Genomic DNA, 72,089 nt, shown 5'->3' on the forward strand with positions numbered 1-72,089 from the left:
GAGACTATAAACAAGGTTCTTTTAATGAATGCTCAACAACAAATTGCATATATGTATACAGAGAGCTACATAGTGAGGTGGGTAGTGAATGAAATTGGGATTAATTAGTTGATTAGTCAGTAGGTATTATAAAACTGTATAGTCAGTTTTCATTTATATGTTCAATATATGTTGTATATGTGTTATATGTTTGTATATTTGTTTGTATATATGGTACATCTTAGAAACAAATATATTTATCTCTGTTTTTCTTTTAACATTAGTTTAAAATTTTCTCATTTTCTCATGCTAATATTTGTATGATAGTTTGCTATGATATTTTCTCAATTTGTAGCCAATGAATATACCATATAAAATATTCTAATTTTTAGGTATTTATAATATTTACATTTTCTTTTCTCTTGAATAAAATGAGGATGAATTTGTTTTACACAGATTTTTTTAACTGATAAACTAGTTTCTGTGTTTTCTCTCAAACAGCAGAAAATAGATTTTGACAAAGAATCAACTAGGTCAAATCATAAAACAAATTCTCAGCATATAACCAAGCAATTGTACTATTTATTATATAAACAAGGGAACTGAAGACATATGTTCACATAACAACTTGCACATGAATGGTCATGGCAGTATTACTTATAATAACCACAAAGGAGAATTAACACAAATGTCCATCAACTCATAATGGATAAGCAAAATATAATGTAATGTATGTAATGGAATATTTTACAGCCACAAAATAATGAAGTTCTGATATACACTGTCATGTGGGTGAATCTTGAAAACATTATTCTAAGTGAAAAATAAAATTAAAATTCCCAACCTTGATTGTCAACAACGAGGAAAAACTGATCAGCTGTAAATGAATGTCCCCCCAAAAAATACAGGGACACTAATGTCCAGGGCAAGAAAACAAAATTTGTAAAAACAGAGTCAACAAAATTCTGTAGGTCCATTTGATTCACATATAAAAAAAAGATAAGGGATTTAAACATGCTTTTGATATACTTCTGCCACTGAAGTTACATAGCTCTAGTTAGGTGATATGAAAGATTATGCCCTCAAAAATAGGTAAAGATAATTATCAAAATACATAAAATTATGACACTCATGTAGATATCACTCCATATTAAAACATGTATCCATAAATATATGACAAGTATTAAATAAACTGGAAGATATTATAACCAGTTCAAAGGAGAGAACAAAGAACATAAATATGAATATTGATTGGGAACATTGAGATGAATATACAAGTGCAGGCAAAACTGGTTTGATTACTTGCGAGAGAGAAGGACAACTGAACCTCTACTGCAGGTTTACGTCTATCAGTGACTACCACTTACAAAGAGACGTAAAATACTTTAGAGACAAAGTAAAGCTAGAAACAGATAGATAACCTAAAATTGTGTTCTACAGGTAAGGAAAAGATTTCCCATCATCAAGGTTTTATTTGCCAGAGTTCTAACGTCTAAAAGCAAGTGAGAGTTGCCTCAAAATAGTGAATAGAATCAGTTTAACTCATGAGAGAGAATTTACCAATGTTATAAGCATGAAAAAAGACAAAAGAACAGAGATAAAAATATTTATTGTGAATATTTAAGTAATGGTATAAATGGAAGCAAAATTGTTTTCATTATGCTATGATAAGTGAGACAAATGGACCTCTACTGGACATGAGATTCAATATGCCTAAAAGCGGCCAGGGGTTTACAAAGGAATGTAAAACAGCACAAAGACAAACCAAGGCTGTGACCAGAGAACCTGAATGGTGTGCTAACCACCAGGTAATGCCTTCATTGAAACATAAATATTTCTAGAATGTTAAACCTTAGTAGAAGGTTAGAGTTCCCTCAAAAAACTGTATCTAGTTACTAGGATGACCAGGTTCATATATGGACATACATAGACAGAGGCCTAACCAGAGCCCAGTGGACACCAATGACATCACAAAGCCCAGGCTGTCACAAAGGCAGCTCCTGACCAGTGAGAAGCACAGAGAGACAAGTGGGTGGGCACAAGCACTGCTGTTTGGAGAGGCTCAGGCCAGAAGAGAAATCAAACTAGGACAACTGAAGCCAAACACAGCAAGCATCATGGCTGGGAAGAAAAGAAGGCAGAACTCCTCTAAGCCTAGGAAGCAGGCAGTGTCCCGGTCCACAAGAGCAGAGCTGCAGTTTCCCGTCAGCCGTGTGGAGCGTTACCTGAGAGAGGGTGGCTATGCCCAGCGCCTGGGCTCGTCCACACCAGTGTTCCTTGCTGGCGTTCTCGAGTACCTGACAGCCAACATCCTGGACCTGGCTGGCAAGGAGGCCGAGGGCAACTGCAAGAAGCGCATCACCCCACAGCACCTGGAGACAGTGATGGAGAACAACCAGCATCTCCGTGCCCTTTTCCAGGGTGACACCAAGTCTCTGCTTGATGAGACGTCCCAACTCAAGAAGAAGTGTTGAGGCCTGAGTCCCAGAGCATGGCAAGACCTTATCCTCCTCCTCAACCAGCCCTCAAAACACCCACAGATGAGAGAGCCATTGCTCTTACCATCAGTCTTGCCAATAAAGTGATTAAACCAATGCCAGTTGTTTGTTCTACTCTTTTTAGTTTCTGTCATTTTGAGTTAGAGGTGTTGGGCATCCAGGAGGAGTTGGCCTTTGAAGGTGGGAGGGATAGAAGCAATGGTCAGTGTGGGGCCTTTGAGTCGGTGTTTTCAGTGGGTATATGGTGTGGGTAGTGGCCTTATGGCTGGAGCTGGTTGGTTAAAGGGAAGGGAAGACATTCTCAGGGAAAGAACTGGGGAAAGAAGACACTGATTGGGGGTGGCCTCCCAGGCTTGTTGGATTCCTAGCAAGATGCTGGCAATTGAAGAGGATCTGAAGACCATCACTTAACTGGGGAATGGTTTATTCATAGTAGGGAAGGTCTAAGGTCAAAAAGTGATGGCAGTGGATGTGGAGTGGGGAGCATGTTTGAAACAATGGTGGCAAGAAATGAAAGGGACAGGAGGATTTACATTAAAACAGGAAATGAGAAAAAAAGTGCAGAACAGAAATTGTGCTCATGTTGATTTCTTTTGTTATTTATCTATACACTGCCTCAGTCTAAAAGATGAGTTAGCTATGGAGTATTTGTTTGCATAGTTAATATAATTTTCTGGTCTCTATTGTGGACAATGCTAAATTGCAATAATAGCTAAAACAAATGAGCTGACCCAAGACTAGCACAGCAAGCGGTAATGAGTGGTTATTAATTATTAAGGAACAGGTGTATTTATAACTGTATTTCACTTAAAATATAATCATAATTTTCATATTTGGATACCATCATTTATTGAGCATATATTTGAAAGAACAGTGAAAAAATATCAGTGCCTGAATACGTCCTTTGAGAGGATTAACAAGAACATGGATAACTCTGTCCCAAATAATGAACTCACAGTACATGCAGTTTCTATAAACATGGTGCTGTGCAGTTTGAAATAAGATATAGGATTCACATCAAGTTACACAGATTATTAAAAGCCTCTGAATGGCTTTTTGGGCTAGAGACAAAATAGATGATTATTTGGAGATTATAGATATGTAATATCTCAAAGAAATATAATGCAAGCCACATATAAAATTTTAAGATTACTAGTGGGCACATTAAAAAATTAAGAGTGAATTGCAGTGGTTTATTTAATCCAATGTATTAAAATACTATCATTTCAATATAAAATAATTCTAAAATCATTTTTTAAAGCTTTCTTTTTTATTATACAAACCCTTCATAGTTGCTCTCTTAATTACTCTTCTTGCTAGGACAAAACATCCAACACCCAAAGTTAAAGGAGGAAAGGTTTAGTTTAGTTTACAGTTTATAGACTCTTCAGTCCATAGTCAGTTGTCTCCAAAGCAAGGTGGCATGGCAGAGGAGCATCACAGAGGAGAAATAGTCCATGGCAAAGAAGGCAAAAAAGAGGTGAAACAGCAAGCAGCAGCAGCAACAAGCCTCCCTTCTCTCTGCCCCTTTATATTCCATCCGGGCTATGAGCCTATTAACTGATGCCACCTATACCGAATGTAGGGCTTCCATTATCCATATCCTTAATCCAGTGTTACACTTCTCCTCCACATTCAAACACCCTGACCCAACCACCTTCAAAACCTCCCACCTATGAACACATGAGGCTTTGTGGGGACGTGTAGACACAAGCTATATCAGTCAAGTATTTTCGTTTAGATCTTTCCTCTGTTTGGCTTACTGCATTGTAAGCTCCTCACAATCGCTGGTACTAGTGCCTGCTACACTGCAGCACACAATTTTAAATCCAAGAATTAGAATGAAAACTTCAACATAAAAATATTTCTTACAAAACTCATGTTCTCTCTCCTGGTAACTATATCATTTCTTAGCCAAAATAATAACAAAAATATACCTTATGTGAATGAAAGAATATTTACAAATAGCAAATTCAATTTATATGAATTTCAAATTCTATTTGGTGGTTGTTGGTTGGCCCATTTCTCAATATATATTCTATTAATTTTTTTCAGCTGGAGAGATAAATACTGATATGTTGCTATTACATATTATTGCTCTTTCTTTACATAATTTCAGTCATAATCTGTACGAGAATTGATCATTTGCCTTTCTTATTTTGTTTATGTTTTAGATCTAATTCTTTATCTGCAATATCTTTGGTATTTTTAAAAGTTTATTTGTAGGGAGATAGATGCATCTTGAGACCATAATGTTTAGAGAAATAAATCAGGCACACAATCTTAAATATTGTTTGGTTGTTCTCATATGAGGAACCCAAACTGTAAACAAAGGGCAAAATAAAAGGTAGATAATAGGAAACAAGGAGATAGATCTTTCTCATATGAGAAAGGGACCAAGAGGTGGAGGAAGGGTAGGGAGGGAAGGAGAGGGGAAGAAAAAGACTTAAAATGTGTATGCCCATGTACCAACTCTACCCAGGTAATGTAAACATTATCTACTGCAAACACGTATGAGTAAAAAAATTAAAAATAAAATAAAAAAGATCTTCTCTGAAAAAAGTTAATTGCAATTTTTGCATGCCTGCAGATGTTTGTGTATGTATTTACTAATCTTTCTTCTTTTTGTGTTGAAAGTCCTTGTGAATATTTTTATGTACTTTACATTTTGATTTTTGGTTTACAAATGTTCAAGTAATATTGTTAAAGAACTTTGGAGTTTTTGTCCTTTCAGTTTTCCTCGTTTAACACAATTGAAATTATTAGTATTAACTAAATTCTTTATCACTGATGGCAATCCTTTTAGAGATGAAGTGCCAAACTGCAACCCAAAGCCCACTTGTTTATCACAAACTGCCAAGACTGCAATTAAACCTGGATATTGAGGTTTTACTTTAGAAAACACAACTCATACATTAACATCTTTTTTCTTAAAAGTAAAACACAATAACAAGCATGCCATAGGTTCTCCACCACTGTGCTATATTATTTTGAACCAAGAATTAACTCATCTGAAAACATGATAACAAAGTAAAGTACAGAAGTTTTGGGAGAATTTCCTTAATTCTGGATAATCTTATCTACTAATTCTATGTCTTCCCACTGAAAATGTCCTCCACTTTGTTTTACTTGAGGCATCAACAGGTCTCTATTTCTAAAATTTTCTGATTATCTGAATCTGACACCTTTTGTCCAAAGTAGGCTTCATACAAATTGCCATATGAAACATGAATATTTTTCATATATCTTAAATGATATTTGCTCAGTATGGACAACCCTTTCCAGTTCCATGTTTCATTATTTCAGAGGCCATTACTCCTTTGATCTAAGCTACAAACAAGATGGGTGCTTGACGCTTCCTTTTCTTTTAGACTACTTCACAGTTCTCTCCTCCATATCCTTGAGCATTGGGATCTATCTCAATCTCTCAATTTGGTCTTTTATTTAGATTCAAATTTTTATTTAATTTTTATTATTACATAGTTTCAGTATATAATGACTACATTTATAATGGGGAGTTGGTACATGTACATAACACATCTTAATTCTTTTCTTAGTATCATTCTTCCTACTCCCATCTCTTGGGCCAATTCCCTTTTGTAAAAGTCCCTATTGTCTATCATTATTTTTCTCTCTAATTTATTTATAATTTAGATGTCTAACATAAGAGAAACCATGTTATATTTAAGCTTGTTAATATAATCATGTTATATTAAGCTCTGATTTATTTCACTTAAAGTTATGGCTTCAAAATGTATCAATTTTCCTACAAATTACTCAAACATATCCTTCCTTCTAGCACAGCAGTATTCCATTGTGTACAAATATCACATATTCATTATCTATTCATCTGTTGATGGACATATAGGTATCTTCCAAGATTTAGCTATTATGAGTCAGGCTGCTATAAACATGGGCATGCATCTATCATTGTAATATGATGTCCTCAATTTTTTCAGGAAGGTACCTTAAAGGAGAATAACTGGGCTGAATGGAGTTTCTTCTGTTTTTTTTGGAGGAATGTCTGTACTGATTTCCATAGTGTTTGTATTAGTCTTTATTCTCATCACCAGTGTAGAAGGGTTCTTTTTTCCCACACCTTGCTCATCATTTGTTTTTATTTAATTTCTTGATAGCCATTTTTTCTGGATTAAGATGGAAAAAAGAGTTATTTTAATTTTCATTTCTCTAATGGCCACAGATTTTGAATATTTTTCATGCATTTATTACGTATTTAAAATTTACTATGACCCTCTTATGTCTTCTAAGAAGTGTGTTCAATTCAGTTGCCCATTTTTTGATGGGGTCTTTTATTTTGTGGGGTCTATATTTTTTGGTTATTTATATATTCAAGACGTTAGTCCTCTGAGGAGGAGCTGGTAAAAAACTGTCCCACTATGTAGGCATCTCTTCATTCCTTTGGTTGTTTCTTTTGCTGTGCAAAAGCTTTTTAATTTGATATAATCCCATTTGTTGCTTCTTGATGTTATTTCTTGTGTAATTGGGGTGCTGTTCAGGAAGTCCTTACCTAAGCTTATGTCTTCAAGACTTTCACCTATTTTATCTTCTGACAGATTAAGTGTTTCTGTTTTAATTTCAGGTCTTTGTCCCATTTTTTATTAGTTTACCACATGCTTAAAGAAAAGCTTCTAGTTTCAGCCTTTCTCAACACTATTTGCTAAAGAGGCTCTCATTCCTCCACTGTGTGTTTTTGGCTCCTTGGTCAAAGATTAGATAGCTGAATGTACCTGGAGTTGTTTCTGCATCCTCTACTCTGTTCCAGTGATTCACATGTCAATTTTTGTGTCAGTACCATTCTAATTTTATTATTGTATCTTTTTTTTTTTTTTTGTACCAGGGATTGAATTTGGGTCCTTGTGCTTGCGCAGCAGGCGGCAAAACCACTGAGCTAAATCCCCAGTCCATTACTGTATCTTTTTAATATACTGTAATGTAATCCAGGATTGTGAGGCCTCTTTGCTTTTTTTTGCCCAGGATTGCTTTGATATTCTGAGTCTTTCCTGGTTCCACATGATTTTTAGCATTTTGTGTCCTAGTTCTGTGAGGAATGCTGTTGTTATTTTGTTTAGGATTGCATCAAATTTATATCTCATTTTTGGAAGTATAGCCATTTTGACAATATAGCTTCTTTATATCCAGGAAAGGGGATTTATTTCCATTTTCTGAGGTCTTCTTCAATTTTGAATCTTCAGGGTACTGTAGCTTTTTTTTTGTAGAGATCTTTCATTTCCTTGGTCAATTTACCTTCTAAAATTTTAACTTTTAATGATGCTATTGAGAATGTCATTGCTTTCTTAATTTCTTTAAACACTATTATAGTGATTCTCTTAAAAATTTTTGTAGGCTAAAGTCTTGCATAGCATAATGTTCCTCAAAACAAATTCCTTTACTATATTTATAGCTCATTTCCTATGTGACTCTTCACTTCATACCAGTTCTTCTATACTTTGTAGCTCCAATCACTTAAATTCACACCAAGCTACATTGTACATCTTCTTAACTGATAGAGCACATTGCATACTGTTGAACCTCTGCACCTTGATTTGCATCCTTCCTTTTATCTAAAATACTTCTTCCTCAGACTCTTTGAAGGCCTCTATACTTTGTCTCCATCTTCTCCGTCTCCAGACACATCACCAAGCTGAATAAACATCAATATAGCCCTAACACACTGTAGGACTCAGCACACTTTTATTACATTGGTAACCATATCTTTGCAATTATGCAATTGTCTTTTCCTCTTTTCAGACTGTGAACTCCCTAAAGGTGTTGGTACCTTTACTATGTAGCCAAAGCACCTGTAAAATAGTATGATTATTAAAAATATTCAGAAAATACCTCATAATTGAACAAGTGAATGAGTAAATATTGCAGAAAAAGTGTGGCATCTTCCATTATGATTCTTCACTAGCCCTCATAGAGGTTGCTTATTTCAGCTACTACTTCTGTATTTTCATCAGGAAGTGTCTACCTCCTTGAAAGTTCTATTATGGACCAAACCCAGCATACAAAGAAGAGAAGCATTAAAAATCTAGCTTAGTTCCCCACACATTAAAAATATCAGTGATGATGGAGATGATGGTTACGATGACAATAAAGGTAGTGATAATAAAGTAAGTGTTAGATTAAAAGAGGAAGATTCAAGGATAAAATCATATAGCAATTTATTATCCTCTAAAAAACTTACTCTATAAATCTGTTCATTCTGCCTTTTCCATTATCCTATTTGGATAAAAAGGAAGTGCTTTTCATGACTTATATGGTCACTTTCAAGTGAAATACAGTGACTTCTTATCACAAGGACAGTCTCCATTCCATGAGTAATACTTCAATCCTAGTACCGTTCAAACTTTGAATTTTACATATAGCCCTCAATTCGTTTCTTCCCTAGTTCTTTCCAACTGAAAGAAATCAGCCTGAAGTAAAAAACAGGATCCTAATTGCATCTTCTGCAGGTTAAGACCTGAGGATGGGATGAGAGGCAAGAAAATGTGACTGTTGGTGCTAGAAGCAGATTCTAACACCTATACATGGTAGATAAATGAAACGTTCTGCACTTGGGAAGTGCTCTAAGCTAAGACTTTTGCAAATGCACTATGGCATTTTTTATGGTATTTATTTTTATGGTATTCCTGGGGATTCCCAATGCGAGGGATTTTTCATCTGTAATGGTGCACGAGCTGTTATCTCCTTAAAACTCTTCCAAATTTCTGGTTTTTGATGAAACAATCTCTGTTTCATCCACATTGTGAGTCTGTGACACCACACACACACACACACACACACACACACACACACACACACACATAGATTCATCAAGCTGGCAGGAAACATGAATCTATACCAAATTAATCCATATGAGTGCAATTTTAGCACATTCTTTACAGCCTCAGGCACTGTCACATGGTCACATGCTTACTGATCCTTGCTTTTCACAAGGCTGAATGCATCACAAGTGTCAACACTGAGTGCACTGCTAGTGGGGACAGAGGATGGAATCCATCAGATGCCTCAGCAGTCTTTAGAACTTCCCCTCACTTTACTTTGGTTATAGAGAAGGGTCCCCCCATTCCTCCTCAAGGTGACATCAGGATTCAAACCTTTCCCAAAACTAAGGAAACTATCACTGGTATTCTGTCGAGACTTAATGTATAGTGAATCTTAAAGTGGTTTTTAAAACATGCTATCTAGAAGAAAGATTTATTTTAAGAAAATAAAATTTAAAATAAAATAAAAATTATTTGAAAGCTTAAAATGTTCTAACAACCAAAAAAAAGGTCTTCTCTAATTGGAACTACTTGGTCTCAACATCAATCTTTGTTTCGCGGTTTTGTTGAAATTTGGCTATCTCAAATTTAACTCCTTCCTCAGTGGTCTTGTAACCACTATCTATATCTATATCTATATCATCTTCTTTTATAACCTAAAAATACACTTACTCTAATATTTTTCATAAATGTTTATTTTTTCACTTTTTAAATCTCAAATGAAGATTTTAACCTACCTCCCAGTTGTATTGTAGATGTCACTGAGGAGGCAACAAGCAGATAAGGCACCATTGCAGAGCTAAAGAAGGCCAAGACTCAGATGTGACAGTACAGGGGACATGGCAAGAAAGATGTGCAAGTTGAGACTGAAAGTAATCAACAAATACGTGATCAGTTCATTCTTATCTTCGGGAGAAATTCTTTGGTAAAGACTAACAGTGCTGTTGACTAGTGGTATTTTAGGTTCTAACATAAAATGTAGAATTAATATTTAGATAAAAGAATTTGCTTACAGAGATAACCTTCTGATACACAGTCCCCAGCGATTTTGAAAAGTGACATCTTTTCAGATGTCTTCATGGCACTTGACAGACTTAAAATTGCAGAAGCCTGATATTGCTATATGTTTTTCTCCCTGGAGAGGGCTTTGCATGAGATGTCATAAAAAGGGGAAAAAACACTGTTATAATCCATGCTTTATGTGAAGCATAGGGATGAAGAAAGCAGGAAAGAGCAGGTAAGGTAGGGAGTGAGATAGGTGATACTGATCAAATAAATAATTGTCATCAAAATTCCATGTCATCATAACTTTAAAACGGATGGGGGTGAACCACCTCTACAGTTTATGGTTCTAGGTTTACTCCTGGGTAGAATCAAAAATTTACAGCAGGAAATCAAGAACTTCTTTATGAGTGTGAAAAGTGGATTCTTTACCCATTTAATTTAAGCTTACTGAATTCTCCCAAGTTGCCAATACCTGAACAGGAGCTGAAGAAGCAAAAACTTAAGTGTTTTTTTTTTTTTTTTAATATATGGTGTCAGTAATTATGACTGTAAGTGGAAGAGAAAAATGAATAGGAGGGACACAAAGGATTTTTAGGGCAGTTGAAAAACTGTTTATACTACAATGATAGGTGCATGTAATTGTATATTCGTGAAAACCCATAAAGTGCATAACATTAATACTCATCCATTATGAAAGATGTAGTAGTCTGCTGGGGGATATTAGTAATGAGTGAGACAATGTATATGAATGATATATATATATATATATATATATATATATATATATATATATATAACCTCAGTGCATTCATCTTAATTTTGCTGTTAACTAACCTGAAAGTGCTCTAAAAATAAAGTTCTTCTGAAGGTAAGTGTGTCAAGAATTGTAAGTTATTCATCCTATTAAATGCAGTCTATCATTTAAAAAACAAGAAATCAACCAGTACTCCATGAGGACAATTTGTCTTCTCAGAGCCTGAAGTAGTAACTTCAATAAATGTTGGACAAGTAAATAAAAGAAAAACTGAGGTTATTCTTTTAGCTTATTAGCACACTGTATAAAATTATTTCTAGGTCATGTATATAGAATATATATAAAATATAAAGTAATTTATGCTTAAAGTTGGATTTCATCCCCAAGGTCTTATTATGTATATGGAAATATTTCAACATTAAAAAATCCAATAATGACACATTTCTAGTCCTGTGACTTTCAAATAAGGGGTACGTACCTTTCATTAAAATTCAGAATCATTGTTGTGGGACTAAATGAGAAACACTCAAAAAATTCTAAGGTAATAGCGAGGAAACGGTAACACAGTGAGACCAGTTTGATACTGCTCACTTGATAAGAAAATGTTGCCTAGACAGTGGTCTTTTGCCAGCACACTTTGTGTATACCTGCGTTGTTACTCCAGACCTCCAAGAGGACCACTAAGCTTTCCTCCACATTCACGCTTAGGATGTTCTATGTTGCTTGTCATAGTCACTTTCCTTTGTTGATGGGAAAAAATACCCAACACCCACCACTTAGGGGGACAGGTTTATTTTGTCTCATGGATACAGGCCAAGGCCAGGTGACTCCAAGCAGAAACAGCATGGTAGAAGGGCTCTCTGGAGCACAGCTGCTCACCTCGTGGCAGCTGAAGCAGGGAGCTGAAGGAGGAGCTGAGGAAGGAGATAGACATTCCAGGTCACCCCACAAGTGATCCATGTCCTGCAAACAGGCCCCATCTCCTAACAGAACAGTGCATGATCCAGTCATGTTCCAAACATCTGAGGCTTTGGGGGACACCCCATATCTAAACCATCACCTTAGTGAAAATTCATAGACAAAACTTTATATTCCTACACAGGACTTAGATCTAACAAGACAAAAACATTTCAGCATATTACAAAGGGTCTCCATCCAGTTATCTCCACAATGTCAAAAGAAACTGAAAATGTGCTGTTGTGGATCCAAGTAGTGCTTGCAATCAGGAGTACAAATTACCATCGAAGAGGCTACGATTGTGTTTGCCCTGTAGCATAGTCTTCAGAACACACAGAATTGTGCCTCCTCCTGCCATTTTAACCTGATCATCCTACTGCCTCTCAAAGGGCAACAGTGTTAAATTCACAACTATGACTCTAGCTGAAGTTCTCGGGAATTGACCGCTTTAGTGCCAAGCTGAGTATTTCAAAAAATCAAAAATGTAATGAATAAGTTATAGTTTTTCAAACCCTACAAAAATAGATGAAGTCAGGCTAGTCTCCCAAAAGTGATGGAATGACAATAAAATTATCATGTGGCCAGTTTTGCTGATGGAGTGGGTGGACTCAATGGCCATTGACTGCTCTATAACCCTTAGATTTCTGTTGAGCCCTGCTTTGGGTTTAACTAAGTATAAAATAAGAGGAAATAATCCCCAGCTCTTAAATTTTATAGAATTCAAATTCCAAAGCCTAAAGGCTTCAAAAAGACTTTTAAAAACAGATTTGAATTGAAGAGATGAATCTCCTGCTGTTTGGTCCCTCTGCCAGAAAGTTCATCCTTCAACTAATTAGCAGAGAAATGAGCCTGCACTTTAACCCACTTACTTTTGGAATTAATCATCCTGAGTCTACCTATTTTAATTAAGTGTATTTAAAGTTTACACAAAGGGATTTAATTAGACTTAGCTTCTTTGCCTGGCTGGGAATCCCAGAAAGGGCACTTACACCATCTAAAACTTTACCCTCATGGAGCAGGATTGACCTCATGCCCTCTGAGATCCAAGCTCCATGTTTTCCCTAAAGATGTGGAAGTTCTGAAAGCATTCTCCTGTTTGCTTTGCTCTTTAATCAGTTTTTAAATTGATGTATCTGTGTTTGCTTAGCCTAGAACTGTAGATTTATAATAGGAAATGATCTTAGATCTTATCTAGCACAGTTTCCTTATTTTCTTCCAAAAACACACCAGGTTCAAGAGAAAGAATAACTTGAGTGACCAGGGGACAGTGGAGATGGTGGCAGGGTTGAGAAGGCAGTTCTAGCACTCATAGTCAGTCCCCATTTTCCAGCCCACAGTGCAGTGTGGTGTGCACTGGACTCTAGGAGTGAGCATTTGTGGTAAGCTATTGAAAACTGTCTATTTACTGAACGTTAGTCAGTCACTTACTATTCACGATGTTAACCACAGAGAGCTCTCTTTTGCATAACCACACACCATTTCAAAATTGTTTTGACCAAACACCTTAGAGTGCACTCTGACTTCTTTCTTATTTCAAATCCATGTTTACTTGGATGTTGTTTACTTGGTTTTCCTTTTTTTAAAAAAAAATTTAAGATGAGTAGAAGTCCTCACCACTGCTTTAACTAACGTAAAATTTATTCATTCTTTGAAACCATCACATGTGAAGAATATTGAAGACTTAAAATTGGGATAAGGAAGTAAAGACAAGGAGTATTAAACTTGCAGTTTACAAAAGGTGGGGTATAAAAATTTGATTTCTCCCAATTCCAGACACTTTTGCTGAGTACATAAATAAATATAATACATATGGACAGATGGAAATAATTCAGATAAGATCCCTGCTAGTGTCATATTCTAGATTGGAAGACAGGGAAAGCATATAGTGAACGATATCTAGGTTCCCCAAATAGATTTCAGAACACCAAATACAAACACTAATGAGGGGTAAGGTACTCATAAATACAAGGAAGGAGCTTTTGGTGGGTTTGGCTTTTATTACAGATTTGTTTTATTTTTCTGAAACATTAATAATCATAAAATAATCTAAAACTAATATGAGCCCAGTGATTTTCAGTGGTCTGGCTATACAGGTATAAACAAATATGCTTCACAAACACAAATTCTAAAGCAAAAATAATGAAAAATAGAAAATAATGGTACTTAAAATAATCTCAGTTACAGGCAGTGTTAAGTGGAAATGTGAACCAGATATCCAAATCAGAGACGGACACAGAGATAACTGCACATGGGAAGCTCGGCTTTTCCTCTGTGGTCAGAACTTGAATGAAGTGAAGGGATATGAGTGGGAAACACCTGGAAAAATATCCAGGCAGAAGGAGCATCAAATACAAAAGCCATGAGTAGGACCCTGCTTTGTAAAGTGTGCAAAATAACAAAGAAATCAGGGTAGCCAGAGTCCAGTAAGGAAGGAAATGGTAAGAAATAAAGAAATGACTTTTAAGACCTTGTGAAGCCTCATATGCCATAGCAAGTTTTTGATTTAATTATAATTCTGATAAGTGAACATGGGCTCACGTATGCTTATTTTTAAATATAATTTCATGTCTCCCTAAAAGGTTGCAAAAAATAGTATAAGAAGCTATAATTTGTCCTTTACCCAGAATTATCCTTTTGAACATTTGGTTCTATTTGCTTTATTAATCTTTATTTCACTCTCCATATAGGTTTTTTACTCTCAAGATATACATACACATATATACTTTTTTCTGAATGATTTAGCAGAAGAGATTGATTTGACTTGGAGATTTAAAGCACCCCTAGAAGAAAAAAGATATTTAAAAATACAGAACACAAATTTGAACAGTTAATATTTAGTGTTTGTAGACCTTGATATTTTTTTTTACTGATTCATTGCTTTTAATGAAACACCAGATTTGACAGCTAAATTATCAGCGGGATAAAAGTATATTTTTATCTTTAATTATTTTTGTAGAGTAGGACATGTGCATATCCATATAAAAGAAGACTGTGTAGCAGATGCCTCCTAGAATCAACCAGTTCTTGTAAACATAGCATTGTGCAGATTTTCATAATTTTGATTCCAAAATTGAGAACAATTAGATTAAAGGCAAAATTAGTAGCCAGCGAGGGGTGGGGGGAGTCCAGTTTGACTTCCTCCAACATGTGGTACCACTCCTCCCTTCAAAAAACAAAACAAAACAAAAAAACCTAGCAGCACATAAAAAAGTTACAAAACGTTTCAGTACTCTTTTTTCCCCTCCCATCAAAAACCAAACAAAACTAAAGTGCAGCACCCATAAAAGTGCCAAGAAAATAGCCAAGTTCTTCCTTTCTGGTAACAAAATAGCACTTGGCCTCAGCAATCTTAACCAAATTATACAGTGTCCATCATTTTGGGTTCATCATCTTCTTTATGTACCAATGAATTTAAACTGCAGAGAGCTGTGGTTGTATTGATAGAATACCGAAGATAATCTGGGTTCTGTGGTAAGGATTCTAATAAACCTATAGATCCAACACCAGAGAGGAGAACATGATCCTGAACTGTCATAGGTTGAAAACTTTGTGACTGAGAATAAAGTTTTACTCTTGACTTAAATGCTTCAAGTTCATTTTTGAATGCTTCAAAATAACCTTCTTCCTCTGCTTTGGTTTTCTGGAAAAATAAATGAAAACATCCTCTTGGATCCACATTACAGTTTTTGGCCATTTCCATAATAAACTGCATTACAACAGCTTGATGTGCTATTTGTTCCATTAGAGCCCCTTTCTGTTTGGCTTCTAGGTGAAAACAGCATAAAATAAGATATTTAGCAGTTTCTTCACATACAAGGAATGGATGGTCAGACACAAATCTCTGACTGTCATCCCATCCACTCAACATAGCAAATGTCTGATTTTTGCTTCATATTTCTGTATGAATGATTTTGATGTATCTTCATCTTCTGTTTCTTTTCTTTTATCTTGATTAATAAAACTCCTATTAAAAACATTCTTGCTAATGGCATCCATGTTCCACAGACACATCCTCTCTCTGTGTACTAGAGCTTCTTTCTGTCACCATTCTTCCCACTGCCTCAGTTCTGATACTGTTGTTTGTGCTTTGGCATGTTCCTGATCCAAGGACTCAGAGTTATGCAGTGCTAAAATACCAAGTTTCTGCTGAGCTTCAGCAAGATTCCATTTGCATGCCACAGAGCTCCTCTCAAACTCTGTCTGCTTTTGGCAAGCCAGCTCAATTTCATGCCCATCCATCTGCACGTTACCGCCCGGCAGCGGTGGGCAGCAGGGAGAACCGGAGGACACGTCCAAGTCACGCTCTTCCTCAGGCTCACCCCCTGCTTGAGGGAGGCTCGAAGGTCCTGGCGGCGGCAACGGTTGCTCCACGGCCCGCTGGCCCTCACCCTACAAACGCCACTGCCAAAGGACTCGAAGTGAACAGAACCCACTGCACGAATCCAGGCGCTTCAGCCGGCCGGGGCCATTACCCCGACCTTGATAATTTTAATAAGTATAAGCCAGTTATTTTGTAGACATTCCTAATTTGTATTTGTCTAATAAGATTCATTTGTCTCATAAGACTTTGATAGGAATACTATCAGAATTATGAGGAGCCTTTTTCTATGCAAGCCATTAGATTATATATAGCTGTGGAGCTCCCACATACTTAGTGAGGCCAGCCTTTTAATTTTATCCTATTGTGTGGGTCTATATTACAGCAACATTATGATCTTCATTTGAATTTCTCTGATGAAAAATTATTTGAGTACTATTTGTTTGGCTTTAGATATTTTGTGTTCCCTTCGTGAAGTATCTGTTCATATGTTTAGCCATTTACATCGGTCTATTCTATCATTACTGTATTTTTGTTCTTAATATATTTTGGCTGCAGATTCTTTTTGTATTTTGAATATTTTCTTCCCATATGTTACTTGTCAATTCAGTTTTCTTAACATTGTTTTTTGATCAGAATTTCAATTTTAAAGGAGATCATTTTGCAATTTTTAGTTTTATTCATTTTGTGTCCCTGTGAAGAAATATTTGGCCAGAATCAATACCATGGTCTTTCTCCCAAATTTAAGGCAGGTGTTCCCTTTCCATGTTACCCATCATGAATTCCACCATATGAATATCTAATTGGTCATGCATTTCAGGGTTCCTCAGACTGTTTTCTGCCATCTTCCTTCTTCGGTTATGTTCCTTGAAGTTAATTTAGAGGTCCAGTTAAAACAATTCTGAGACAATATATTCACTCATTCCATAAATGTTGACAACTTTCTATGATATTGAAGGTACTGTTGTAGCTCTTGGTATCATCCTCTGTGACCTTGATACTACTGAACAAATTTTCATTGTGCGCCTCCCGAATGCCAGTCATGATTCCAAGCACCATTCCCATGAAGTGTGAGTTTCAATACCTGGATTCAAGTCTAAATCTATTTTATGCCAAAGTTCATGTTCTTTCTATGAGCCAGAAAATAGTAGACCTGAGAGGCCTGTCTGGTTTATTGTTTTAGTAATGCTTTACTTTTTTGTTCCTTTGAATCTTCCATATCATATGAATTATAGCTGACACCAGCTTATTTTCTCTCATACTCTTTTTTCCCCTCTTTCAGAAAGGAAGATTTTTTTAACTATATACCAGAGAAACTAATGAGTTCTGGAACAAAGTTCCTCCTGGATATTCAGGGACTGAGGAGTATCCCGCAGTATGTGGATGACTTGTCTGTGAGCGTCACTAAGGGATTCACAAGGACGGTGCCTTGTCAGCTCTCAATGCTAGTTATTTACAGAGGAGAGCCACTCATCAGCTTCCCACAGAACTGAGGGCCATCTGAGAAGCAAAAATGGATTTTAATGGAAATTCCTAATGTTGGAATTATGGCATGCCTTCACTGAGGGATTGCCCCATCTTCGATTTGTCTTCATTCTATGATAAGGTAATTTTCTTACCATCAATGAAAGCTAAATTTAAGTATTTTTTCTGGGAAGAAGATGGGGGAAAGATTAAATGTTAACAGTTTTAACATAGCATATGCAAGGAGTCTTTAACTACATCCATAAAAGGGATCAACAATTATTTGAAATGGGCTTATAATGATGATGCTAATGTCTATTTTTATAAGATCTTGCATCAGCGTAACTACATTCACAGTAAACTTGTCAGATGTCAACAATACTGGTGCTGTAATCTAGTTCCCAGGTTTATTAACTGCTGTGCCCTGTGGCATTTTCACAGAATGACTGTATAACATTGAGCCAGAGGCCGCTTTCACTTCTAACATAAATACAAGAACAACCTTAATAAAACAGATGAATTACACTGCAGTGTAAATTAGACTGTTCTAATAGACTCCAGTGGTGAATGTAGTGAAATAGTAACCAATGTGATTAGGTTTACTACACCAAAGACAGTGACTGTAAATCATGAATGCCTGCCAATTTTTATTTTATTTTATTTTACTTTATTTTATTGGTTTTTTCATTCACATTTCTCACCTCTTGAGGGAGCAATTGATATGCCTGTGGATCACAGCTCAGTGCTCTGCAGACCTTAGCCAGCTTTTCCAGGTCTATGCTCAGACCCACAGTGCAAATGCAGAGAGAGTCCACAAAACCTGAATACCTCCTGCACCTGACTAGAGATGTAAGCCCAAGAGTAATAGTGAGCATAGTGGACATGCCAAGGTATCAGACAGGAGATTTGAATTATTTATGTGCAGATAGGTTTTGGAAGTGTCGTGTAAAATATTCTTTTGCTGTTGTTGTGTTGTTGCTGTGGTTCTGGTAGAAGCAGACTAAACTAAGGAAATTGAATCCAACTCTGTAACAAAAGTGGTAACAGACCGGGAGAGATGGTTTTGGGGGAAATGTCATTTTCTCCATGAAAGTAATAGGTGGACGTGAAGGTTGGAGGACACAAAAGAAAGCCACCCTAAAATTCTATTTTGTAGACAAACTAATTTGTAAAAGCTTAGTGTTAACCATGTTTGACCTAGCATGTGTAAAGTAAAAGAACCTGCATTAGGAGAGAGTAATCGTCAAAAGAAAGTGTGGGTACAAACATTCCTCACTAGAACAGTGCCTAGGAAAATAAATTAGTCATTTTTTTTTCCAGGAAAGAACCTTTGGGCCTATCAGGATGAAAACTTACCCCAAGGAAAAGAATGAGCAACTATCAGAAATTTAGCTCAATGCCTAGTCTTGGGTTCTACGAGAAGAACTTCCAAGAAAAAGCACATTGTTTGGTATGTATATTTGGCTACTGGTTTAGTTTCTATTTGTGTTGAAATTCAAAGTTGGAAAGAGGACGAAAATGAGTTATTTCACTAAAAATTATTAGAAGAAAGGACTTGTGGACTTTTTAACATTTCATTTAGTGCACAAAGCAGAGGAGGATCTTGGGTTTACGTAACAGCTTTATGGGGCAAAGTTTAAAGAACTTATTTGTATGGCAACACCCATAGGAGTAGTAAGTGCCTGTTTTTATGAGAATATCTGCATTTAATCTGTCTTCCTGAGAGCAGAAGCTGTGTCCAACTCACCTCTGCACCATCAACACCTATTGCAGTGAGCTGCACAGGAGATGGGCAATGCGCGTGTACCAGACTCTGCTGCAGGGAAGAGCCAGGGACCTGGCATTGACCTAAGCAGCAACCTAGATCTTTAGCTCACAAGGATGTGTCCGCATACTGAATGACTAATGTATTCAGAAGACCACAAAAGACCAGAGGGTTGATATTGGAGCCAATGCTTTGGCAAAGAGAGAAGGGCCTGGTATTTTAATAGGCCAGGGGTAGCTAGGGGTGTGACTCAGTGGGCATCACCAGCAGCAAATTTGCAAAGGAAGGAGATTTGCTTTAACACAGTGTAAATCTTTGGCTAGTTTGCTAACTTCATGGGTGAGAGTTTGCAGAAACTCCTTCATGGGTGCCTGTAGCAGATCACACAGCACATTGACAAGGAGAGGAGAGATGGGCTGGTGGCAGATGATGCAGGCAGTCAAGGGGGATGGAGAGCAGGATTGCCTTACTCCACACACATAGGCTGGCGAACATCTGTGTTGCAATCCATTGCCCAGAGTGGAGAGCAATGGAAACATTGTCTAAAAGAACAATGCTTTCTCAGTCTAAGTGGGAAAACTTAGTCAAAGTGAAGGTTACACAAACTTAATGGCAGGTTGAAGATTGGAAGGCAGGTCTCCTGAATCTCTTTTTCATCTTAATTCACTGAATTTTGAATGATTTTAGTTTTTATATAAAACTTGAATGTTATATGCTAAACCAAGAATTATAAGTTGTTTTCTTGCCTTTTGTATTCATGCTTCAATAACTGTTTTAAAAGAGGTAAAATAAATTGCGATAAAAATTTGATTCATTCATTTGCTTGACAAGTGTTTGTCAGGTTTTAACATTGATTCAGGCCATGGGCCCCGTGGTGCGATTGTTCTTGTGCCCAATTTTCCAGTCTACCTATGGACATGCCTGTGTATTTCTAGATTTAGACAAAGATCTGATGGATTTCAGATAAATATACAGAGAAGGTGCAAAGCAAGTCTAGTGAAAATATTCTAAATCATCCAAATGGAATGAGATACCTTTCTTGGTTGCTCATGGAATGAACAGTCAAGGCATGCATGAAAGAGTGCTATGCTATTGTCCTTAGCAAGTTCTTAACCCATCTTCAGTTACTTCTTGCTAAACAGCCAGGTTAATGTATCTCACCTTCAGGATCAAAAGACAATTGGGAAGTTAGGAAAGGGAATTGTGGGTACCAGGACGAAGTTGCTGACAAAGACCAAAGTTTAAATAAAACATGTTCAGTGGAGATGAATCAATACTTTATTTGTTAAGGAGAAGTAAAAGTACAAAAAGACTTGTACAACAGAGCATAAAAAAGTGGGAAATCAATTCTACTTAATTCAGAATGCTTGAAGAGTCACCTATGCCATTATGTATGAATAATTCAGGAACAGAAATTTATTGCAGACACACATTGTTTGGTTTGGATTTCACACTGCCCCTCATTTGACCTAAATCCTGTAAAGAATGATATCTAACTAATTGAAATAACATTTTTCAAGTAAGACAATGCCTCAAGAGTATCCCTAACCTGATCCTGAAATAGAATATGGATGATAAAGTATCAGATAGAATTTGTTTTAATGGTACAATATTTTAGCATGTTAACTGTGAAGAGATGAGGATTCTCTTGTCTGTCCATTGTCACAAGTTAGAAATAAATTGGAGGGAAAGAAACCTTGCAGATAGCTTTTCTTCCCTTCGATGTCAGTCATATTGAAGCAGTGCTCATTATTATTTCCTGCTGCTTACACACAAGCTAAGGAGACACCGTCAAAAGCAGGAAATTGAGGAGTAGGAGGCTATGGCAAGTCACTGGGGAAGAGAGTTCCCTGAGTTTCAAACAGAACTGCACCTCGCTGTATCAAGGAAACAAGTGTACTCAGTCCAGCAATGTGAATTTGGTAATGAGGAACTTGAAACTTAAGACTTGAATAGACCTTATCGAAGCCATTCACCCACCCAATAAAGAGTCTGAGCCCAGATGCCAGATTCTTTCTTACTGAATGGAGGGTCTTTCTAGAATGATACTATTCATGGGCTTTGCTGCTGTTGTTACATCTGATACACTACCAATGGTGCTATCCTTCAGTAGCAGTTATTTTAAAATGGTTTCCTATAACTTTTCAAGCCCTGTCATGAAAGTTTGATTGATTAAACCATCAGACATGAAGAAAATGAGGTATGGCTAAATGGACATTCTTCGTGTCACAGAGTGCAGAGCAAGACTGCAGCTCAGGTCCCCGCACTGGGCCCATTAGGCAGGAGTGTGTGTGTTAGTCCCATGTGGAAGGTTCTCATGAAGATTCCATGCAAAGGGTCTGGGCAGGACCTGGGAGTCTACACTTACAGTAAGTTCCAGGTTGCCGTTATAGAATTAGATGGCAGTGTGAATAACAAGGTTCAAAGTCATTCTGCTTCAGTGGTACTAATTCTTTGAAGAAAATACAGTAAATTCCTGAAATAATACAATTATGAACCTACAATAAGCATAATCACAAAAATAGTACAGGGTTGTTGTACTATTCACGGTTCTCCCAGGAAGTTGTTGAGCTTGTTCTAACTATCTATCTAACTGTCTGTCTATCTATCTATACCTATATACAGAGACTATATATAAATGACTAACACAATCTATATAAATAGGGAAGGGTGGAGAGGATGAAGGGAGGACAGGGAATGGGGAAAAAATAAGAACCAAGATACATCATGTGCAGGTACAAGTACCCAATGATAAATGTAAACGTATTGTATACCTAAAATGTACCAGTAAAAGAATTTTTTTTAAAAGATTGATTTATATCTATCTAAATATATCCCATTTTTTCATATGGAAAGATAAACAGAAATATCTGTCTTCACTAGATGATCAAAGAGAATTGTTACAAATAATTGGCTTATGTGATTTTGGAGATGGTTAAGTCCCAAAATATAGAAGGTGAGGCACAATGTTGGAGATATGGAAAGCTGAGGTTTCAGTTCAAATTTCAAAGTAGAAAATTAATGTTCTAGAGCAAAGGCCACTAGGTAAGAGGAATTTCCTTTTCGTCATGGAAAGGTTAGCCTTTTTGCTCTAGTCAGTCTTTCAACAATCAGATAAGCCATCCCCTGTCTACTGTCCTTAAGAAGGGCCATACTCAGATTGTTGATTCAAATGTTAGTCTTGCCAAAGATAACCTCACAAAAACACTAAGCATATTTGACCAATTATATGGGTACTCTATGGCCCAATGAAGTGGACACATACAATGACCCACCACAGTCATAGTATTTTGATGCTAATAAATATTCTGTGCCAGTGGCTAGTATTGAATTCTGAAGGTCTGTTTGTAAACTGAAATCTGCATATACTGTTGGGAGGTATTGGCTTAAATATGTATTAAGACTTTGTTGATATTTTGCCTTCCTTGGAATTCCAAGTAAATGATGAGTCCAGAACTCTCCTGGTGAGTTTGCATCCACTCCTTTTTGACTTAGGAAGAATGTGTCAGGAAGGTATGACTCACTTTCCAAAACCCAAGTACCACCCCAATTTACAGATTCACAGAATCTGTTTTCTGCACCAAGATTCACCCTCACCTCCATCACAAGCCTGTATATGAGAGGAGCTAACTGGTATGAGCTTTATTGCATTTCTTCATTCAGACTGCCAGAATACTCAAAATTGATTACTGATTCATCAGACAGAGACTTTCCATTCCTGTGAAGCTAGTAAAAGTCCAAATGTTGTTTTCCTTTATTGGAACTAGACCACTGGAGGCTTTTCATAAAGGACAACATGCTTACGATCACATGAAACAGGTGAAGTATAACTCTACTAATTTTAGTACAATAGAGTCACTACATTCTTGAGTGACATTCTGGCATCCTAAAATGTGAAGAGACTTACAGATATGTGAACTTTGGTTTTAACCCTAATACTATCATGTTCTAGGTGCTTGACCGTCATCAAATTTACTTGTCTCTTGATTTCATAGGCTTTATGAGAATAGGAACAACAACAAATAAAGGCTATTTTATTTTTTATTTTTTGGTACCAGGGATGGAACTCATGACCTTGTGATTGCAAGGTAGGTGTGGTGCCACTGAGCTAAAGGCTATTTTAAATTAAAGTACAACTCCAGTGGGTGGTCAATAAATTATAACTACCATTTTTTCTTTTTTTTGGTATCAGGGATTGAACTTGGATCCTTGTTCTTGTGAGGCAGGCACCAGAACCACTGAGCTAAATGCCTGGCCCGAGCTACCATTTTTATTTACTATCAGGCACATAGTTCCTGGTATCAGGTTCTATGCTACAAAATTTGAGTATAAAAATTGGATTAGTTATCTCCCTCTTATCACATTGGAAATTACTCTATAAGAAATATATTTATTTAGGCTATGGTCTGGGTGCTCCAAAACGTTGAGCCTCAGGTGCGGACACTTAATGGCAATGGCAAAGAGTGTTTGGTAGAGTGAACCACATCCTCTGAGAACCAGGAAGCAGAGAAAGATAGAGAGACCAAGATCTCAGGCTCTCTTCTTAGGGTACTGTGGGTATAGGACCTCACATAAGGCCGCTCTATGCAAGGGCCCGAAGCATCTCCCAGTACACTTTGGGAACTAAGCCTTTACATATGGATCCTAGGGAAATTGTATGCATAAAAAAACTATACCAAAGGTGGACCTGAATTGAATGTCCAGATTATTTTGCCTGCTTGGGAAATAAACATCATGGTAGACATAATTTAAGGAGGTTCACCTTGTCTAGCTTTACAGGACTGTAAAATCTTTGAGATTGGACATTGCTTTGATTTACAACACACATGTGTGTACCCACTTCTCAAAGAGATTGAAGATAGATTGCATCAGAATTAGTCTAGCTCACAGTCAAGTTTCGAGGGTTTTCACATATGCTGGGACTTGGCAAACCACTTCTTGAATAGTGAATAAATTTATTTTTCAGCGAGTGGGGATCAGAATGCAAGGAGGTATTTGGAGGATTTAAGTTTTCAAATTTCCTTTTTATTACTCTTCTCCTGTGGAGCCATTTTAGGCACCATTTTCTTTATATGCTACCCTCACCCCATGAAATTTTAATATCTCAGATGTCTTAGTTCATTTTCTGTTGTTACAACAGAATACCATACTGGGTAATTTATAAACAATAGAAGGTTATTTAGCTCCCAGTTCTGGAGGAAGTCCAAGAGTATGGCACCTGCCGGTGGATGGCATCTGTTGACAGACTTGTTGCTGCACCATATACTGGTGGCAGAATCACAGTGGGCCTGAGCAAGAATGCTAGCTTAGGTCTCTCTTTAGTTTCTCATAGAGATTCTAATGCTGTGATGGGGGCATCATCCATGACTCACCTTGACTATTTCCCAATACCATGCATGCAAATTACATTAATGTGCACATGTGGGGATTAAGTTTCCAACACACGAACATACATAGACACATTCAAATCATAGCAACAGGCATACTGCATGTTCATTAAATCTACTGTGTGTAATAGACCCTTGATGGATTGAATGAGAATAATTTACTTTGCTCCTGCCCCAGGACCATTATTTTTTGCCCTTTTGGAGCCAATTTCGGTTCACTTTAGAAGGAATAGTCAAAATCAGTACTGATTCTTGTCATACAAATTTGTGGTGAGAAAAGAGACCAGTCATTGAAAACAATCTCAGCAGGGTTACAAACGTGGTCAGCAATGAGGGATTCACAAGTGAAACAGCCTTTCCCTTTAGGAAATCTCTACATTCGAGGAAGTCATTTCATTCAGGAATTGTTGAAAGAGAAAAGAAAATAGATGGGTTGATTTTTCTTCAGACAAAATAGAGTAGTAATGAGATGCTTAGCCTACACTGTGAACTAGGAGAACCCTGTTCTTTGAGAATTTTATATCATTGAAATCTGCACACTCACAATGCAACATCAGTTCAGATGTCTGCCTTTCCGGCGTCTGCAGTGGGACAAGTGTTGCTTCCTGTTGTTGTGAGGCCAGGCTTAGTGCAGAGCATTAGGAAAACCTTCTTAGATTTGGTGAAGGTCTTTCTGAGCAAGGCAGAGTCAGTAGAGGTTGCTTTGGAGTGGGGTGGGGACACATCAAGGAAAAGAACTCCTGTGATTCAGGAGATTTACAGTAAGAGGGATCTGACAGCGTGAGTGTGAATGGCAGGGATACATTCAATGGTGAGGACTGTGATGTGAAATGGAGCAAGAGAAGAGGCAGGGTGAAGCTTGAATCATAGCTATCTTACAGATTTTGGTCTTTATCCTTAGGGCAGGGCTAAGCCATCACAGTGTCTTAAGTCAGTGAGTGGGTTTGTGATGTGATTAAACTCTCGTGGCTGTCTTATGGAGAACAGATGGAAACAGGGTAAGGGTGAGGAGGAGGGAGGACTAGCAAATTAGAGAAGGGAATATGAATAGTACAATTATGAGAAAATTGCAGGCTTCCAGATGAGAGAAAATGATAATGTAAAGTAGGGTAGTGTAGCTATCAGGGAAAATATGGAAAGTATTTAGGGGATGAACTTAATAGAATTATTTTCAAGATTGATTAAGGGTTGAAAACAAGAAATACCAATGGATCTATTAGCTTACCTCAGTGGATGTAGGTACATTTCTTAAATACAGACCAAGTATTAGATGAAATATATTGAATTTCTTCTTAGATGCCTTGAATTTTACATGACCGGAAGACAATTAAATGAAGATCTGATGGGGAAAATTAGAAACATGCCAAAGTACAAGTAGGGAATCTTGGCTGGATTGTAAATGTGGCCTCCACCTGTGCCTCCACACTAATTTAAGTTTTGGTGTGAATGAAGTCACTCTGAGAAGGAGAAGGAATAGATGGAGTCTTCAGAGCACTAATATATAACACTGCATGGGAAAAGGATTATTTTTGATTTTTAAAATGTAATTTTCTTAGCAATGCAGACATTTCTTATTGTTGGCATGGAGACTAAATAAAATATGTGGAGAGTTTCAGCTTAGATTATGTCAGGTGCTCATTAGAGATAAGGACTTTTCTGGAGATTTTTGAGCCATGGATTACAAACTGCCTTAATGACATCTATTGTAAATTTTCCCTTAGTGAAGTTTCATAGTTTTATCCATAAGTACAATATACCCAGTTAAAAAAAAAAGAACAAGAAAACACCTGTTCCTACGTTGCAACTGGATGTGTCCAACAAGGTATGAGTGGAGCATGATTTGAGCAATCTGGAGGTTTACTTCAAGGCAGCTGTTACAGGATGGATGAGCTCATGCCTTTCTGGGTATCCTTCCTTGAAAAGGCTGACAAAAACTGGGTGCCAGTGTTCATTTTAAAATACAGAATGATACTTGAAAAGGAAAAAAAAAACCCTTTCCTAAGCTGTCATTTTAGTTTTCTGTCTCCTACAAATTGTTTATATCCAGCTTAAATCATTGTGCTCCTGGATTTTCTGGTATAGAACTAAGAGTTTTGTTACCTTGCAATCACTTAAACAAAGCATGTATACTCAAACTTTCAAGGGAAACTGCTAAGTAAAACAAGCAAACATATTTACATTTGGAAATGCCATCTTTGATAAATAGAATACACTTCCATACTATCATCAGATTCTACAAGCAAGTAAACTTTTTTTTTTTGGTACCAGGGATCAAACTCAGGACCTTGTGCTTGTGATGAGGCAGGCAGCAGAACCACTGAGCTAAATCTCTGGCCCTCAAGTTAGTAAATTTTTAAAATTGCCAGTCTTGGCGCTAGAACCCATCCTGTGGATGCCCGCAGCAGCCACCCCAGTGGACCACAGACATGCAGTATCTGAATCTGCACAGCAGAGGCACAAGGGGGAACATCAAGGCCATGGTTATGAGCCCCAGAAGATACAGCACAAGTGAACCACAGAGAGGGCCTCTCTGAGGCTCCTCAATGCAAATTGAAGCCCACTGAGAAAATGAAGAAAATCTCTTCAATAAAAGCACACTGGACCATCGTGGTTAGTAAATTGGTGGGATCAGCACCTCTCATAGACACCTGGACTCACTTAGTGGGGAGGACAGCTGGAACATGCAGTAGAACCTTGCAGAGTTTAATCCTACAGAAGGTCAAGTACCCCAACTTGGACCAGCCAGAAATCAGCCTGAAACTCAGTAGACTACAGCTGGCTTGCTGAGACTAACCAACTTAGACTGGCACACTGCTGCCCACATTGTCTACCAGGACAGCAGAGATGTATCCTGAGGGAGAGCTTTTTTTGTTTTGTTTTTATATATGTATATACGTATTTTTTTCTTTTCTTTTCTTTTTTTCTCTCTCTCCCTCCTGGCTCTATATTTCTCTCCCTCTTTGTTCCTGATCCTGTCCCATTTTGAATTCTCTCTCTCTCTCTCTCTCTCTCTCTCTCTCTCTCTCTCTCTCTGCCCTCTCAACTGTCACTATTATAGGAAGGTGAATTCAATTTCTAGCTTCCTTATTGTTGTCATTTTGTTCTGTAATTGTCTCTGTTTTTTGCTGTCTTTTCCTCCTGTATTCAACAGATTCCCACAATTTGTGTGATCTTCCAATGTCCACTAGCCTCACCTCTAACCTTTCCCTCTCCCTCTATCTCTCTATTCCTCCCTCCCCTTCTAAATCCTTATCCTAAAGGGAAAATTTGCCATATTTAAGGCTTTACTTACTACAAACATATTTTGGGTTGGCCCTAGATTTTGATCTAGCTTGCATGGTTAAAAGTGACAGATTAACTGCTACCACAAATTGTCATTTTCTAAGCTGTGTTTGATGCTATTGTTGACGCTGATTGTGTCAATTGGGCTAAGGGGTCACGATTGATCTAATCAGTTGTCCTCCCTGATATACTGAAAATGAGATTGTCTAAGAGTCATTTGAAACTCAATGCCTAAAGAGTCCAGCTATACCTTGAAGATATCTCTGAGAAGCAATCACTCCATAGGGGCTCTAAAACAGAAGTAATAAAGATACTCACAATAAGAAATATTGAAGTATAGTATAGGAACTAAACCAAAAAACAGCACCAACCACAGAATTAAAAATGAAAAGACACCTTGATAGAACACAAACCCAGACTTCCAGCTCACTGAAGGAAAATCCTGGGGAAACGAGATGAAAAAATATGATAATCCACCACCTGGACACCCTGAACTGATAGCACAGGAAGTAACAAAATGGATGAATGAGGCTCTAGAAAAATTCAAAACTGAAAAAACTGCCAGATAACTACAGAGATAGTGAGCAGAGGAAAAGACATGATTAGAGACTCTAGAACAGAAACAGATAAAAAATAGATGACCTCAGGACCATACTGGAAGCCATGAATGCCCAGCATAAGAAAGAAAAGAAAATCATGAACACCCAATGTAGGAAAGAATGGAATTCATGAAACAGATTCAAACAGATGTACAGGAGATTACAAACTCCACTGAAAGTATTCACAGCAGATTGTGTGAATGTGAAGATAGAATATCAGATATAGAAGACAGGATTGCAGTTAGTGACCATGAAAACAGAGATTTCTTAAAAATAATAAGGGACCAAAAGAAATCAATCCAGCAGATGCTAGGAGATGAAAGAAGAAAAACGTAAGACTGATAGGATTCCACAAAAAAACAGGAGAAAGTACAAATGACATAAAAAACTGTTTATATAAGTAATAGTAGAAAGCTTCCCAGACAGAGGTAGAGAGTTAGACATGCAGAAAAGTGAGGCATGTAGAACTCCAACCAGCCATGATCAAAAAAATCTATACCTACACATATAATAGTCAAGATTCCAGAAACCCCACAGAAGAACAAAATCCTACAAGCAGTTAGAGAAAAGAAACAAATCACCTACAAAGGAAAGCCCATCAGAATCACAGCATACTTCTCAATACAAAGCCTCAAGTCAAGGAGAGCCTGGAGTGAAGTATTTCAAGCCCTAAAAGAAAATAACTTCCAACCTAGACTGTTGTATCCTGCAAAATTATCTTTCAAAATTGATGGGAAAATTAGATACTTCTATAACAAAGAACACCTGAGAAATTTCATGAACACCAAACCAGCACTCCAAACATTTCTAAACAATTGCCTAGAATGGGCCAGGGATTTAGCTCAGTGGTTTTGCCACCAGCTGTGCAAATGCAAGGACCTGAGTTCGATCCCCAGTACCAAAAAATAATAATAAAACAATTGCCTAGAAAAAGACAATGACAGTCACAACTCCATGAGGCCCAACACAGTGAAGCCACCATGCAAGGCAAGAAACTAAAAGGAAAGGGGAAAAAATAAAAAATAAATGAGGCAACAACAGTAAAACATTATGAAAAGGATGAGTCAAAATCTATCAATTATAACCATCAATGTTAATGGTCTCAATTCACCAATCAAAAGAAATAGAATGGATTAAGAATCCAAATCCAACAATATGCTGTATACAAGAAACACACCTGATTCAAAAAGAAATTCATGTACTGAAAGTAAAAGGATGAAAAACAGTTCTCCACACAACAGGAACCAGGAAAAAAGCAGGGGTAGCAATCTTATTTGCAGACAAAGTAGATTTCAAACCAGAACTAATTAAGAGAGACAAAGATGGTCACTACATCCTTGTGACGGGAACAATCGAAGAGGAAGAGATGACAATCCTAAATATATATGCACCAAATACGAATGCCCCCATCTATACAAAACAAATATTAATGGACAAGAAAAACCAAATAAGCACTAATACAATTGTACTGGGTGACCTCAATACCCCACTATCACAAATATACAGATTATCTAGACAAAAAATCAACAACAAAATTCTAGAACTGAACCAAGCTTTTGAACAAATGGACTTAATAGATGTCTTCAGAGTGTTCTACCCCACAAAATCAGAATATACAATCTTTTCGGCTACACATGGGTCATTCTCCAAAATAAACCATATGCAAGCTCATAGGACATGTTAAAGTAAATGTAAAAGAATTGAAGTTACCCCCTGTATATTATCAGACCATAGTGCAATAAAATTGGAGATCAATAACATAAGAAACCACAAAACCCCACAGACACATGGAAATTGAATAACACTCTCTTGAACAAGCAATAGGTCACAGAGGAAATTAAAGAAGAAATTAGACAGTTTCTACAAGTAAATTATAAAGCCAGTACAACATACAGGAATCTATGGGACACAATGAAAGCAGTTCTATGAGGGAGATTCATCGCAATTAATGCCCATATTAGGAAAACAGAGAGAGCTCAAATAAACAACCTAATGCTGAAAATCAACCTGCTAGAAAAAGAAGAGTATGACAAACCAAAGGTCATACAAGAGAAGAAATCATAAAGATCAGAGCAGAAATCAATGCAATGGAGACTAAGAGAACGATTCAAAAAAAAAATCAATGAATCAAAGAGTTGGTTTTTGAAAGAATAAATAAAATTGATAAACCCTTAACCAACTTTAGCCAAAAAAAGGAAAGAAAAGGCTCAAATCCATACAATTAAGAATGAAAAAAGTGAAGTCATAACAGATGCAGCAGAAATCCAGAGGATCATCAATACCTACTATGCAAACCTGTACTGTAATAAAATGGAAATGACAGAAGAAATGGACAGATTCTTAGATACGTATGAATTGCCAAAGTTAAATGAAGAAGATATAGATATTCTAAATACCCCAATTACAATCAGTGAAATTGAAAACAAAATTAAAAATGTACCAACAAAGAAAATCCCAGGTCCTGATGACTTCACTGTTGAATTTTAAAAGACATTTAGAGAAGAACTATCACGATTGCTCTTTAAACTCTTTAATGAAATCGAAAGGAAAGCAATACTTCCAATTTCATTCCTGGAAGCAAGTGTTACTTTGATACCAAAACCAGGGATAAACCCAACCCCAAAAAAGAACTACAGGTCAATCTCCCTAATGAACATAGATGCAAAAATCCTCAACAAGATACTGGCAAACAGAATACAGAGTGTCATCAAGAAGATCATACACCCTGACCAAGTCAGATTAATCCCAGGGATGCAAAGATGGTTCAACATATGTAAATCAATAAATGTAATACACTATATTAACAGAGCCAAGGACAAAAAACATATGATGATCTCAATAGTTGCCAAAAAAGCATTCAACAAAATCTAATACCCATTCAGGATAAAAACCATACAGAAAATTGGAATGGAAGGCTGTTATCTCAACCTGATTAAGGCTATCTATGAAAAGCCAACAGCCAACATCATACTAAATGGTCAAAATCTGAAAACTTTCACACTAAAATCAGGAAGAAGGCAAGGATGTCTACTATCATCACTCCTGTTCAATATAGTTTTGGAAACATTAACCATAGCAATTAGAAAAGAAAAAGAAATGAAAGGAATAAATATAGGAAAGGAAGAAGTTAAATTCTCATTATTTGCTGATGATATGATACTCTATATAAAAGACCCAAAAAACTCCTCCAAAAGACTTTTAGACTTAAATGACAGATTCAGTAGAGTAGCTGTATACAAGGTCAACACTCAAAAATCAATAGCCTTCTTGTACGCAAATAACAGACTCACTCAGAAAGAAATTAGGGAAATAATTCCTTTCAAATTAACATCCCCCAAAAAAGAAATATCTAGGAATCAATCTAAAGAAGGAATCAAAAGACCTCTACACTGAAAACTACAGCACTCTGAAAAAAGAGATTGAAGAGTGTTTAAGAAAATGGCAAGACATCCCTTGTTCCTGGGTAGGAAGAACCAATATAGTGAAAATGGTCATACTTCCAAATATCCAATATAGATTTAATGCAAACCTGATTGAATTCTCAACAATATACTTCACAGAACTAGAGAAAACAATCCAAAAATTTATTTGGAGCCAGAAGAGACCTAGAATAGCAAAACCAATTCTAGGCAACAGAGACATGGCAGGGGGTATCACAATCCCCAACTTGAAACTATATTATAAAGCTACTGTGATAAAAAGAGCATGCTACTGGCAAAGAAACAGACCCAAGGATCAGTGGAATAGATTAGATTGCAGAAACAACTCCAGACATACTCAGCAATGTCATCTTTGAGAAAGGAGCCAATCATCCTAACTGGAGGAAAGATAGCCTCTTTAATAAATGCTGTTGGAAAAACTGGATTTCAACCTGCCTAAGATTAAAACTAGACCCATATCTATCACCATGAACTAAATGAAGATTGAAGTGGATTAAAGATCTAAATATTAAAACAGAAACACTAAACTTGGTGGAAGATAAGGTGGGTAGAACACTTGAAGACATTGGCATAGGAAAAGACTTTATGAACAAAACCTCAGCACAATCAAACAATCAACAACTGGGATCTCATCCTATTAAAAAGCTTCTGCATTACAAGAGAAACCACTAACAGAGTTAAGTGACAACCTGCAATGTGGGGAAAAAATATTAGCAGCTGAGCCCCAGGCAAAGTATATAAAGAACTTAAAAAAAATCAGATTCCCTAAATATAAAGACCCAATTCAAAAATGGGTAACTGAACTGAATAGACATTTCTCAAAGAAGTAAAAGCAATAAATAAACATATGATAAAATGCTCAACATCACTGGTCATTTGAGAGATGCAAATGAAAACAAGCTGAGATTCCACCTCACCCCAGAAAGAATGCCTGTTATCAAGAAATCAACCAATAACAAATGTTGGCAGGGTTGTGCGGAGAAAGGAACACTTCTCCATTTTTGGTGGGAATGCAGACTTGTGCAACCACTGTTGAAATCAGTATGGAGATACCTCAAAGAACTAGGACTAGAGATCCCATTTGACCTAGCTATTTCTCTGCTGGGTATCTTCCCAAAAGAATTAAAAGAATCAAACCACTGTGCTGTACATGCACCCATGTTTGTATCAGCACAGTTTGTAATCGCTAAAACTTGGAAACAGCCTAAGTGCCCATCAACTGGTATCTGGATAAAGAAGATATGGTATTTTCTAATATAAAATGGAATATTTCTCAGCCATAAATAACAAGAAACTAGAGCCATGTATAGCTAAATGGATGCACATTGAGGCCATACTCTTACATGAAATAAAGAGGTGACACGTGTAAATACCAAATAGTTTCTCTGGTGTGAGAAATTGAAAGTGTAAATAAGGATTAAAATGATTAAACTGCATAATTGATAATGGGAAATAGGAAGAAAAAGTCCAAAGGGGTAGAGGAAGTGGGAGGGGTAGGGGAAAGGAAAGAAGGGAAAGGAAAAATTATGAGAAAATGAAAAAATGGAAACAAAGTCTTGGTAAATAGGGAAAGGTGAAGGGAGTGAAGGGAGGGCAGTGAATGGGGAAATAATAAGAACCAAGACACATCATGTAAAGGTACAAGAGCCCAATGATTAATGTAAATGTGTTGCATACCTAAGATGTACCGATAAAAGAATTTAAGAAAAAAACGTGATTGCCAATCTTATTAACAATCTTTCCCACCTCCTTATCTATGAGTTACTCCTTCCTTGATTCCCCTACATTTATAGGAGACTTTATTATAATTGTGCCTTATCACAATCAATTAATTTGACATTAAACTCAAGAAACAATCTTCTCAAACCATTAGAAGAAAAAAGGTTGTGTGCATGTCTATGTCAAGCTCTTGCTCTCTAGAGAGCCCTGTGTTAAATTATGCACACACACACCATAATGCACACACACATGCACACACAAACACTCATGTGTATATACATGGACAGAAGTATACATGGAAAATAATACTTTACATATCAAGCAATAACAGGTACTTTTATAATTAGTGAATAATTCAACTATCATAATTACGTTATGTGAACAGCCTCTTTTATCCTTTTGATCTGAAAAAGAGACAAGACTCATGTTCAGTAATTGAGACATATGATGAAACAAATCACTATTTAGGTCCACATGCAAACCTCACTGTCCTTCCATGGCATGATGTATGCCAGGGTGAACACATAGTGCATACGAATGCTGAAATTTGCAATCCAGAAAGCAATGCTTTCTATCCAACCCTGGAACTATCCAGTCATAGGCATTTCAATACACAGGAGCAGCCCATTCACTTAGCTTGTGGGATACAACTCCTCACTCTCTCTGATGTGGAGAGAGTTGAAATTCATGCTTTTTAATTTGACCTGTGAGTGTGTGCATGGTGTAATGGAGAGGGGGATGCTCCTTATAGCTCTTGAGAAGATTTTAAGGTCTAGAATCTCCCCAAGTTGTTACTCTTGCATTTTTTCCAGGAAGACTTTCATACCCTTGGATGCATCATTGGTCCTAAATAGCATACCTTGATTCACACTTTGTTGCCCACTTCCTTCTAATTCTCTACAATTTAAAATCTGCTACAGTGTATTTGACTAACTTATCTGGGGAATTTCTTAGCAGTACATTATTTGTGGTTTGAATTTTTTTTACTGTGGCTTTTGTTACTAGAAAAAGTAATAAACATAGTAGGGGGTAAGAATATCAGTTCTAAAGCCACTTTGATATGTTTTTGGTTTTATATTTTGCTTTTACAATATTTGGAGAACATCCAGGAAAATAAGTGGGATGCTAGCTTCCCTGCTGAGATTCCCATGATGGACAGGTAAAGTCATGGAGTATTAAAACAATTTTCTTTCTGCATAAATCTCCAGTTGGCGTGAATCAATGATACAAAAATGTTTCAAGTTTAACAGTATTTGAAAGTGCTTTTGTGTTTTGGTGCTGTTCAACCAGGGATAAAGATTATGATTTTATAATCTCCTGCACAACTGTCTGACTTAGTTATTATTATTAATACTATTATTTTTACCATCATTTTCATTTAGAAATCAATACCAGTTGTGGGTGAGCACATCCTTTTTCTTTTGTCATCTAGCAACATATCTGTTATGAGGGGCTTTACATCTGAATGGGAGCATAACAGGTGGTCTCTTCCATGAAAGTATGTGAGGATGCCCTCCCAAGTCTACCCCTAACAAGTTTAAACTTGACTTATATCTGCCAGCAAAACTGTTACATTACACCATCTCGTGGGGCCAATGGCATCCTAAGAAATTTCCGGGAAGCATGTCCTGTGGAGACATCTTTCTTACCATCTGAAGTTGCAGCAGTATACGGTTGCATATTTATTATAAGAATTAGATCCAAGAGTCTATGGAAGAATTAGGTGAACCACTTAATTGATGAGAGAGAAACAATGCTCATTGAGACCTGTAAGTACCTAACACTCTTATGGCAACAATATCTGGTTCTTAATTTCCAAATAAACAAATATATAGGTCAACCTTATATTGTTAAATAGATAAGCAAAGCAGGTAACTATACCTGGGAAGAAACATTAATAACTAAAGGAATGATTATTATCTAAATTAATTTATAGTTTTTCATTATTTAGCCTGGAACTTTATGCATCTATGTTTCAGATACTGTGCTTAGTGGGAAAAGAGATGAAAAAAATAAAAGCAAAAGCCCTTTTCTAGGGGAGAAGGCAGATTAAAAAAAAAAAAATATATATATATATATATATATATATATTTGAGTGGACAAATATGTAATTGCAGATAGGGATGCCTGTAACCCAGAGTGCTTTTCCTCCTTCGCTACATTCCACATTGTACAGTTCACATAGCCAGAATTTAGATTTTATTTTTCTCTGAATTGCCACTTTGAACAGTGCAATGGGTGGAACTCAGCAAACGTTAATTATACATATTTTTAAATAAATGAATGCATGAATGGAGGGCTATTTCTAGATAGCACCCTAAGAACAGTTCTTTGTGTATAGCCTAATAACCACCTCTTTCCATTTTAGACAAGATTCAAAATATTTTTGTTTGCTTTCACTTGAGTGCACCAGATATTTAGCAAGATAATAAGAGATGTTTGATGAGATGACTAAAACAGCTCTAGTGCAGTCCAGGGGGGGAAAAGAAAATAAAATTTATACAGTGGGTAGGGCTGGGCAAGGATGTCACTAGACATCCCAATGCTCAGGAGGCTGTGCCCTTGTGCCCAGAAGGTACAGGCTTGGCTCCTTCTCTTTCTTGGCAATGTGTATTAGAACCTCTGTGAGCCCCAAATCCTCACCTGTCCTTCAGCTCTAAGAGAATCCCCAAAGTATGCTGTCTCTGCACAAATAGACCTGCTTGTTCTTTGAATTCTCCATGTATTCTCCTGGGATATCATAGAAGTTTAACTGTCCTTCTTTTTAAAAATGTAAGCATATTTATAACATATTATTTAAGATGTTCTCAAATAAACATGAGTATGGTGTAACAGAGATACAATAAATGTGGATTAAAGAAAAGAGAATAGCATTTTTAGATGGGTATATGGCTCAGAAATTCCACTGAGTAAAATCCCCTTGGTTATCAAGTTTTATCCATGGGATGAATCAATTTAACATGACCAAGAATGACTTTTTTGGGGGAGGGAGGTAGTCTTGTGAATAGAAACTGGGTTCTCACACACACTAGTCAAGCAAAGTACTTACCACTAAGCAACATCCTAGAACATGGTGTATTTTTAGAATTTGTTTTCAACAGCAGGGTTCCGAGATATGTGTCTCTAGTCCTGATTATTCAGGAGGCTGAGGCATGAAGATAGCAGGCTACCAATAGTTTGAGACCACCCTGTGCAACATATGGAAACTCTGTCTAAAATAGAAATACAAAAACCAAAGGGCTAGGAATATAGCTCAGTGGCAGAGTGCTTGCCAAGTTTGTTAGAGGTCCTGGGTTCAAACCCTAGCATCAAAAATGTTTTCTGCTATTTGTTGCAAATGACTAAGTTAATGATAATATAAATTTTTTTGTATACTTGTTCCCACATAATCTGCCCAAGAATAAGAGAAGTTAGCAACAAACATTTTGAACCTCAAATGTTGTATATGTTGTGATTAAAATAAGGTGACTTTTAAAATATTATATATAGTTATTATAGTAAAAGACACATTTCCATTCATTAATCCTACTTAAAATACACACCCTCACTTGTAACACACTTCGCTGTGACATTTCTGGCTCTTCCCTAAAGTCAAAATGATCATAAAAGGTAAATGCTTTGAGTCAGTTTGGGAATTTGAGGCAGGCATGACAGCACAACTAGAGATCCTCATGAAGGAGGACTCCAAGAACTGCTTTAGAAAGTGTCAAGAAGGATGGAATAAGTGCATTCAAAGTGAGCTGGAGTATTTTGTGGGAGATTACTGGCAATGTGCCATTTACTATATTGAATTATTTTTCAACTTAAACATTCATAGTTTCTACCACACCTCATGGAAAATGTAATAGTAATAAAATATATTTAGGCTATGCAAGAATTTTATAGAGTTAAAAAAAGATACAGAGAAAAGCATGCAGGTTGTTTTGAAATTATTGATTTCTAGTAAGAAGAGATCTTTTCAAGGTATAAGATTTATTATTTTAGGAAGATAACTATAACAGAGGGGGAACAGTGAACATAAATACACAGTCGATAAAAGGGGCTGAGGAGAGACCGAGGCAGCTCTTCTGCAGATGGCAGGAAAGGGAGGGATGCAAAGACATGTGCAAGTGCAGTTCTAAGGATGCACCATGTGGGATTCTGATGCAGAGACCAATGAGATGTGATGTCCGAAAGTTCCTGCTTGGATGACAAAAAGTTAGAGATTGCCCCCAGAAATAATAGCATATTTTTCAGGTTGTGGTGAGGTGGAAGTGGAAATGGGACATCCATTTGTTCACTAAGTACTCATGCTATTCTAAATTGTTCATTAGAGTATGTTGGCAAATTTTAGAATTAAAAATAGATATTTTGAAGTCCTAGACAATTGAGCTGTATTTGAGAGGGAATTTACTTTCTTGGGACAAACCTATGTAAGTAAGTGTGATTTCTAAAAGAAACAATTAACATAAACATTATATTAAAGACTTTGTTGTAGTCAGTGAAAAGAGATATATGGTAACCAACTGAAAAGGAATGTAAAGAATTCAGAATCCTTAAAATTGAAAGAACCAAGTGGAGTCACCAAAAGGATGAAGATAGGGAAAATAAACCCCGAAAGAGATAACGTGGTTTTTAAAAAATCAACATCTGAGTAATAAGGTAATAAGCTTTTTCTAAGGTCCAACCTTAAATTTGTAAATGTACTTAGTTTTACAAATTAGAGTATTATTTATGTCATTGAAGTTGGCAGCCATCTCTTCGGATATTATTTGTGTTGCTGTTCTATCATTAAGCAGTTCATATATGTCAAGTGATTTTCACATGATTGTGTCTGTTTTTGTGCCTTCATATATTTATTCTTATTTGTAGTTGAAAGACAAGGAGAATGTGATTCAACAATTTGAACTGTGAATCAAAATTAATTTAGCATATAGAAAGAAGTACCAAGATGAGAACCCAGTTTTGTTTGACTTCCAGGTTCATTGTCATTTGCCTTACACTGATTCTTGTAGGACACATCTTTCCTCTGATAGACTGTAGACAGGAAGAATGAGTGAAGATCTGGTGAAAAAAAAACAAAACACAAGAATGGGAGGGCATTTTTGTAGGTTGCCCTCTTTTTCTTTTTGCAAAGCAAGAACTTAAACTGTACCTCCTTCCTGTCATTATAAAATGAAGCTATGAAAAGGTACAACTGCTGTGCCATTAAAAATACATCATCATTATCATATTGCCATTCTGCATTCTGAACAGATGCAGTGTTTGTTAAGAACTCTGTTTGGGCAACTATAGTAATGATGCTGCTTTTGGAACAATTTCCATAGATATTTTCTGTAGGAGGGCAGGTAGTGTAGTCAAAGACATCTGGCTCTGTCAACACAAATTTTCAAACAGTGTGATATGAAGCTTTGAACTCTCTGCTTTTGAGAAATATCACTCCCCTCAAAGTCAATATTAGTTAAGGTTAAATTACTCTCTTTGCTTTTCTCTCCCCTCCCCAAGGCTGGGCCACTAGAAGTGGTACTCTCAAAATGAAGTCCACCCACAAAACTCTTTTTTTTTTTTTTTTCCCTGAAAGCAATTGTGCGTTTAATCACTGGTAATATTTCTCCTCGTCTGAGTAGGTACAGTTACTCTACTACTCTATCTGATAGCTTTATTTAGCAGTGGATCATATTAGCTGTAAAAGGTAGTCAATAAGGAAGGTCAATATTTATGATGTAATTTATGAGAGAGATATACACACAAAGCAGAAAATCTTTAAACTGAGGATTGGGAACTAGATGCCTGAGAAAGATAGACTTCTACTAAGAGTTACCTTTGAAATATCATCACTATCTCAGGAAGCAACATTAAACCTGCGTGAACATTTAATCTGTACAACTGTGTAAATCTAGACAAATTTGCTCTAAATATAATCGTAGAAAACTTTTTATAGTGAGATATTTTAGGTCTAAAAAGGTGTATATTTCATCCTAAATCGCCCTAGAATTTAGTCTTAAGTGTTTTCAAATTTAAAGCTTATGTTTTTCCCGCTTTACCTTTCCAATGGCAGTAAGAAACTAATATATACTATCCTGATGAAGTAAAATGTAACCCATTTATGTATTCTTTTCAGTGGCAGCTTTTGACAAAAGTCAATTACCAAGTATGTCCAGTATTTGTGGGGACAATATTACAAAAGTGATTACAGGGAGGGAGGGAGAGAGAGGGAATAAAATTGTGCCAATAAAAGGTCACCTTTATTTTTATGCTTTTGTGTGTGGGGGGGGGCTATAGTTACATTCACATTTTGATACCATAGATTTTCTAGGAAGAAATTGCCACAGGTAAAATAGTTCCTAGAATCAGATAAAGGGAAACATTTTTGATAGGCTAGTGCTGCCTAAAGGTTGAGCATAATCTATGAAAAATTTAACAGGGTAACTAATTTAGAGATAAGGAAATAACTGTTTTATCAAAAACAACAAAATATATGTTAGAGGGCAAGAGTGCTTTATGGATTCTAAATGTGCCATGGAGAAACAGGCAAAATTGATAACTGTCAATGACCTTTCCAATATTGTCAGGCACTCATATTGAAGGGTTGAAAGAGGCAGTAAAATTCTCTCATTCTCTGCTGAAATCATGTTCCAATAAAAAAAATGTCCCTGTGCCCTGGATAAAGACTGTGCACCCAAAGCTTACCAGTGGAGTTGGAAATGTATTATTATTTGACTGTATATTTTTTCTGAACAAATTCAAAAATAAATTCTATAACTAATGCCAAAGCAAGAAAGAAAATCGACCTTTACAATTTCTCAAAGTAACATAACTACCCTAAGTGGCAATTTACCCCTAAACCCATACATGTTTGCAATAATCTATTACAATTTATCATCTCAAATGTCAGCCAGTATCTTCTCAACAAATGGAAGTCTGCTGTGGTGGGCTGGCATGGATGACAGGTGAACACAAATGACATACCATGAGCAGATGAAAATATATACTTGTATCTCATGTGATACAACATGATATAGCAGAATTCACACTAGTCATGGAGTTTTTCAGATATATTTTCAAACTCTAAATCCAATTATGTTACCCGTGCATTATTCTCTTCAACACCAATTGTTTATCTTTAAGACAATTTTGAATGATACCAGATTGATGTGGTAGACATATGCTTTAAGCTAGGTATTATATGTAAGGTGCCTACTAAGTATCTATAGTAGCAAGTATTTATTTCATGACTTACTACTATTATTACAAAATATGATTGCTGTTGTTATGCTGGCTCTTACATTTCATTTTCTAAGACACAATCATCTTACCTGTGAAATGAGAAAAAATATTTATTTCAGGGGTTCTTGTTAAGAACTGAGTTATTGCTTATAATTCTTAATACAGAGCCTGCCATACAACATGTACTACCCAAGTGTTAGATATTATTCATGTCATAGAACTTGTGTTAATAGCTATAAAATACCTATTTCAAAGAAAGGAGAAGCAGCAGCCTCTAAGTATCTGAAACAAAACCCAGTGAATAACTAGCCAGGTCTTTGGTCAGCACTGACCCTAAACTCCTTGAAAATGTGTTAAACAGAGTCATAGAAACTTGAACATGAGATCCTGAATGCAGACATAGTTTGAGGATGTGAACACGAAGTCCCACCAGAAAGACCTACTGACCCAATCTCACATAGCACAGGCTTTCTGATGCCTTCTTCCACCCTGACTTCTCATGGGGAAAACTGTGTCCCTTTCCCCACTTGCAGTCACGCACAGGACCTTAGGGCTTCGGTTCCTGCCACTACCCTAAAGCCATGTTCCATCTCTTCAGAATCTTTGGCAGCAGTTAATCACAGATTCTTTAGAATTTTCTCTCAAGTTGCTTGACTGTGACAATGCCAGGCATTATTGAAACACAGATTTCAAATCTCCTCCTCTGAAGACCTTATCTAAGTCTTGACCCTAGGTTTTTGAATTTTTAAATGAGTGTTTTGTTAGGTACATTTGGAAATTCTATTTTAAAGTAAGCAGGGTGAAGAACTTGTTCAAATGGGAAGAGGAACACTATATTGGCGGATAAGAGGGAAAGGGGAAAAAGGGATTTAAAGAAAAGAAAGAACTGAAAGAAAAAAATGGAAATCAATCTTTTGTAAGTAGGTAGGGAACAAAGGTTGGAAAAAAGAGAAGGGGATAAAAAATTAAGATGCATTATGTACATCTCCCATGATCAATGCAATCGTTATGCACTACAAATGCGAGCTAATAAAAATAAAATATAGAAAAATATAATAAGTAGGAGATCACTGAGAAGCTGCACTTAACCACTCCGAAGCAGAGAGCATCTGATCATTTCTACTCCAATCCTCACTCTGTGTCTTCTCTCCTGCCTCTGCCCTCTTTACATATCGTTCCCTCATTTGTTACATCGGTTGGAATCATCTGTAACCAACTTGGCATCAAATGGCCTCCGGTTGGACTCAGGATGAGCTTAAATGATTCATTTAATTCCTTGAAGACCTACGGAACATTTTACTCGTACATATTCTAAGGCAATGCTTGTTTAGTTTCCAGAAAATTAGCAAAGGAATTATGATCTGAAGAGTTGAAGGCTCTGTGATATACCGAGGTCTACAAATGAAAGATTGCAATAAAGTACACTTGAGGGATTTTCTTCCTCTTGCCAAAGGGGAGCACATTTATTCTACACATTATCTGCAGGGCCACTGACTCTGTTGGTTGAGAGATGAATAGACATGGACAATGCAATACCTTCAGATGTTTAACCTTAATATATTGGGGTCTTTAAACAGCTTCTCTCAGCGCTCCCCACATAATACAAGCTGCAACAGCAATTTGCGTGTCAGAAGTTTATTGGCCATGTAATCAGCCACCACTATCACTAGGAAGTGATGAAAGCAGACTCTAAATTTCCATATGGTTACAACAAGAGCCCCAGAGGATCATACAGTGAATTCAGGAGCTAAAATGGACCCTCAAAATAATTCACATTGACTTAAGGCCTCATCAACAAGTCATGAATGTGAGGCCCCCATTCTGTAAGGACTGGAGTAAGAGATGCCTAGCAAATTCATAAAGTATACTTATGGGTGTCACTCTGGGGCATTTTGAGAGATGATTGGCATGTCTTTCAGCAAACTGGGGGGGAGAGATCAATCCTGATTTTGAGTGGCATCATCCAATTGGCTTGCAAACTTGATAGAATGAAAGGGGCAGGAGGAAGTCAGCCTGAGTTTGAAGAGCTCCATTCTGTTGAAGGGGAGGCATCTTTTGTTACTGCTCTCCCTAGTGGACATGGGATTCAAGTTTATTTGAATGTTCTGTTCAAAACAGACTCATACCAGTAACTCTCCAGGGAGCTTCCAGGTCTCCAGGCTTGGACTGGTGCTACATCCTGATCCCTCTTTCTCTGCAGCTTCCAACTTCTAGGACTGAACAACTTCTGAATCCTCTGTCACCTCTGCCAAAGTGTGCTGATGCTCAGTTTGAACTATCCCTCTCTGATACTATAAGCCTAATCTAATAACCTATATTCTGTTTGTCTAGACAGCCCTAGCCAATACTAAGGAGGATTGCAAATTTTTATGCAGTGTTTCATTTTGCGTATTAGCAATGTTAATGCTATGATTTTTCATCAGAAGCCCTTCATGGTTTGGGGAAAGTACTTCATGCTCCTGTAGTGGGTATGGGAGTTCCTTACAGTTTGTCATAACAATCACTCCAATCCACATCTTGTCCTGCTTTCCCCTAATAGGAAACGTGCCCTCAAGACTCTGCTGAGCTCTTTCTCTGAAGATCTCAAGAGTAAGACTAATGGGATGAGCTGCATCCCAATGGCTCTCCTTTCTCTCTAACTTATTTTGGGTACTTCTGGCCCTCAGTGCTTATTCTTGATAGTCCTGCCATGTCAGTTGACACACACCCTTCTCCTGATGGATCTGAGCCACCAGTCACCACATTCTTCGCCAATGTGAAGACAGCTAGCAGTAGGTCAGTGATAAATATTCGCTTCTCTTCCACCCATTGTGCAATAGTGGTCCTGCCTCCACCCAATGATCAGAATCTATTACTTCAACCGGGATGATGACTCCTACAGCTTGCCTAAAACTCTTGGCACAAGAACTTTACAGTGCCCAGACAAAAGCTGTAGCTTGGAATTTCATGATATTTGTATAAAGTTTTCTGATAGAAATAGTCACTCACATTCTGTGTTATTGAAATCTGATCTCCACGATTACAAGGGAGCCAGGTCTATAATGGTGTCTCCCAGAAAGGTAAAGACCACTAGTGAGCTTCTCAGTGAAGGGCACCAGCACATTCTTACTGTGTCAGTAAGCATAGTGTGAAATAGAAGAAAAGGTCCAAAGGAGAAGGGGAAGGGGAAGTGGGAGGGATATGGGAAAGGAAAGAAAGGAAAGGAAAAATTATGAGAACAAGAAAAAAACGGAAGCAAAGTCTTTGTAAATAGGGAAGGGTGAAGGGGATGAAGGGAGGGCAGGGAAATGGGGAAAAAAATAAGAACCAAGAGAGGTCATGTACAGGTACAAATTCCCAATGATGAATGTCATCATATTGTACACTGAAAATGTACCAATAAACTTAATGAATTCCAAAAAAATCTGTGCTCTGGACCTCTATAGAGCATGGTGGGTTGGTGGGCTTTCTGACAGTATGTAGGGTGTCCATTCTTGCATGTCTATGACACTGAGCCTTTTGATATTTCTTTTGGCTATCATGCCAGTTCTGGGTTTGTACATCTCTTGCTGTTATGGCCTGTGTTTAGATGTCCCCTCAAAACCTCATGCCAATGACATGGGACTTTCTTCTTCAGAGGAAGTTGAATCTGGAATGTGTGATGCTGGGTTTAAGGGCATGTGATCACTAAACCACTACATGTGAGTGATTAGTTTGGCATCCCCCTAATCCCTGTGATCTGAATGAGATAAAAGAGACAGAAAGATGCTGTTAAACTCTCTTGTTATCTTTGCTGCCTTGTATGTATCATGTTGCTCCTACTCTGCAATGCCTGTTTGTCATCCCTGCCTTGGAGTTGGCTGATTATGGACCGAAATCTCTATGAACTGTAAGCCAAATCAAACCCTTCCCTTCTAACTTTGGGTATCACTTATTTTGTCTCAGGAATGAGAAAGGTAACAAACCCTCATAGTGTAGAGTATCATTTTCACTAAGGTTCTGTGATATTGTAGCTTTGTGTTAACAATGCTCCCAGAAATTTTGTAAGGACATTAAATCCCACATGCCCTGTGAGAGCTTTGGTATTCATAATCTTATTATTATAAAACTTTATGTTCTGGCTTGCTCCATTCTGAATTTCTGGGTGCAGCCTGAAATACACTGTACCACTTGCTACATATCTGTGGTGCCCAGTTTCCGTAATTCCTGCAGCATATAGTCTCTTCTGTGTATTATCAAGCCTTGAACTTTTATGAAAAAATTATATAGTCAATTGGATCCTACTTACAAGCACAAAGAGGTAGCACTAGCCTATATTCATGTTCAAATATCTCTGTATCTAGCCCTTGGGTCCATTTTCTCCTAATCAGGGTCCTGAGTTTACCACAGCAGTCTTAGAGAGACTAGGAATCCAACCTTCTTTTCCCCATTATCATTGTAAGTAAGTCCTTAGCCTGCTGTTTATATATTTTTTGTACTCTAGCTATAAGAGATGTGAGTCTCTTTATATGTTGCCAAAAAGTCTGTCTTGCCTTAATTATTAATTAATTACTGTTATCCTTTAATTTACTTGTCTTGCTGCATCTGTAGCACCAAGCCAGAGCCACTGTAATCTGCTTCCTTATAATTACTACTGCAGTGAATTCAGATAGCTAAGGGATTACAGATACCAATGTTTTACCTTATACTGGATCCCACCCCACTTTCCAGGCAATAAGCAATAATTGCAAGACCACATCATGCAGCACGCTGCTGCTACTCCAACGTCACCACTGGTGCAGTGCATTGTACCAGCCAATCAGCAAGTACTCCAGCTACAAATTCTCAATTTGTGTTGTATTTCTTTGATCCACCACTGCTTTTAATTGTCCTAGGTCAATTTCCTCAGGGAATGGGCTCAAGTTGGAGATTTGTGCACAAGAGTATACTAGGAAGAGTTTTGAGAATTGTACCTGAAAGGAGGGAGAGGAACACAATTGTGCAGAGATGTCGAAATATGACACAATTGGAACACAGTGCAGAGCTCTGGAATTGCAGTGAGCCTTTGAGATGTCACTAATTGATGCATGGAGGCTCTGCCATCATGTCCAGGCCACAGCAAGACATTGACTGCAACCTGTCCTGTGCAAGAATAGCACTGGGTGAGGCAGCTCCCTTCAGCTCAAGGGCAGTTCCAGGGGACAGACTCAGCCCTGACTTATTGACAAACAGCCCCTAGTTCTAGCAACAGGGGAATTTGAGTCCTTGTCTTTACAAGAGGAGGGTGGTCTAGTGGATAGGGGAAGTGGGAGGGGAAGGGGAAAGGAAAGAAGGGAAAAGTAAAAATATGAGAAAAAGAAAAAAATGGAAACAAAGTCTTTGTAAATAGGGAAGGGTGAAGGGAGGAGGGGAATGGGGAAAAAATAAAACCAAGATACATCGTGTAAAGGTGCAAGATCCCAGTGATGCATGTAACTGTATTGTATACCTAAAATGCACCAAAAAACAAATGGAAGGCAAAGAGGACGGTGAGTCCTCGAAGCTCACTGTAGCATTTACTGTGGTACCCATGTCACAGGGACCTAAAGGTCATACAAGAAATCAGCGCTGTCCAAGACTCTCTATCAAAGTGTTAGATAAGCACTTGACAAATGCTGATTGGAAAGGAGATACACCACAAAAACTTTCGATTGCTTTAGACCATGACCCTTAGAATCTGCAAAGTTGTGATCGGGGCTCTGAGTCTGCCACTGTGCATTTCTGGAGCTTAGCTTTCCAGATTTATAAAATGGCAATGATCATATGTCATAAACACAATCAAGGATTTTGGTCTACTCTAAGCATGATAAACACCATTGTTAGCACTTAACAATCAATAAATTGTTACTCATATTTATATTTGTGCCTGTTATAAAATTTAGCCAGTGAACTCAGTTGCTAGCTGAGAGACAGGTTAGAGGGTAGCACATGGGCTGAGACATGGACATAGAAACCATGCTAATGTTCTCATGCCAGTTCCACCTTGTGTGCATCTCCACTTTCCCACATTGTCCACTTCTCCAATGTTACTTCCTAATTTTTAAAGCGAGCTATTTATATCTATGCTTCCTTTATATTCTCAGCTTTGACTTTCCATCCTCAGTAAAACTACAATACAAAGGTGACTTTCACTGGATTTTCAAGAATGACATTAGGTCACATATGTGAACATATTCTATACATCTCATGGTTGTGAGACTTTGTCATTAATAATAACAGCAAACAGGATAATGGCACAGTATTGTTTAGCTAAACCCCAGGCTTAATCTAACAGTAAAGAAAAATTTTACTTTTACTTGCTCATTTTCTCAAAGTTTTTCATGTCAATATTTCAGTAGGGTAATCATCTCTGAAACAATTAGTGTAAACTAATATTCATATTTCTCCTATAATATTCATATTTCTCCTATGGTTGACAAGGAATAGGTGGTATACATTCAGTGCACACTTCTTACATTAACTTGATAGTAATTATAAAGAGCATGTTGTCTCTACAAGCCTTCATTTCTCTTTGTAAACTAAATAAGGAATTTTAGAACCATGATAATTTTTCGGTACATGATAATCTAGATGCATTTCTTGGTGTAAGGTGTTTATGTGTCTATATGATGAAAGACCAATGTCATCAGTTCTATAGATCCTTAAACATATTGGAAAATTCTATATGAGGTTCTCATTGTCGACAAAATCATCATTTGCACTGAATGCTGTTAATGTTCACTGAGCAGTAAATGCCACTTTTTCCAGGCATCCAGTTGTAAAGAGAAGTCAGAACACTGTATCATTTTCAATGATGTATCCCATTTTAAAATGTTGGAAAATAAAATTTAAAAATAAATAAACACTCTATATCCTCTGACAGAAAGCATTACTGATTGTTCTACTTGATCATTAAAACTAAAAGCAAGCACACACACAAACACGTGTGCACACACACAAATGCGTGCGCACACACACACAACTTGGTAACATCGTGGTCTACGTAAAACTCAGAATTCAGAACATGGTAGCAGCCAAAGCTATTCCCCCATGCCTGTCTTCACCCTTACCAACATATCCAGTTGTGTGGAAGCCTGTAGTTGAGACAGTAAATGTAGTAAAGGTAGTTCTTCTGTAACCCAGAAATTGAGTTCCTTTTCCCCGTTTTGGTGACCTCTGTGCCTGACCATGTAAACCATGGTTCCCTAAGATGCCGATATTTAAAGGGCTGAAGCTTGTGAATAGGATAGTTTACATGGCAAAGGATAATTATTTTTGTTAATGATACGATCTTAAAATAAGAAGATAATCTTGAATTACATGGGATTCAATGTACTCAAATAGGTTCTTAAAAGTGACTTGGGAAAGAGAAGAAGAAAACCTAGAGACAAAACGTAAGAAAGGCTTGGCCCAGAATTACTAGTTTTTATGGTGGAGAATGTGGTCAAATAATCAAGTAGGGGTGGACTCTATTGACTGCAAAAGATAAGGACACAGTACCTTCTGGAGTTTCCAAGAGGAATGTAGTCCTGCCTGCACTTTCATTTTGGTCTGTTGAGACCATCAGACTTCTGACCTTCAAAATTATGAAGTAAAAAATCTCAGGGGTTTTTAATCACTCTGTTTGTGATAATTAGTTGTAGCAGGCCCACAACACAGAATCCTCCAGGATTAAAGGAGGAAAACAGGAAAGTTCAAAAGGCCTGATATCTTCCCTGGCTGGCTCTGCAAAGGTGAGCTCTGCAGAGCCTTAGGTGTGGCACATATTTAAGGTGAGATGTCTTTCCTCCCAAATGCTTCAGATGTCATAGCTGGTGTATGGTTTAGATCTAACATGTCTGCCAAGGGGCTCCAATTCTGAGATGAAGTCTGGTCAGAAAGGGAGAGTCACTGCCTGACTTGAAACTGTGTATCTTTGTCCCCAGCTCTTCTCCCTCTCTGCTTTTGGGCTGCCTAGGGTTGAGCAGTTTTCCGTAACTTTCTCCTGTGCCATTTCTGCCTTGGAGCCAGAAATTGGGAGCCAAAATAAATCTCTCTTTTACACTGTGAGAATATAATGCTACATTTGTTTCTGTTTTTAATAGCAGAAAACATCCCTACATAGCCTGGTTCCTATTCATTTTCTTAAAGTGAACCCTCTGAGGTTCAAAATAAGTGTAGCACACATTCTCCTAAACTCAGCTCTTTGCTCTGCTGCTTTATTCTTTCAGCTTCTCACCTGCTGGTGCTCTCCAATGTAACTCAGACACTAGGGATTCATGGCCCAAGGAGCAGAATGCAAGCTCTGAGCACCTTCATGTTCTTAAACTTGGAACTTGGTTTAGAAGGAAGGAAACATCTCTGTGCTGGGTGCCAGCACTTGCAATGGAGTGTGCCTCAAAAACTGATTCAGAAAATTTCTTATTTGTCTAGCTATCTGTCTGCCTACCTATCTGCCTGCCTATCATCTATCTATCTATCTATCTATCTATCTATCTATCTATCTATCTTCTAGAAAGTGCAAACTACTACATAGTGACAGAAGATCAACTCAGTCACCTAGACATGTGAGGAAAGAAACAGGGAAGGAGAATTGATTGCCACAAATAAAGGGGAAACCCTTGGCATTGATGGCTATCATCAATATCTTGATTGCAACAACAATTTTGGAGGGATACACACATTATAAATCTGACCAATTTGTGGCCTTTAAATGGTGTTTTTTAATTTGTGAAACTTATATTCCAATAGTTTGAAACTCTGAGGGAGAAGCATCTATCAATATCTAAACAGTTATCAAAAATTTAATTTAAAAAAGAAATTTGTGTTTGTCACCTCATTTTGTACTTCATTTTGGAATTTGCCTAAGACAAAACTTTTATTTCTGACATCACATAGAGAACCAAGGTTAGGACTTCTATTTATGAGTCTCTTAATTAGGGAAAAAAAGAAAGAGAGGAGAAAACCTTCTCATCTGAACAATATAGAGAATTAGCATGATTTTCATTAGTTTTTCTGTATAATTGCTGCATTAATGCAGTATTTTTCCATGGTATGTTTGTGATAATTGAGAATGTAAAATCTTTGACAGCATTCTCCAGCTGGGATGGCTGTTTTTGCTGTTTTACTATAACATTTTATTTAACATTCACCTTACAGAAAGTCTAAACAAAATAGTTTAAATGACTTAATTATAAATATGCATCTAAAAGGGAAGGGGATGGGGGTGAAGTAGAGGAAAGAAAAGAAGGGAAAGGAATAAATATGAGAAAAGGAAAAAATGGAAACAGTCTTTGTAAATAGGGAGGGATGGAGGGGTTGAAGGGAGGGCAGGTGAATGAGGAAAAAATATGAACCAAGATAAATCATGTAAATGTACAAATTCTGAATGATGAATGTTGTCATATTGTATACCTAAAATATACCAATAAAGTTAATGAACAAAAATATGCATCTAAGATATAACAAAGTAATATTTTATAAACTCAGTATTGTTATAGAAAGCTAGTACAACACTTCTCAAAATTTTCTGCATATAAGAAACACGAGGAGTTCTTGTTTGCTGCAGATTCCTAAGCTACATCATCTGCAAGCTCCTGCAAGATTAAGGCCCAAGAATATTCTTTTCACCAAGGACATCTGTGGACAGATACACAATGCTCCTGGGAACTCAACGGGAAATTTATCTTATTAGAGTCAATACTGTTACTAAAGTGTCCTCTATGTAACACTTTTGATTACCTAACTATGGTCACGTGCACTGAAATTTATTTTCTACAAGTTATCTAATTTTAAAAATTCACACAAATAAACATGTACAGAGAGTCTCACAACATAGCAGCTAAGGAGATCAAAACCCAGCAAACTTAAGGAAAGAAATGAGCACTGATAAACTCAAAGGATTCTAGACACAAAGTACATGGTTTCACCTTGAGAGAAAGTAGCAGGAGATAAAGGAGACTGATACCACAATTTTTCCATGATGGGGAGAACTTATGCCCATATTTCACTGGACCGTTTGAAAGGATATTTTTGGAGGGGGAAATATAAACAGATAGAGAGTCATATACATGAATACTTAAAGCTGTGCAGCAGGTTCTTCCCTACACCAAAAATATCTAAGGATTTTAGAAGATCCAGTTTACCTTAAAAAATGTATTTTAATTAATTTTATGCTCAAGCTCCACGTAACTTCTAAGTATCCATATTTTTTGATGCAGAAAATTGATATTGTCCAAAAGGTAAATATTTTTGGCATGTGATGTGTATGTGCAGATAAAACATTCTGAAAAATGATGCATTACAAATCCTTTACCAATGAAACTTTCACCCTTAAAATATACTAAAAACTCAAACTGAAGAATGGAAAATTTTGAGAACTGTTTCTAGGAGCAATAAAATAAATCATACATCCTGAGAGCATATTCCTGTACTGTCTTCTTCATGTGCATGACTGATTGTATTTAAGGTTCTGCAGAAGAACAGGATGTATATAATATATAGATACATTGCTACAGATATAAATACTGATTGATAGTTAATAGATATCTGAGAAGAACTCAATAAATAAGGCATTGGCTCATCCAGTTATGAAAGCTGAGAAGTCCTGCAGTCAACCCCATAAGCTGTAGATGCTAGAAAGCTAGTACTGCAGTTAGAAGGCCTGAAAACTAGAGAGACAATGGTGCATATGCAAGTCTAAGCCCACAGGCCTATAAATCAGGAGTGTTGAGGACAGGAGAAGATTATTGTCCCATTGAAAATCATCTGGAAGGCTCAACCTGTGGTTTTCACTATTTTTCTTCTCTTTGGGCCACAACAGATCAGATGATGGCCCCCAAATTGGGATGGATAATCTGCTTCCCTCTACTGATTCAAATGTTATTCTGTGTCAGAAATACTTTTACAGACAAATCTGGAAATCATGCTTAGCCAGATATCTGGGCATCCTGTGGCTCAGTGAAGTTATAACTAAGGCAGGTTTATCAGTGATAAAATTAATTGTTAACAATGAGTACTGGAATAATTGTGGATTGGGATTCTATTAAATGATACAAAGTCCAGAAAATCCAGTAAATTTTTATGACTGCACTCCTAAACATCCTCCTTATATGACAATGAAAATTGTGAAATAGCACAAATTAATAATTTGTGTTCTGATATTAGTATTGGACATCCCTTGGGAAAATCTCTCTGTCAAGCTATCCTAAAGCATATATCTTAGGCTCAGTGTACAAACAAGCAGTATGTGTTCCTTTGAGTACCTGACCAATGACCACTCAGAGCCTGTCTTGAAATTTTTAGGATTCCCTAGTATCAAGTTCCAGAGTAACCACATGCTTCACTGACTAGACTGTTTGAGTGTATGAGTGCTGTTCTGCCTTCATTTTAAAAGATTTCTCTTTTCATTCTTAAAAATATCAATCTAAGTAAAAGATTATTCAGTGACCATACAAGAACTCATCTAAAACAAAAAGCAAGAAAGTAATCTGGCCTTGTTCTGGAATCTCCACAAGCACAGAATCAAGAAGTCAAATTGGAAGGGGTGGCATGTGTGTACAGCCAGATGATGCATGACTTTCACAACCTTCTCAGAACTATGTCCCAATTATCCTAAGCAGAACAATTGGCTCACAATTTCCCTTTTTGAGGAAGAAATACAGTGGTGGTAGGAAAGATTCCCCTGCCTATTCTAAATTACCACTGATATATCTCAAGAATGCTGAGAGGGTGTCTTCCCAGCTAATGTGTGATTCTGCCCATTCCCTTCCTTCATTGCCATGACACATTCTGTTGCTACATCCTTAGAAGTTAGCAGCTACTTCATGGGTTCCTGCTAAATATCTGCACCATCTTCACAACTCCATATCACGGATGGTGACTAGTGATTGGAAAGTTCTGGTATCTGTGTCAGAGGTGGCATCACCTAGAACATTTCCAGCCATTCCCAACTTCTATCTCTATTGAAATCCTGAGGCTGCAAGTAAAGCTTCATGTTACTAAAATTCCTGGAAATTTTAGAGAAATCACATCTTTTATTTCCATTTTTAATAAGCAGTGGGCACTTTCCCAAAAATCACATTTGAATCCATGGCAATGAACTTCCATGTGTTTGAGTTGCTACCTTCCATTTCCATTTAATTCTGAACCCTTGTTTTTAACAACCTCAAGATGCTTTCTTTACCTAAACAATTTTCTTTCTCCACTCAACATTTGCTCTGAATGATTTTGTTACATATTATCACTTAAAACATTCCCAAACAGGTTAATTTTTAAGTTTACCTAAATGCCAGGTGAGCTTTCTCCCCACTTCAAATCATAATTTTCCATTGGAATCTATATTACAGGAAATAGAAATGTCTTAGAAGATGGCTCTCAAATTATTGTTTGGATTTCCTCAATCATTAGAAATTTGAGTATGGACAGTATTTCATCCAAACCCAGAGAGTAAGCTTCTATTCTGAAAGACAGAGCTGATATTAGTTTGCTCTTGAGAACTGATGCCAGTGTCTGCCTCCCTTGAGCACCTTCACTGCCTTTACCAATCAGCCTTGAATAAGGTGAGGCTTCTACAATTCTCTCCTTCACTATCAGGTGTATTTGTTGAAGAAGGAAGGAAGAAAGGAAAGAAGGAAGGAAAAATGGAGAAAAGGAGGGAGGAAAATAAGAAAGGAGGAAAGAATGGGGAAGGAAAAAAGGAAAGGAAAGAGGAAGAGAGGAAAACAAGAAAGGAGGAAGGAATGGGGAGGGAAGAAAGAAAGGGAGAGAGGGAAGAAATGAGGAAATGAATGAAGGAAGGAGGGAAGGAATGAAGGAAGAAGGAGTATGGGAAGAAGGAAAGGAGGAAGGGAGGGAGCAAAGAGAACTATATAAGAAAGGAAAAGAAAACTATTTCTGTTTCAGAGTTACACCAAATTCCTCAGGTTTTTGTGCTAAACCAATTTTCGCTGTGACCTTAGTCAATATACATTCACTCTGGCCTTGTTAGTCTCTCTTTATATAAACTAGAAGATGGAGGGGAATTTTTATAAACTTCTGTCAATATTCTCCTCAGGATGAAATTTTCATTTGAATTTCACTTTGTCATTTTCCTTGCTGATGGCAGTTGCAACCGCATGTCCTCCGAGTATCAGTTCATGAACAACAGGGATCATTCTGGAGAATGGTTGTTTGCTATGATAAGTGGTTGTGCTGACTCAGCATTTTCTATAATGCACCCTCTGCTTTGGGAAATGATCAACCATTATTAGGCATTTTTTATACACATTTACTTTATCTATCCCCAGATGTGAGCAACAGTGCATGTATATGGTTGGATCCAAGCATGCTCTTTTCACAGGGTTATTACTCTTTTATCACACTCCTGAGACATTTAAGTTCAGTGAATCTCCTTTAGAAAATCCCTCTCCTTTTAGCTCCTTGGTCCTTTTACATACGTACTCAAAATGGCCGAACTAGCAAAGCATCATACATTTTTAAAGAAAATATAAAGTATCCAGTATTGTGTTGGTGCTGAAGATTAACTAGTGACTCAGAAAAAATGACTCAATCTTTTCCAAATTTACCATGGTTCAACAAAGGCGGGTGATGTGGGAAAGAGGCAAATCCAATGAACGGAGGCATGGGCGATGCCCGTAGAGGTCTGCCTCAGTCTTCCTGTGGGGAGGAGACTGCTCTTCTTATCCCTGAGTGATTTCAGAACCAGGACGGTGGACAGCTCTTGCGTGGTGCTTGTTCGCCAAGGAGGAGGCCACTTGGGGCTGAGGGTAAGCACACGCAGCTGCTCCCCGATGGCATTACACTCCGAACCAACGCCACAGAATTTTCCTAATGAGCAGTAAAGTGCAAGAGGAAATGGCAGATTTTTAAAATTTGTAATGCTCTTCAGAAATCTGCCATATGTGATAGCTACAACTTGAGTGAGAACCATGAATCTGAATCGGCAGTGGGTATTTTATTTTAAATCTTGCCAATTGTTCTAGAATGAAAATAATTAGTTTGAAATTTAAGTTAGATTTTCTTTTACTACATAAATGAAAACTTTCTAATAGTTGTATTACATAGTTTTTATACCATGGCACTTTTAATTCTGTGTGTATATTTTTCCTTGCTCATTTTATTGGGGAATTGCTTTTCTGATTTATTAGAACTCTTTATGTATACCAACTCTATATCTTCCTATGTGTTTGAAATACATTTTTCTTAACCCGTTGTTAGTTTTAAATATTTTATTATTCCTATAATCTGCAACAATTTTATAGTTTTATTTCATCAAATCTATGTACATGACTCTTTATGATTTTCCCCCATGATATTATTCTTAGCCATTTCTTATCCTTTCATTGCAAATATTTATTTCCCTCAGAGCGCTTTTAAATTTTTATTAGTAATATTTTAAACTTGATATTATACCAGCAAATACTTGAATAAGTACCAGATTCATTTTTTCAAATTATTTGTCATTCTCAGCATTATTTGTTTATAAACTCATCACATACTTCAGATGTGAAAAGCCACAATCTATTGTAGGAAAATCTTTAATAAAAGTAATGAATATATGCACATACATACACACACAACCTGGTCTACTTGTGTTTTTCTATTTCTGTTCCTTTGTTATCACTATTCTGAAGCAAGCACATATTCTTTGTATAATCTTATGCTTTGATTACTTTGGGTGCCATTAATGAGATTTCATTGTTTATTTTTTGCTTGCATTTATCAATGGTTTGACAAAATAAGTTCAAAGGCATGGTACTGGTATCATTATAGTAGGGGGTTTTTATACATGGCTTAATGTTAGCTTATGCATTCTGCAGTTGGGAGAGTAGAAGGGAGATTAAGTGATAGCAATTGAGCTGGATGATTGTTGTCTGTGAGGAGAGAGGAGAGATCAAGAACAAAATGAGACTGAAGATTGCTGGAATAAACTGATGCTAGGAAAAGCTTCCCACAGGGCACTGGGAGGGTTCCGTTCCATCAGCACACCAATAAGCACAGGAAAGCATTAGCTCCACTTTTCCTAATGCTGCTAAGCTGTCAGTTTCCAGAATGATCATCATTATTAAAATTATAATGGCTTAAATGAAGGTGCAGACCAAACTGACACTTTGAAGATAAAGTGTGATGATGACTAAATTGGAGGCTTGGCATGACCTTAAGAAAATGCTTCAGGAAACTTACAAATGTCCCAATTACTTAAGTTACTCTGAGTGAGCCACCTTGTTCATTCCAGTCATTTGCTTAGTGTTAGACAGATTAATTTGGATTGATGTTGGTTAGAACCCTATGCCTCCCAGAAGGTCCCACCTAAACCATCACTCTGCTTTCTAGAGAACAAATGGATTGAAGTGGCCATAAATTCAGCTACAAGGATTTTCATGCCATTAGAAAAACGACATGTACAGTCATCAGCTCAAATGTGTGGTGTGATTTATGTGATTAAAAGAGCTCAACCAATTGTCTTCTAAAATTCATAGACAGTAAATAAGTTGAGGGATATGTTTGGCAAACTTTCAGTGACTCTATGATTTTCCTGTTCCTGACAAGTCTTACGAGGGGAATTAACATTTATCAGTACATTGGCATTCTTGGTTCAAACATGATGAGTGCTAACAGGTTTCTTACCCATATATTCTGCAAAAAAAACCCCTTAAATAATCATATTTTCTTTGTGAGATGGTATGAACTGCATGTATGGAGAGCATCAAGTGTGTCAAAAGCTTTGGCTCACAAATTAAATCCCCATGGTAACTGTAAGTGTATGTGCCACATGCATGTACTAATAAAAAAACTAATAAAAAGTGTGAAAGCATAAAGCAGTGAAAAAACATAAGCCCAACTTCACATTTTTTTCTCCTGCTGCTTGGGCACTTTGACAGGGACACAGTCACACTCACAGCACTCTCACTTCTTAGATATTACCAAGGGGGCTAACAGGGCACCTTAGGTGAGTCTGAGTCCTCTTCAACAGAACTCACCACTTGGGTATAAATCACATGGGCCAGTACAGTGTAGCTGCTAAGAGCTCTGTAAGAGATTTGCTCGGTCAGGTTTTGGGGCTTAGCGATGAAAACCCCCTTCCTAGAGAAACCTTGAGAATCCTTTTACCTTCACAAAAGTAAAGCTCACTGAGGTAGCTAGAATAAGACAACTAGGAGTTGGCCAAAAGAAGAGAATAGACTAATTTCCTATCGCTGTTGTAACAAGTCATCAAATTGCACAGCCTTATTTTCTGCTACTTTAGGGGGTTAGAAGTCTAAAGACTTTAGGAGAAAGCTTGTTTCCTAGTCATTTTCAATTTTTAGAGGTGGCTTTGGTCTTGGCTTGCAGCCTCTTGTATTAGTATAATCATTTGGTTCTGTGATCACATCTGCCACACCTGGCTCTGCTCCTCCTGCCTCCTTTCTATAAGGCTGGATAGATGCCCTCTGAAGATCCTCAGTGGAATCCCTTCTGCAGTCTCCTTTCCTCATAAGGTAATGTGTTCACAGTTCTGGAGACTAGAACATGAATATCCTTGTGGTCTTTATTAAGCTTAACATTGTGCATTTTAGTCGATGATAAAAACATATTCCAAGACAAAAGTAAGTAATAAATATTAGGTATATTATTCCTCTCTTTTAGATGCCAAGAGATTCTGGAAAACTTGAGATAATGTAACTTCAGATCTCTCTGAATTTTAGACTTCCATATGATTTGATAGATAGCATGGTACTTGACATTCCAACATCTAAAATAGATCTTAAGAAGACACAGTACATAGAGAGACACTCTTAGTTATCATTTTACAACATGTTCTGGCTTCAGCCCACCTCAAACAGCTATACATCCAATGAGAAGATGGGACAATGTGTCCAATAACATGTCTCTACCCATATCAGTGTCATTCATGCTGTCTCTTGTCTTCAATCACAAGAAACTGAAAACTCTTCATTTGCCCATAAATCCTGATCTAATTATTTATGTCAGTTTCTCAAATCCAGCTTCCAGAAATGACACAGACGTATATACTTAATAGATTTAAATATAGATTTAGCATCATGCACAGGTTCAGAATCCACAATCCAAAAAATGCAGTATCTGAAAAGCTCCAAAACTTGAAACTTTTTGAATTTTTTTTATAGCAAAACATTGATTGGTACATTTTAGGCATACATAATGATAACATTCATCATAGGGAATTTGCACCTGTACATGACACATCTCACCTCTTTTTTCAACTTTTTGGATGCTGACATTACACCAGAATAGATAAATTGTACACTTGACCTAGTCAAGGTCAAAACACAAGCATATCAAAACATTGTATGAAATTGCCTTCTAGATGCATAAGGATATGTAAATTAATATGAAATATAAGTGAATTTCACTTTTAGACTTGGGTACCATTTCTAAGGTATCTCATTATGTATGTAAAGCTAATCAAAATCTGAAAATATATAATAATTTTGGTACCAAGCATTTTGGATAAGAGATACTCAAACTTCAGATTTAAATGCCTACAAGAACTCCTAAAGCACATCATGGCAAAGAAAGCACAGTTACTGCAGCATAAGCAGGAAAGTACCTATTCACAGTGCTTGCTGTCATCTCAGTGTGATAACTGGAATACTTCCCAGCTCTGGGTGAGCTGGAGCTGGCCAGTGGCTCAGGGGATGTCCATGTAAGAAATTAGCTGAGATTAGCATCTCTGATGTCATAGAATGCTGGGAAGTTAAGCTAAAGGCAATCTGTATGTTTTTTTGAAAGTCCTCATGAAAAGTGAGATGCATCTGGAAAATTTCATGCAGGCAGACCAGTCTATGCAGTGACAAGTTTTAATTTATGGTTGACTGATTGGCTGTATGTTCCTTCCCATTATCACCAGTACTGTATATTAATCCCTAGACCAATGTGCATTCTAAAAGAGAGACTCTCTAGCAACTTTTTAAATGAATAAGTTTATCTTAACAGGACTGAACAAATTTATTTAGCCCCATAGTTCCATTTGACAGGTGGGGAAATAGAATTGTTCATCTTGAGAAGGGTTTGGCGTGCTATCCCCAAGACACTGGTGTTTCTTATTCCTACTTTGTCTCTCTAGACTTTCATCATTCTCCATAATAACTGTCATAACACATGGCACTTAGGAAATGGAGAGATAACACATGACATCTTATTTATTCTAGGTCTGAGAGTCATTTTTAGAGCTTTAGAATGTTATGTACAAATTTATGGGAAAATGAGAGACAGATACCCCAAGCTTATAGGTTTGTGTTAATGATACCTGCCGGGCTCCCAGTATTTGACATCACTAGTATAAAACTGTTCATCATTCTTCCTGTTTGTCTTCTATTCACCACTCCTCACATTTTGCTGCTTATTTTTCTGTTTTCTTTTTACCCAACAAGAATTTCCTTTTATCCTTTGATGGCAAATGTGTACACTTCACATGCTTTTCAGAACAGAAGCAGCTGTCTCCTGAATTGTTCCCTTTTGTGTCAGTATTGCATTGTTATTAAAAAGGCTCATTCATTTCCTAATCCTTAAATCAGTAATTTCTCCTTGAAGCTCAAAGCAGATGTAAATATTTGGAAACAATTTAACGCTTTTGGCACTGCTTTCCTCCACATCCTTTAATAGTGTCTCTACCATCACTCCACAGTCTTAACAAACTGGGGATGAATTGGGGGTACATAGGGTCCTTTTCCTAAAACAGCTCTGCTTTTGTTCACGTCATTGTTAGTCTAATTCAGATTGCATTTTTTGTCTTTTCTTTTTCTTTTTTGTTTTTTTGTTTGATGGTACATCGTGGGTATGCAGTTTTATATTAAAAGTTGATGAAATGTAATAAATGTAATTTTCTTTTAAATTTCACCATTTCTGAAAAAATAGGTAAGTTGTAAAATATGTAAAATCTCTTACACTCATACCTAAAATTGGATATGATCTGTCTCTGCTCATTCTAATCCTGATTTTTAAAAGCCTACATTTTATATGACGTAAACAGACAAGAAATTAGATCATTTTCCTGATATCGTTTCCTCTTTTCTTCATCATAACATAGACAATCTCAAATAGGCAAGAGAAATAGGTATAAAAAGAAAACACCATGCTATTTATTAATAAAACTAGTTAATGATTTGGAAAGTGTTAAGATTTGGTTACATTGGGCACTAAATAATGAAGGTTTTCAGCTTTTAGCTTAATTCAAACTTTCTTATGGACTGTGTGATAGGCTTCAGAAGACTCAATAAAAAAGCCTACACAGATATTCCTCTCAAGCTATTCATAATTTTATAGGGATACAAACAATAAACAGGCAATCCACCAACGTTTACTAATCAAACATTGCAAGGTGCTAACCAACATATAGTACAAGAAAATATTGGATAATGTAGACTTCTTCGAAAGATGACATGAAGTTGAAAAGTGAAGAATGAGAATTACTGGGGGGGGGAGAGCAGTAAGGACTAAGGGGAGGTGGACAGGTCTGGGCAGAAAGAACCATTTGGGCCAAAGTCAAAGGAAAGAGAGATGATAGCAGCTTTGAGGAGGTGGAAATAATAGAATGTGGCAGGAACATGGAAGTTGAAAATGAATGAGCTGTATTTTCAGAAGTTAAATATGTTACCAAATATTAAAATTTTGGCAGGTCACTTTCAACAGTTGGGAGCCACTCCAATAGCGAGTTCAATAGGGAATCATGGTGGGTTCCTGAACCAGGAGAGGCACAGGCATTTTGCAAGGGGTCCTTTGCAACCGGCAGAAAGTAGAGTGTAAGTGAAGAAGAGCAAGCCAGATGACCTCCTTGCCTCTCTAGTCCTAGCTCTCCAGTGGAAAGCCTACACCCCTGAAAACATGACACAGGAGATAATGAGAAGAGAAGCACATACAATTCCTGGGATATTCTTCTCAGCATTCTTCTTTCTAGCAGTGTGGTATAGTCATAAAAAATGCAGGCTTACACTTACAAGCAGATAGCTTGAGAAGAAATCCTGCTGGATGTGTACAGCTGACTGCTTTATCTCTGCCTCTGGACCTTGATCTATGTACCAACTCACAACGTTCTGGAACTGCTAAATTTGCTGTATTTTAAATAACACAAAAGGTTTCATTCACTTTAAGTGTGTTATGCTTTGGATCTAGAATGTCATCCAAAAGCCTCATATGTACAGAGATTGGACACTTGGAAAGTGATGGGATCATGGGGCCATAGAGCCATTGCTGGTTAAATAACAGATGAATCCATAGCTAAATGTGCTATTAAGAAGTGACATCTCCTTGGAAGCTACAGTTCATGGGGGACAAGATCTGGAAGGGTGTATATTTCCCTCACTAGCTCTGGCTCTTCCTCTCTCTCTACTTCCTGGATGTCATGACATGAGCAGCTTTATTCCACAGGGCCCTTCTACCATGTTGGTTTTTCCTTGGTGCCAGCCAACCATGGACTGTGAGCCAAAATAAATCTCTCTCTTTTAAATATTGTGTTTCAGCAATAGAATAGTGACTAAGACAATGTGGCTGAAAGTTTGTAAGTATTAGCTGAGTTAATTCATTTAATGAGCCTATCCCACAACACGTGATGCTAAGTGCTCTCTATACTATGAGTAATGTACTAGACCTTATCCAATATAGCTTTGTACGACTTGCGTTTTCATCTTCAACATCATATGTTGGAGGATGTAGCTATTAGTCTATTCCTAATACTCAAAAACTAAGGCAAAACCACAGACAGATATTTTAGTCCAGGACCTGTCTGAATCCTGACACTATTGTGTCCTAGAAGGAGGTGGTGGGCACACCTAATGATGAGCTTTCCCACACATCCAAGCCAAGCTCCATCCACAGCACAGCAGCCAGATGCTGTACTGTTCACTACGCACCATACTGAAGAGTGGATGCACATGACACTAGTCCACCTTTGCAAGGAAAGATTTTTTAAAATATTATTATCTTGGCCATGGTGCTGGGATTCATACAGGTCCAGGACTGAAAATTCTAACTGGGACCATGCTTCATTTTTGGCGATTATTATGAGTGGACTGAAAGCTATATCAAACTTAATATACAGAGGGTGAAAAACAAATATATATATTTATATATATTATATGTATAATATATATTTTTATATATTTATATATTATATATATAATTTTTCAACTATGAATAGTGGTACAATAACTATTTCAACAACTGACAGAAATTTATATGCTTATGAATCTCAAGCATCTAGTAAATTGTAATAACATTATTAAAAATTTGATTCTTGTTCACTTCTACATTTTTCTAACTAGTTAAAAAGAACAAAATTTGAGTCGCAATCTGTTTAACCTAAAACACAAACTTCACATTTAACCCCTTGAGCCAGAGGTCTAATTGTCTGTCAATGTCCAATGGCTCTGAATTTCTTAAATATCCCTATTATTACTTTTCTTCCCTCCTTGGTTTTTCATTTTAGATGCTTCCCCAAATCAGTCTCACTTCTGTAAAACTACTGCTTGCTTGCTGGTCGAAACCACTTTTTTTCAGTTACCACATTCTTTAGAGGAGATATACTTACATCTGGCAGCAAAACTTAATTATCTTGGGTCAATAATACATATTCTGTTTCCAGTATTTGATTTTAAAGTGGGCATATATATGAATCCAGCAAGAAGATAGAGTTTCTTTGATCTTTGAAGAGGACTATAGGCTATAATGTCCATGCTATAAAAATTGAAATGCATTTGTGTAATGATATTAGGCTGCAAACACATGTATTATCTAGTGAATGTGAGAGAAAGGCCTAAGGATCAAAAACTAGCCCTATGACAATGATAGAAAGAAGATAGGGAAAAATAATTCTTGGTGACATTAACCCAAGGCAGAGATGTTCAAATTCTGTGGTTGTTATTATATACAAAAACAAATCTCTTTCTGATAATAATTTTGGTTCCCAGATCAATACATTCTAACCTTTGATATATTGCCTGTAATAGAAACATCTGTTGCGTCCTTCCTTATGTTAGTAAGGCTGGATTCAATGTTTTCTTCTTATTTTATTTGTTTGTTTGTTTCACTAGTTTTCCATTATTATCAGCTGTCACTCCAAGCTGCATTTAACTGTTCAGTTTCCTGTCTTTCCATTGGGCCTGTGACAAGGCCTCCATAGTGAGACTTGATGAAAAGCCATTTGCCATTCAAAGCTGGGATTTCTCAATGTCAGAGGCTGTGTCTTAGTTAGTTTTCTGTCTATGGAGCATGACACAGAATCTTGCTTATTATGCAGACCCATCAACCTCCCGAACAGAATTTGACCACAGCCAATTAGAAGCAAAGGAAAAAAAGCTGTGGTCTTTTAATTTGAATAAATGGTGGTGGTGGTGGGGAGCATATCCTCTTTGTTCTCACTACGGAGAAAAAATCAAAGTCTACATCAAAGTGACCTACTGAGGCTGTGGACACAAGTGCCTAAAGCAGCATTGACCTCAGAGATGTCCAGGTCTGGTTAATCTGCCTGTTCTTGCAGTGATGAGCAGTGAATTTCAATTTGTTATGTGTTACTTTTTTCTTTCACAAAGAGAACTTTTTACACATTGCTATAAAATATAAAAGTTAAAGTAGATTGTTGCATAGTTATTGAACTTCATCAGTTCATTAACAGCACCTATCTGATCCACAACAGCTTTTCCATGACCCCTGCCATTGTCAGTGAGCCATGATATTTTTTAACTCATGCTGGGGATTCTTCTGCATTTTTACTTTTCTAACAAAAACATCGTGAAGAAGATAAATGTGTTGGGGAGACACTTAGATTTTTTCCCCATTGTTTTCTGGAGTTTTTCTTATTAGTAGCACACTTTTTACAGTACATCATGAATACATTCACTGTAGGTAGGTAACACACTCACTTGACACATCTACTTCTTTTTACATTGCCTGTCCCCCTTTGCTTGCCTTTCTTCCAACTCTTGGTCCTTTTCCCATTTGCAAAAGGTCTATCTCCCTATTCCCTATTGGCTATCTTTTATTTTTTTGTTCTTTGATTTGTTTGTACATTGAAATTTTCATATAAGAGGAACTGCACAATTTTTAAGCTTGTGTCTGATTTATTTCACTTTACATTATGGTCTCAATATGCATCCATTTTCCTACAAATTGCTCAAGTTTGTCCTTCTTTATTTTATTTATACATTCATATGTTGATAGATATATAGGCAACTGCAAAGATTTAGCTATCATGAATTATGCTGTGATAAACACGGGTATGCATGTATCATTATAATATGATGTCTTTAACTCTTTTGGAAAGATGTCTAGAATGAGAATAGCTGAGCCAAATGCAATTTCTATTCTGTTTTTGGAGGAAACTTGATACTGATTTCTTTAGTGGTTGTACTAGTTCACATTTCCACCAACAATGTGAAAGGGTTCCTATTGTCCCACAGTCTTGTCAGAATTTGTTGCTGTTTAATTTCTTGATGATAGCCATTCTTTCTGGAGATTACATCTCAGTGTTGTTGTCAATTGCATTCCTCTAGTGAGCAGTGTTGTATATTTTTTTTCATATATCTACTGGCTCTATTCAAAAAATTGTCCATTTTTTGATTGGCTCATCTAGGGTGTAGATGACTGAATAATCTATTATTTTTGGACATCTCAGGTGTAGCTGTTACATTTTTTTCCCATTCTATAGGTTGTCTCTTAGCTTTGTTGTGAAGAAAATTTTAAATTGCATATAATCCTACTTGTTGATTCTTGATATAATTTCTTCTGCAATTAGAGTTTTGTTCAAAATATCCTTCTGTAAGCCTTTGTCTTTTAGTTTTACCTACCTTTCCTTCTAGTAGGTTAAGTTTTTCTGTTTTAACATTTGGTGCTTTGAACCACTTTGATTTTATTAGTACATGGTGAGAGGTATGAGCCTATATTTAATCGTCTTCCTATGGATTTTCAGTTTTCCCAGAATCATTTGTTAAAGAAGCCGTTTCCTACAGTTTAAGCTTGTGGCCCATTTGTCAAAGATCAGACAGATGAATGTGTATGGCATTGTTTCTGCATCACTTATTCGGTTATTCAATATGTCTTTTTTGTTTGTGCCTCTACCACGTCATCTGCCAATAGTGATAGTTTGACTTCTTTTCATATATGCATTTGTTCTGTTTCTTTCTGTGGCCCGATTGCTCTAGCTAATGTTGTGACCACGTTATAGAGCAGGAGTGGTGATAGTGGATATCCTTGTATTGCTCCTATTTTAAAAGAAAATCTTTCAGGTTTTCCCTATTGAATATAATATCATCAGTAGGATTGTCATAAATGACTTTTATCAGATTGGGTATAGTTTTTCTATACCTATTTTCCTCATCGTTTTGACATGGATGGATATTGAATTTTTTCAAAGGCTTTTTCTGTGTTTATTGAGATGATCATGATACTGTTGTGCCTTCTTCTATTTATATGATGTATTACATTTATTGATTTGTGTATATTAAATGTTCCTCGCACCCTTGGGATAAAGTGTGGTTGGTCTTGGTGTATGATCTTTTTGATGATTTTTTGCATTCTGTTTATCAATCTTTTTGTGAATTTTTCGCACCTATGTTCATTAAAGAGACTAGACGTTAGTGTTGTTTTGTTTTGGATTTTGTTTTTTAGTTGGGTCCCTGTCTGGGTTGGATTTAGTGTATTGGGAGGATCTAGCAATGAGTTTGAAAATATTCTTTCTCTTTCATTTCATTAAAGATTTTGAGGAGTATTGGCATTATATCCTCTACGAATGGCTTGTAGAATTCAGCAGTGAATTCATTAGGTCTTGGACTTTTCTGAGTTGGTAAGATTTTTATTACTGGCTCAATTTCATTTCCGGTTATTGAATTGATCAGCATTTTTATGTTTTCTTGGTTCGGTTTTGGTAATTTGTTTGTGTCTAGGAATTTGCCTATTTCTTCAATATTCTTCCATTCTTTAAAGTAGTTGCAAATGATCTTCTGAATTTCATCAATGTCTGATGATATTTCTTCCTTTTAATTTCTGATTGCAATGATGTAGGTCATTAATTCTTTTTGGGAATTTGGCTAAGGATTTTTCTATTTTGTTTACTGTTTCAAAGAACCAACTCTTTGATTCATTAATTCTTTGCATTATATTCTTAGTTTCATTATATTCTTAGTTTTCAATATATTCTTAGTTTCTTATATTCTTAGTTTCTTGCATTATATTCTTAATTAATTTTCATTAATTTCTATAATCTTTATAATTTCCCTCCTTATACTAGGTTTGGGTTTGTATTGTTCTTGTTTTTCTAGTTTCTTGAGCTTCCACAATAGGTTATTTGTTTGTGCTCCCTCTGTTTTTCTAGTATAAACATTTAGAGCATAAATTTCCTTTTAAGGACTGCTTTCATTGTGTTCCATAACTTCTGGCATGTCGTACTGGCATTATCAATTGATTTTTGGAGTTGTTTAATATCTTCCTTGATCTCTTCTGAGACTCACTGTGTATTCAAGAGTGAGTTATTCAATATCCAGCTGTTAGCACAATTTCTGTTTTTTTCTTTTGCAAGTGTTTTGTAGTTTCTGTGTGCTATTATCTGAATAGGTACATGGGATAATTTTGATTCTTTTATATTTAAACAGTTTATCAACTAATATGTGGTGCATTTTAGAGAAAGTTTTGTGTGCTGGTGAGAAGAATGTGTATGTATTCTGTTATATTAAGGTAGAACACTCTCTAGCTATTTACTAGGTCCATTTATTTAAAAGTGTGGTTCAGCTCTCATATTTCTTGTTTAGTTTTTTAATTAGTTGATCTAGCTCTCTGTGAAAGTGGAGTATTGAGGTCCCCCACTATGATTATGTCAGTATTTGTTAGATCTTCTGTGTTAAGCAGTGGTCATTTTTTGAAGTTAGATGCCCTGGTATTTGTTGCATACATCATCACAATTGTTACCTCTTCTGGTTGAATTGTTCCCTTAACTAATATTTTGTGACTTTCTTTGCCTCTTCTGATCAGTTTTGGATTGAAGTTTATGTTGAGCATAAAACTGCAACCCCTGCACGCTCCTGAGGCCTGCTGTATAGTATAGTGCACCAATTTTCCATTCTTTGATTTTTAGTTTATGAATTTCTTTTTGTATTAGATGAGTTTCTTGAATATAACAGTAATAGAACATGGGATTCTGTTTTTTCTTCCCATCTGCCAATCTGTGCCTTTTGTTAGTAAAGCTCACTTATTTGAGAGTTACTAATGAAAGGTATTGACTTATAACTGTCATTGTACACTGTTTTGGTGATGGCTCCTTAATTTTTCCCATTTTGTTTAACTGCTTGTCTTGGTTGATGTATTCATTCTATTGTACATTTTGGCTTTGTTCGCTTCATTCTCTTTGTCTAGGACATTCTTGAGTAACTTTTGGAGTTCTTATTTGGTGTTCACATATCTCTTAAATGTTCCTTGTCATGGAATGTCCTTATTTTATTTCTCCATCAATTTTGACAGATAATTTTGCAAGATCTATTACTCCGAGTAGAAAGTTGTTTTCTTTTAGGCCTTGAAACACTTCAGTGCAAGCTCTCCAGGCCTTTAAAGTTTATATTGAGAAGTATGTTGTAATATTAATAGCTTTACCTTTATACATCATTGTTTGCTTTTTGCTGATAGCTTTTAAAATTCTGATGTTTTGTTTAATATCTGGGATTTTGACTATGATGTGTATGGAGAGCTTTGTTTGCATTATAGTTTTATGGAATTCTGAAACTCTCACTTTCCTCTATGCTGTATTTTTTCTCATATTTGGAAAGTTTTCTGTTGACATCTCTGTAAACAGACTTTTCATCCCATGTATGCTGCCTTCAAATTTTCCTAAAACTCCAATTAGTACAGGTTTGTCTTCTTAGCATCATCTAGTAGTTATTGCATGGCTTTTTTCTTTTCTTGATTCTAAGGTCTCTCTGAGTAAATTGTCATGAATTTCCATTTTCTCCTCTATTTTTGAAACCTTATGTTCACATTGGTCAATTTTGCTTTTCAAGAGCTCTGTAGCATACTTTATCTTGGGAATTTGTTTTTGGCACTTTATTGTGAAGTCTATATCATTGGTAAATTTGTCATTCATGTTTTGAACTATTGGCTAGGTCTTTCAATTCTTTGTTTCTCCCATAGTTACACTAGACATTTTCTGTGTTAGTTCCACTATTTTGGGGTTATGTCCTCTTTGACCTCTCTGGTTTTTGTTTATTTTTTTTAACTTCTCTTTTAATCATTTCACACAGCTCAGCTATTTGTGTTTGCTTGGTTCTCTGTTGGTGGCCCTTGAAACCACTTTGCTAGAGTTGGCAGTCTTATTAGGTGTTTCCTTTCCTTGTGTTTTTATGTTTCTTTTTTGTGTTGAGTGTTGAACTCAAATGAGAGAAGAGAATTTGTTGTGGATATGTGCATCTCTTTAGTTAGGCTGTTGCTCAGTGATGTGTTCTTGGCTTTATTTGTGTAGGCATAATGTTTACCGTTTCAACCTATTTAATTTAATAGGTTTGAGCCCTGCCAGTGTGTTGTAAGGAGAGAATTTCCACCGATTATAAATATGTCTGCAGGACAAAGTATACATAAGTCATAGAAATTAAAGTTGCTTTGATATTTTCAACATTTTGTCAAAATCATTTATTGAGGAGGTCCGGGGGGCGTCTTGCAGCCCAATCCCCATCCCACTCTCTCTAAGCTGGAGCAGCTAGGTGAGAGGAGCAGCTTGAAGTTAGACGGCCTTCCCAGGCCCCGCCCACGCCACGGTGAAGTGTGCTTAGCTGTGCAGGCTCCTTTCAAGTCCCATCCCCCACCCACCCACCCCCTCCTTGGCCACTGGCCTTCTAGCTTTTCTGCTACCTGGTCCCACACTACAGAGGCACAGGAGATTATAAAGACCCTTGTCCTGAGCGCCACAAGAGAGAGCAGAAGAAAGAGGGCTTCCCAGGCTCCTCGATGAAAACCAAAGCTCAGGAGAAAAGTAAAGAGAATCTCTACAATAAAGGCACATCAGACCACTGTACTTGGTCTGCTGCTGGCTTGCTGAGACTCATTGACTCGTATATGCACATGGATTCCTATGTTGCCTACTGTGACAGCAGAGACATACCCTGAAGGAGGCCCATAATTTCTATTGCTATTTACAAAAAAGAAAAAAAATTTTCCCTCCTATTTTCAATTCTTAATTTTTACTTTCTCTCTACTCTTCAAAGCTATATTTTCTTTTTTTTATCTTTCTTTTCCCTCTCTCTCACTCATTCTGTCACTGTCCCACATTGATCCTCATCTCCCCATTTGTTCCTTTCTGCACTGAATTCAGATTTCTCCCTTATTTTTTTTCTTCTCTTTTTCCTTCTCTTGATTATCCTTAGCTTTAAAGGAAAGTAAATTTGGTATCTAGCCTCCCTGTTGCTGTTAGGTGATTCTATTCACATCTTTGTACTTTCATTCTGCCATTTTCTCTTGTCTTTAACAACTTCTTAGAGTTTGTGTGATCTTTCTGTGTCTTTGGGCCTCACCGCTAAACTTACCTGTTCTTTCTACCTGTCCCTCCCTCCTCAACTCCTTTTAACTCCCCACCCCGAAGGGGAAAGATGCTATATTGAAGTGCTTATTCATTATAGACTTATGTTAGGTTGGTCCTCAGTTTTAATTTAACTCACATAGTTAAAATTGATAGATTAATAACTCCCACAAATTGTCATTTTCTAAGCTGTGCTTGATGCTATGGTATTGCTGGCTGTGTATTTTGGGCTAACATGTTGTGATTGATCTAATTAGTTTCCCACCCTGGTATAAGGAAAATAAAATAGCCTCAGAGTCATTTTCCTACCTGGTATAAGGAAAATAAAATATCCAAACACAAGCTATATCTAGAAGACACCTCTGAAAAGCAATCATTCCACAAGGGTTCTAAACACAAGCAATAAAGATACCTACATTAAGCAATCTTGAAATATCAACCCAGGAATTAAACCAAGAACAGTACCAAAAACAAAAATGAGAAGACACTTAAGCAAGGCACAAACACAGGCTTCCACGCCACAAAAAGGAAATTCTGGGGAAAATGAGGTGGAACAGTCTGACAAGCAACCACTTGGACACCCTGAACTGATAGCACAGGAAGTAACAAAGCAGATGCATGAGGCTCTAGAAAAATTTAAAGCAGAAATAATCTCCCAGATAAATACAGACATGGTGAGCAGAATGAAAGACTTCTAATAATTTAGAAGCTCTAGAGCAGAAACAGATAACAAAATAGATGAGATCAGAAACATGCTGGAAAACATAAATGCCAAGCATAAGAAAGAAATGGAAAACATGATCGTCCAACATAAGAAAGAAATGGAATCCATGAAACAGATTCAAACAGATATTCACGACATTAAAAACTCCATTGAAAGCATGCAGAGCAGACTAAGAGAATCTGAAGACAGAATATCAGATATAAAAGACAGGATTGTGGTTAAGGATAATGAAAACAGAGATTTCTTAAAGATAGTAAGGGACCATGAGAAATCAATCCAACAGCTGCTAGATGATGCAAACAAGGACAACGTAAGACTGATAGGAGTCCACGAAAAAACAGGAGAAAGTACAGTTGACATAAAAAACTGTTCACAGAAGTAACAGTAGAAAACTTCCCAGACAGAGGTAGAGAATTGGATATACAGATAAGTGAGGCGCACAGAACTCCAACCAGCCATGACCAAAAAAATCTACACCTAGACATATAATAGTCAAGATCCCAGCAACCCAACAGAAGAACAACATTCTACAGGCAGTTAGAGAAAAGAAACAAATCACCTACAAAAGAAAGCCCATCAGAATCACGGCAGACTTCTCAACACAAACCCTCAAATCAAGGAGAGCCTGGAGTGAAGTATTTCAAGCCCTAAAAGAAAATAACTTCCAACCTAGATTGTTGTATCTGGCAAAATTATCTTTCAAAATCGATGGGGAAATTAGACACTTTCATAACAAAGAACACCTGAGAAATTTCATGAACACCAAACCAGCACTCCAAACAATTTTAAGCAATATCCTAGAAAAAGACAATGAAGGTCACAACTTCATGAGGCCCAGCAGAGAGAAGGCACCATGCAAGGTAAGACAGGAAAGCAAAAGAGGGAGAAATAAAAAATAAAAGAGCCAACAACAGTAAAACATCATGACAAGGATGAGTCAATATCTGTCAATTATAACTATCAATGCTAATGGCCTCGATTCACCAATCAAAAGAAATTCACTGGCGGAATGGATTAGGAAGCAAAACCCAGCAATATGCTATATACAAGAAACACACCTAACTCAAAAGGAAATCCATAGACTGAAACTAAAAGGATGGAAAACGGTTCTACACACAACAGGAACCCAGAAAAAAGTAGGTGTAGCAATCTTATTTGCAGACAAAGTAGATTTCAACCCAAAACTTATTAAGAGAGACAAAGATGGTCACTACATCCTTGTGAAAGGAACAACCCAAGAGGAAGAGATGACAATCCTAAATATTTATGCACCAAATATGAATGCCCCCAAGTATACAAAACAAATATTAATGCATGTGAAAAACCAAATAAGCACTAATACTATTGTAATGGGGGACCTCAACACCCCTCTATCACAAATAGACAGATCAACTAGAAAAAAAATTAACAATGAAATTCTAGATCTGAACCAAGCTACTGAACAAATGGACTTAATAGATGTTTACAGAGTGTTCCACCCCACAAAATCAGAATACACATTCTTTTCAGCTGCACACAGGTCATTCTCCAAAGCAGATCACATGCTACCTCATAGGACATATCTATGTAAATGTAAAAGAATCGAAGTCATCCCCTGTATATTATCAGACCATATTGCAATACAATTGGAGATCAACAACATAAGAAACCGCAAAACTCCCACAAATACATGGAAATTGAACAACACCCTCCTGAACAACCAATGGGTGACAGAGGAAATTAAAGAAGAAATTAGACAGTTTCTAATG

General features: G+C 36.8%; 1 protein-coding gene and 1 pseudogene across 1 annotated transcript; one reads left to right on the top strand and one right to left on the bottom strand.

The window, feature by feature from the left end:
* Window positions 1-1,980: 1,980 nt before the first annotated feature.
* LOC101717590 (histone H2A-Bbd type 1-like) lies at window positions 1,981-2,574 on the top strand. The gene has a single exon (XM_004837909.3). It carries the CDS (start codon window positions 2,097-2,099, stop codon window positions 2,451-2,453), a length of 357 nt encoding a protein of 118 aa, XP_004837966.2. The 5' UTR covers window positions 1,981-2,096; the 3' UTR covers window positions 2,454-2,574.
* A 12,765-nt stretch (window positions 2,575-15,339) lies between these two features.
* LOC101717021 (hsp90 co-chaperone Cdc37-like 1 pseudogene) lies at window positions 15,340-55,046 on the bottom strand (annotated as a pseudogene).
* Between the last annotated feature and the right edge of the window lie 17,043 nt (window positions 55,047-72,089).

This window comes from Heterocephalus glaber, unplaced genomic scaffold, assembly GCF_053883595.1.
Source record: "Heterocephalus glaber isolate CG9 unplaced genomic scaffold, H.glaber_assembly_v1.0 deba00000281, whole genome shotgun sequence".
Classification (NCBI taxonomy): Eukaryota; Metazoa; Chordata; class Mammalia; order Rodentia; family Bathyergidae; genus Heterocephalus; species Heterocephalus glaber.

Coding starts and splice junctions, on each gene's coding strand:
- LOC101717590 (XM_004837909.3), top strand. CDS start 2,097: ATGGCTGGGAAGAAAAGAAGGCAGAACTCCTCTAAGCCTAGGAAGCAG.